This window comes from Nicotiana attenuata, unplaced genomic scaffold (genome assembly GCF_001879085.1).
Source record: "Nicotiana attenuata strain UT unplaced genomic scaffold, NIATTr2, whole genome shotgun sequence".
NCBI lineage: Eukaryota > Viridiplantae > Streptophyta > Magnoliopsida > Solanales > Solanaceae > Nicotiana > Nicotiana attenuata.
Window position 1 is genome coordinate 11328 of NW_017672826.1, and position 72089 is coordinate 83416.

At 40.1% G+C, this 72089-nt stretch overlaps 3 protein-coding genes and 1 long non-coding RNA gene across 4 annotated transcripts; 1 reads left to right on the plus strand and 3 right to left on the minus strand.

The window, feature by feature from the left end:
* Positions 1–13540: 13540 nt before the first annotated feature.
* On the minus strand, positions 13541–14129 carry LOC109214626. Its single transcript, XM_019378563.1, has one exon. It carries the CDS (start codon positions 14123–14125, stop codon positions 13640–13642), a length of 486 nt encoding a protein of 161 aa, XP_019234108.1. The 5' UTR covers positions 14126–14129; the 3' UTR covers positions 13541–13639.
* A 34-nt stretch (positions 14130–14163) lies between these two features.
* On the plus strand, positions 14164–15487 carry LOC109214623 (S-norcoclaurine synthase 2-like). The gene is made up of 2 exons (XM_019378561.1): positions 14164–14185; positions 15201–15487. Exons 1-2 carry the CDS (start codon positions 14164–14166, stop codon positions 15485–15487), a joined length of 309 nt encoding a protein of 102 aa, XP_019234106.1.
* Positions 15488–58090: 42603 nt separating this feature from the next.
* LOC109214625 lies at positions 58091–61887 on the minus strand. Its single transcript, XR_002066206.1, has 4 exons — positions 61783–61887; positions 60271–60365; positions 58556–58692; positions 58091–58380 (listed from the first exon to the last, which is right to left on the minus strand). It is a non-coding gene; the product is annotated as an uncharacterized LOC109214625 (long non-coding RNA).
* A 9669-nt stretch (positions 61888–71556) lies between these two features.
* LOC109214624 lies at positions 71557–71979 on the minus strand. The gene has a single exon (XM_019378562.1). The coding sequence runs from the start codon at positions 71977–71979 to the stop codon at positions 71557–71559; it is 423 nt and encodes a 140-aa protein (XP_019234107.1).
* Positions 71980–72089: the final 110 nt, after the last annotated feature.

Genomic DNA, 72089 nt, shown 5'->3' on the forward strand with positions numbered 1-72089 from the left:
AGAAAAGAAAAGAAATAAAAGATTGAAGGAGAAACTCACGTGCAAAGTTCCACTTCTCAGGGAAGGGCATGTTTTCTTCGTCTACTAACCCACTTGTAGGAGCAGCAATAAATCGGGCGTACCAGCCACAGTCTTTGTCGTATTCAGGGCTTACCAAAACCTTCTTACTTCTCGCTACGAGAGTAAAAACCCCATGACGGAATAATTTGGGAGAGTAGAGATGAATTAGATGGTAAAAAGTAAAGGGTAATTGAGCTAGATTTGACAAATATCTAAGGCATGACACTGCCCTCCATACAATAGGGCCAATCTGTCCTAAATACACATAAAAAAAACGGCAAAATTCAATGATAACTGGGCAATAGGTGGTCTAAAACCTAATGTGAAAGGATATGTATACACGAAGGAAAACCCAGATTTAAAGGAAGTGATCTTTGATTCTTATTAGGGACCAGAATTGGGAAGTCAAATTTCCAATGGCAATCTTTACGTACAATAGAAATCAAACCCCTGGTAATCTGGGAAGGGTAAACATCAGCACGATCATCAGAAGTCACGGAAGTGACTTGATTCCTAATCGATTCTCTATCAGAATAGAAGGAAAGTTCAGCAGGGATAATCTCATCCATAGAAAGTTCATGAATTGGTTCACTAGAATCTCTATTTCGAGCAGAAATCTATGTGGAAATGAAGCCCTAGTTCTAGAAGAAGATGGAGGAGTAGAACTTTGTTGAGAAGAAGAACCACGTACAGAAATTGATCCTAAACTACGCAACCTACCACCTCTCCTACTTCTGGTAGGAGCAAGGGGAAGTTTGTCTACAATGAGAACTTTTTGGGGATCAGGATTTGGAGAAGACATAGTTGCATGGAGAAGTAGAACGTATTGAAGAACAAGATGTGGATAAAAAACACTAAAGAAAATTTTTTCGTGAAAGTGAAGGCAAAGGATATATTTATATACAGAAGCAACTGTCATGCAAAAAAGGTATTGATGGAACCACCATTATGAAAACTGCCACTTCGTGACTAATGCAGCCGCAAAAAAGCCCTAGAACCCGCTGAAGAGTTGCAGAGCCAATAGATGATTACCACGTGTCACATGCATTAAATGGAAGTGACATACGTCGCATCAGTTCAGAAGAAGGTATAATGGTACGTGGGAAACGGTGGCAAAAATTCCCGCCTTAAACGAGATCCACTTCCCAAATATACAATTGCTGAATAATTGGAAAGTGGGGGGACTATCTGTATTGGGGAAAATAAACATTACACGTGGAGCTAGTTATGTGGATGACATGGCAAGACATGTGGATCATTATAAAAGCGACAGCTGGAGAAGAGTATTTAAAAAGACGTGAGTCTTAATAGGTACGAGCAAAACGTTTAAAAGATAAGAAGAAACGGTTACTCGAGTCTATTTAGCGATTTAAAGAGGCACCGGTGGAATGAACCAAGATCGTAAAAAAGAGATATTCATTGATCTTCAATTAATGAGCATGAATGGTTACAAACGTTACAGAATCTTCACGAAACAGTTATGATTACCAATTATAACGTTTCATTAATGTCATTAATGCTCATAATGACTCGATCATAAAGAAAAAAATATTGTACTTAGAGATGGCTATATAAGGAACAAAAATTTCATATGTATGGACACATTCAGATTACTATTGGAATATAATTGTTTACTTTTGTTTCTAGTGATTACTTGGCTATTCTAATTTTCATATTTTCTTATTGCAAGAATATTAATTTCTTTGATTATCAGTAACCCGAGTAATTCTAAAAACAGGCTTTCACCAAAATTTTTATTTTTTGGTTAAACAGTAACATTCGCAATTCTTAAGATTTTTTTGTTTAATTTAAGACTCGTAAATCAGACAAGTATAATTTAAGCTTGACTAAAAAGAGAAACCTTAAAGTAGGATTAGAGTTTGATCATTTTTTGAAATACTAATATTTGAGCTCTTCCAAAGAAAAGATTTGTAAATTTAAATGTTAGGCTCAAATTTGATTTTAAGCTATGTAGTTCTCCCAAGTGATTTCTTGGGCTCCGAGTTACCTAAAATTGTGTGGGGCCAGTAGTTCCTGAAGTTTGATTAAGTAAATAGTTAGGGTTAGGGGACTTACTTGCGCGTGGCGTGTGAGCCATATCTTTTTCTGAATGGGGCGGAATTTGTGTTAGCGAATGTTGGTTGGGGGATGCGAGATTTTGTGGCGGATTTTCTCGGAAAGTGCATCGTCTTCCATTCTTGGGAAGGAGATGTGTTTGGTGGTGCACCGGTAGTAGCATTAAGAGAAGGTGATGTATTTTACATTGAATTGGACGTGGATGGTGGATGGATTAATTAAGGTAGAACATGTCTTTTGTAAATGACCGAGTTTACGACAAGCAGTACAGAGGAGATTAATTCCTTCATATAATATAATTTGTTTATGGGTGCCAACGAAAATGTGTGATTTCAGTTGTTTTTCTAAGGGTACCTCGACCCAAATTCTTGCATGCTGGCCTCGTGTAGTTTTGGAGGTACTTGTATCAATTTTTAATTGCTTACCTATTTTATTGCCCACTTTTGGAATATATCTAGGTCGTAAAATTTCGTTGGGAGTTCAGGGAGCCGTACCCAGATGGCTGAGTATGTGAGCTTTGCTGTGGAGGCTAGGAATTTGGGTTCCCACTTTCTGACAGAAAAAAATGGTTGAGAATGAACCAAGGCCCGTCGTGTAGGGCTCTCAGCATGTTTTCCTTCTTCTGAAATTTTAATAGAAAGAAGTTTGAGCCCAAATCAACTAGGTGTAATTCCTCCGTCGGTTTTCATTATGCGTAGATCTTTTTGTCGTAGTAATTGGTGACCCACTTGTTGGGCACATGCCCATGTTGTCCAGCCAAAGGCCTAATGGCCTAATCCTATTCTCTTTTGGTTTTCAATCCTATTTGGAATTGGATTCGGTTTATTCCTATTTTGAGTGGGTTTTGGCTTTAAGAGAAAGCACCACTCATGATCTATAAATAGGACAACCTTGGAGAATTATTCTATGCTCATTGATACAAGTCTTTGAAAGACTTAAGCACATAAGAGTGGGTTCTGAGAGAGCTTTCATCAAGAGAGAAGAGAGAAAAAAAGTATTTGTTTTGCTGCAGATTTTTATTCCGACCAGCCAACTTCAAATCACGTTTTCCGATTCGTTAACAGTTGGATCGGGCTGAAATTTTGACTGAGTGTTCATAACATCTTGGTCTTGGATTTGAACGGTGGAGATCGGATTAGGAGTCTCGTAGCATCTGATTTCAAGCCTCGAACAGCAGCTTCGTTTTGTGGATTATACTCTTTCTTCAATTGATTAGTTGTTGCTCTTATTGCTATTGTTGCTGCGTGTTTGGCCCTTGTTGTGTAGCCAATTTGGAGAACTTTTGTAACCCTCTTATTGTTATAGTGGAGCTTTTTGGATCTTTGTGATCCCGTGGTTTTTACCTTCGATTTGAAGGGTTTTCCACGTTAAAATTTGGTGTTCTTTATCTTCTTTATTTTCGGATTTGCCTCTTCCTCAACATAACAGTGGTATCAGAGCCTTGGTTATTCATCCGGGTTATTACGGAATGGAGGCGAATATGAGCAAGATGGTATGTTTAAATGGGAAAAATCATAATATTTGGAGAAGCAAGATGAAAGACTTGTTGTTCGTGAAGAAGATGCATCTACCCGTTTTTTCAGCTCATAAACCCGAGAGTATATACGATGAAGATTGGGATTTCGAGCACCAACAAGTATGTGGATATATACGGCAATAGGTTGAAGATAATGTTTGCAACCATATTGTGAACGAGATACATGCGAGATCATTGTGGGAAAAGCTAGAGACTCTTTATGCTTCAAAAACCGGGAACAACAAATTGTTTCCGCTAAAGCAATTGATGACCTTTAAATACAAGGAAGGCAGCCCTATCCTTGATCACATAAATTATTTTTAGGGCGTCTTTGATCAGCTATCTGGAATGGAGGTTAATTTTGATGATGAGATACAAGGACTTTGGCTTCTTAATACTCTGCCAGACTCTTGGGAAACTCTTCGTGTTTCTTTGACAAATTCAGCTCCTGGAGGTAAGGTGACCATGGAATATGCCAAGAGTGGTGTGTTGAACGAGGAAGTAAGGAGAAAATCGCAGGGTTCATCCTCACAAGCAGATATCTTGGTTACAGAAAACCGGGGGAGAGATAGAACAAGAGGCTCAAAGAATAGAGATAAAAGTAGAAGTAAGTCAAGGTCCAAATACTATAATGTTACATGCAACCACTGTGGCAAGAAAGGACACATCAAAAGGTTTTGCCGAATCAAGACACTAGAGAAGGAAAGAAAGTTGAAAAAAACGAGAACAATGTTGCTGCTATTGTTCAAGATAACCTTCTTTTTTCTTATGATGAAAACGTCATCAATTTGGTATCCCATGAGACGAGCTGGATAGTAGATTCTGGAGCTACCTCACATGTCACACCAAGAAAAGATTTTTTCTCATCTTATAATCATGTTGATTCAGGAGTGTTAAAGATGGGAAATGCCAGTGAAGTTAAGGTGTTTGGTGTTGGCACAGTTTGTTTGAAAACTAATAATGGTTCAACGTTAGTTCTTCAAGATGTGAAGCATGCTCCAGACTTTCCTTTCAATTTGATCTCCGTAGGAAGATTAGACGATGAAGGTTACCATAATGCTCTCTTTAACGGCCAATGGAAGCTCACCAAGGGCTCGTTAGTAGTGGCTCGAGGAGTCAAGTCTGGTCAATTATATGTGACACAAGGCTCTATTCTTAATGACTCAATAAATCTGGTGGAAAGTGATAGTTTGTCAGAATTGTGGCATCGAAGATTGAGTCATATGAGTGAGAGAGGGATTACGCGTTTGGCTAAGAAAAGTTTGCTTTCTGGAGTAAAACAAGCAAAGCTGCAAAGGTGCATACATTGTTTAGCTGGCAACAGAAAAGGGTTTCCTTTTATAGCCATCCTCCCTCAAGAAAGCCCGATTTATTAGAGCTAGTACACTCTGATTTGTGTGGTCCTTTTAAAGTAAAGTCAAAAGGTGGTGCACTTTACTTTGTGACCTTCATCGATGATCATTCTCGTAAGATCTCGGCGTATCCTTTGAAATCTAAAGATCAAGCACTTGGCGTGTTTAAGGAATTTCAGGCCATAGCTGAGAGACAGACGGGGAAGAAATTAAAATGTATTCACACTGACAATGGTGGTGAATATTGTGGTCCCTTTGATAACTATTGCAAGGAACAAGGAATTCGTCATCAGAAAACTCCGCCCAAGACGCCTCAATTGAACGGTTTGGTAGAGAGGATGAATAGAACTCTAGTTGAGAGAGTTAGATGCTTACTTTCAGAGGCTAAACTTCCAAATACATTTTGGGCGGAAGCACTTAACACTGTTGCCTATGTTATCAATTTGTCTCCTGCTGTTGCTTTGGATGGTGATGTCCCAGACAGAGTTTGGTTTGCCAAAGATGTTTCTTATGATCACCTGAGAGTTTTTGGGTGTAAAGCTTGTGTGCATATTCCTAAAGATGAGAGATCGAAACTGGATGTCAAAACTAAGCAGTGCATCTATGGTCAAGATGAGTTTGGGTATTGTTTTTATGATCCAATTGATAATAAACTTATTAGAAGCCGTGATGCAATATTCTTTGAAGACCAAACTATTGAAGATATTGACAAAGCTGAGAAGATAGATTCTCAGAGTAATGAGAGCTTAGTTGATATTGATCCAGTTTCAATTGCTAAGGCACCTATTGCACATAAAGGAACCGAAGACAATGATGGAGATAGTGATCAAGATCAAAATGATCATCATGGTGTAGATGTTATGGATGCTCAAGTTGATGAAGTTGTGGTTGATCAGCAACCAATTCCTGCACAAGTAACTACTACGAATGCTCCTGAAACCTCTCTTAGAAGATCAACAAGGGAGAAGCAAAAATCCATGCGCTATCCTCCTGATGAGTATGTACTTTTGACTGACATGGGAGAACCTGAGAATTATGATGAAGCCATGCAAGATAATCACAAAGATCATTGGATCAAAGCGATGGAAGATGAGATGAAGTCACTCCATGAGAATGGCACATATGAGTTAGTGAAATTGCCGAAAGGTAAGAGAGCTTTATCTAACAAATGGATATTCAGAATAAAGCAAGATAACCATACCTCTACGCCTAGATACAAGGCGAGGTTAGTTGTTAAAGGTTTTGGCCAGAAGAAGGGAGTTAACTTTGATGAAATTTTCTCCCCTGTTGTGAAGATGTCTTCTATTCGTGTGGTTCTAGGCTTAGCCGCAAGTCTAGATTTAGAGGTTGAGCAGATGGATGTCAAGACTGCTTTTCTTCATGGTGATTTAGATGAGGAGATTTATATGTAGCAACCTGAGGGTTTTGTAACTAAGGAAAAAGAAAATTATGTCTGCAAATTGAAAAAGAGCCTGCATGGATTGAAACAAGCTCCAAGGCAATGGTATTTGAAGTTTGAATCTGTCATTGAAGAACAAGGGTACAAGAAAACTTCTTCAGACCACTGTGTATTCTTCCAGAAGTTCTCTGATGATGATTTTATTATTTTATTGCTTTATGTGGATGACATGCTTATTATTGGAAAGAATAAATCCAGAATTGCAGTCCTTAAGAAGCAGTTGAGCAAATCGTTTGCGATGAAGGACTTGGGGCCAGCAAAGAAAATCTTGGGCATTCAAATCCACCGACACAGAGATAGAAATGAGTTATTTCTGTCCCAAAAGCAATACATTGAGAAGGTACTCAAGAGGTCCAATATGACAGATGCAAAAGTGGTTAGTACTCCTCTTGCTAAACAATTCAAATTGAGTATTAGTCAGAGTCCATCTACTGATGAAGAGAAAAAGGAGATGTCTCGTATTCCTTACTCTTCTGCCGTTGGTAGCTTGATGTATGCTATGGTTTGCACTAGACCAGATATTGCACATGCCGTAGACACTGTTAGCAGATTCATTTCCAATCTTGGAAAAGAACATTGGGATGCAGTAAAATGGATATTAAGGTCCACTTCCGGTTATTTGATCACTTTTGCGGGAGGGGGGGGGGGAAGGCTGTTTCTTGGCAATCTAGACTATAGAAGTGCATAGCTCTATCCACCACAGAAGCCGAATATATTGCTGTCACAGAAGGTGCCAAAGAACTATTATGGATGAAGGAGTTTATTAATGATCTTGGCTTTGAGCAGCCACGGTACATCTTATTTTTTGATAATCAGAGTGCTATCTGTCTCACCAAGCACTCCACTTTTCATTCTAAGACCAAACATATAAATAGAAAGTATCATTGGATAAGAATGGCCGTGGAAGAGAAATTATTTGAGGTTGAGAAGATACACACTGATGAAAATCCTTCGGATATGCTGACAAAGGCGGTGGTTGCAGATAAACATGAATTTTGTAGAAAATTGGCAGGCATGAAGCCTGTCAATAGTTCCTCTACTTGAAGACACATTTGGCCCCTTGGCTGGAGGGGGAGTTTGTTGGGCACATGCCCATGTTGTCCAGCCAAAGGCCCAATGGCCTAATCCTATTCTCTTTTGGTTTCCAATCCTATTTGGAATTGGATTCGGTTTATTCCTATTTTGAGTGGGTTTTGGCTTTAAGAGAAAGCACCACTCATGATCTATAAATAGGACAACCTTGGAGAATTATTCTATGCTCATTGATACAAGTCTTTGAAAGACTTAAGCACATAAGAGTGGGTTTTGAGAGAGCTTTCATCAAGAGAGAAGAGAGAAAAAAACCCACGTCCTCTTATTGGGCTAAAACGGCCCAATGACACTCTTAACATGGTGTGATATTGTCCGCTTTGGGCCAAGCCCGCACGGTTTTCCCAAAAAGGCCTCACACTATTAAGATATCCCTACACCTTATATGTAGACTCCCAATCTTTTCAGCTACCAATGTGGGACTTTGTTCGCACACCCAACAATCTCCCCCTCGAACTAAGTTCCACGTGGCCCACTACCACGATCCACGGGTCAATTTTCGAGATTCACTGTGTGCCACCCATATTGTTAGAGTATTATGGCAACCGGAGCCCGCAACTAGCTTCTTCTTGTGTGTGCACCGCCCTGCGCCATCACTCCGCCATCTCCATACTCGTTCCGCTGAACCTGGGCTCTGATACCAGTTGTTGGGCTAAAACGGCCCAATGACACTCTTAACATGGTGTGATATTGTCTGCTTTGGGCCAAGCCCGTACGGTTTTTCCCAAAAGGCCTCACACCATTAAGATATCCCTACACCTTATATGTAGACTCCCAATCTTTTTAGCTACCAATGTGGGACTTTGTTCGCACACCCAACACACACATATATATATATATATATATATATATATATATATATATATATAGTGTTAAATCCTCTTAACATAACATAAGAGATACTTTTAGTGTNATGACATGCTTATTGTTGGAATGAATAAATACAGAATTGCAGTCCTTAAGAAGCAGTTGAGCAAATCGTTTGCGATGAAGGACTTGGGGCCAGCAAAGAAAATCTTGGGCATTCAAATCCACCGACACAGAGATAGAAATGAGTTATTTCTGTCCCAAAAGCAATACATTGAGAAGGTACTCAAGAGGTTCAATATGACAGATGCAAAAGTGGTTAGTACTCCTCTTGCTAAACACTTCAAATTGAGTATTAGTCAGAGTCCATCTACTGATGAAGAGAAAAAGGAGATGTCTCGTATTCCTTACTCTTCTGCCGTTGGTAGCTTGATGTATGCTATGGTTTGCACAAGACCAGATATTGCACATGCCATTGGCACTGTTAGCAGATTCATTTCCAATCCTGGAAAAGAACATTGGGATGCAGTAAAATGGATATTAAGGTATTTAAAAGGTACTGCAGATTTGAAGCTGTGCTTTGGCAATGGCAAGCCTGAGCTTGTTTGTTACAGAGACTCTGATTTAGGAGGCAATCTTGATATTCAAGATCCACTTCCGGTTATTTGATCACTTTTGCAGGGGGAGCTGTTTCTTGGCAATCTAGACTATAGAAGTGCATAGCTCTATCCACCACAGAAGCCGAATTTATTGCTGTCACAGAAGGTGCCAAAGAACTATTATGGATGAAGGAGTTTATTAATGATCTTGGCTTTGAGCAGCCACGGTACATCTTATTTTGTGATAATCAGAGTGCTATCTGTCTCACCAAGCACTCCACTTTTCATTCTAAGACCAAACATATAAATAGAAAGTATCATTGGATAAGAATGGCCGTGGAAGAGAAATTATTTGAGGTCGAGAAGATACACACTGATGAAAATCCTTCGGATATGCTGACAAAGGCGGTGGTTGCAGATAAACATGAATTTTGTAGAAAATTGGCAGGCATGAAGCCTGTCAATAGTTCCTCTACTTGAATACACATTTGGCCCCTTGGCTGGAGGGGAAGTTTGTTGGGCACATGCCCATGTTGTCCAGCCAAAGGCCCAATGGCCTAATCCTATTCTCTTTTGGTATCCAATCCTATTTGGAATTGGATTCGGTTTATTCCTATTTTGAGTGGGTTTTGGCTTTAAGAGAAAGCACCACTCATGATCTATAAATAGGACAACCTTGGAGAATTATTCTATGCTCATTGATACAAGTCTTTGAAAGACTTAAGCACATAAGACTGGGTTTTGAGAGAGCTTTCATCAAGAGAGAAGAGAGAAAAAAAGTATTTGTTTTGCTGCAGATTTTTATTCCGACCAGCCAACTTCAAATCACGTTTTCCGATTTGTTAACCGTTGGATCGGGCTGAAATTTTGACTGACTGTTCATAACATCTTGGTCTTGGATTTGAACGGTGGAGATCGGATTTTGAGGCTCGTAGCATCAAATTTCGAGTCTCGAACAGAAGCTTCGTTTTGTGGATTATACTCTTTCTTCAATTGATTAGTTGTTGCTCTTATTGCTATTGTTGCTCGGTGTTTGGCCCTTGTTGTGTAGCCAATTTGGAGAACTTTTGTAACCCTCTTATTGTTATAGTGGAGCTTTTTGGATCTTTGTGATCCCGTGGTTTTTACCTTCGATTTGAAGGGTTTTCCACGTTAAAATTTGATGTTCTTTATCTTCTTTATTTTCGGATTTGCCTCTTCCTCGACATAACACCACTTTACGTCCAAAGACCTTCACTATGACTGAAAATTGCCATGGTAAATAGAGTCTTGATTTGTCTTCATTAATAGCGGGAATAAAGTTGTCGGGGTCGATGGTTGTATTGCTTTCATCGGTAAGATCTATGGCAGGCAATTGAAGATGAAGATTATTGAGATTTGGAGATAATTGTGTGTTTATAATTAGTTTATTCAAGAAGGAGGGGTGGTCGGAGTTTGTGACATGTGAGGGTGTGTCGATTTGCGCATAGTTGCGTTATCTGGTGGTTCTGTGGTTTTGGAATCGGTGGAGTGTGGTTGTGATGCCATGAGTATTTTAGGATTGTGGGGTGGGAGTGCTGTGTAGGTGCGGCAGAAGTAGGGAGAAGTTAAGAGCATTTTTGCTTCTTGTTAAGGTCCGTTGTAACTAGAAATTTAAAAGTCTCATCACTATGTTGTTGATTTGCCTAACACTCATCATTGTTCCCCATCGTTTTATAATGTATTGCATTGTATTGTATCGTATCGTTTTTATGAATACAATGTTTGGATAAATTGTATTGTTTGTTATTGTTAAATAATATTTTGCTGTTTGGTTTGACTGTATCGTATTGTAGTGTAACTGATAAGTATACTAAACTACCCTCAATTGTTTAAATATTAAATTTATCAAAAATTATGCATAAAAATAATTTTAAAAAATAAAACAGAAGGAAGAAAAATACCTTAAGAAAGCAGAACAAATGAGCGAGACAGAAGAAGGCAAAACAAAGGAGCACAACTAATTAGAATCGAGTTAAATGCAAATTAGGAGAAAAATAATACAGAAGGCAGCAAAACACCTTTAACGTTGGCGGCAGAAGTTCTGAAAAAAATAAAGTAGGTTATAGGTTGGAGATTTGGAGTTAAAATAGAAAAAAAGGTAAAGGGTAAAATAGAATGTGGAGTAAGAAGTTGGGCATAATTGGAAAGAAAAATAGGAAACAATCCCACCACACCAAATCGGTTGTTTCAAAAAAGGGGACTCTTCATTTTTCTGGAACAATGGATTTAACAATACAATACAACCAATTTTAATGAAACAATCAAAACAAACATTGTTTTAGGATAACAATACAATACGATACAACGGGGAACAACCATCCAAACAAGCTGTAACTCATTTTGCTGGTAAAGTATGAATGGGTCATTCTGCGGTATGCTTTTTCCTTTGTGGTAAGAAGGGTGTTTGGTTGCTTTCTTAGAAACTCTTAATGCAACTTGAAAAGTCAATAGGAATTTTTGTTTTTGGTACAGCTAATTATGACCATATCTCTCTTTTTATATATGAAAATTTATTTTTACACGTAAAAGATTTATCTTTTACACATAAGAGATCTAAAAATGACACTCTAAATTTCAATATTGTAAATGGCTAAGAAAGCTCATTCCCTCCTCACTAAGGTGGGCAGGCCAGAGATACAAATTTTAACAGTATAGTTTTTGGCAATATGCATCAAGTTCAATTAATTTAACTCAAAAATAAAAGGAACAATTGTCACAAACTCTCTTTTCTTAACTATCTATACCAACAAAACGGGTTCATTATTCTTGGTTTCTTGGCTAGAATTTTGCCGCTATTTGCTTAACGTAGAAATTCAAAAGGTTCGTAATATCTATCAAATCTATTTAATGTAATCCCATAGCATTTATGGGAAAGAACGTGAGCAAATATTGATTTTAAGAAAGCATTTTGTACGTGTTTCGAGCCTAAATCTTTTCTATGGAACTTTAAGATAAGCCCCTCTCATTCTTTGGACAACTCCTTATAGAGAAGTTGTGTATTGCCAACAAACAGCTTCTCTATAAGGAGTTGTCCAAAGAATGAGAGGGGCTTATCTTAAAGTTCCATAGAAAAGATTTAGGCTCGAAACACGTACAAAATGCTTTCTTAAAATCAATATTTGCTCGTTTTGGACATAGTCCCTACATAAAATTTTCTTTTAATATTACTAGATTTAGGCTATGCGCTTTGCGCGTGTAACTATATCAATGAATTATTAAATTTTATAATTATATTCAATTTATATGAACATTTTTCTCATTAAAATAAGATAGACAGATATATTCATGTATATTTTATAGTTATAGATAAAAATAATATACACATAGTTATTATTATTAAATAAAGATCTAATGTGATTTGATTTTAGTCATTTTTATTTAAAAAAATTAGCTTTCAACTTGCGACTTTGAATAATTTTGATACATGATTTTAATTTTATGAGTTAGGCAACTATCTTTTCTAATAATAACACAGAACGAAAGTCTAAATCACCAAGTAAAAAATAAGCAATAACTTTTATTTCAATTTTTCCCCTCTATGTCAAATACCAATAAAATTAATTTGCTACCTTCAAATATTAAAAAAAGTACAATTCCACCGACCAAAGCTAGTAAACTTTGTGAGTATATTGATTAGTGCGAATTCAGAATTAATAAATCTGTACTTGTAGTCATTCATCGTCATTACAATTGATGTGATTTCTGAGATTAACCAATTATTTATTTGGTTGGAATTCTTGTTGTTAAAATAAATATTTCATATCACTAATAAATTCACCGGTTTTCTACCTATTTAAAAGCTCTTGATTACTAATAAATATAAATTAATTCCCTTATATTAGTCGTATTTTGCGTATTTTAATCTGAATTCCTTATACGGCTCAAGTTTTAGTATAATCGATAGACCATAAAATAACAAAAGATTAATAAAAGTACTTAGTTGTTTTCGTCAAATTAAAAAAGTAGTAGTAGTTCTTCAAAATTTTCCTAAAAATGACTTGAATCCAAAAACTTGAAATTTGCATTCCTAAAACGTATTTCAACATCAAAATTAGTTTTTTTATTGGACCTAAATATTAGGTCTTCTTACACCATATTTTAGTTGATTTTAAAATTTTAAATATTAGAATATTAGTAAAATGACTATATGTCTAGTGTGAAATCTATTTTTAAAGGGTAAAAAAGGCGAACGTCATTTTGCTAAGGGCCTTCGTACTTTTAATATAGTATAGATAAGCATTAGCCCATTGAATCCATAGTCTGTCTTTTCTTTATTACACATCATTTTCCACACAAAAAGGTCAGTCACAGAATGTCCCATTTCATCATGAAAAATTAGAAAAAACATATACTAACTACTTTCTACTTAAAAATAGATTTGAACTATATAAAGTATGTAACTATTTTTTACATTATATTTACTGGTAAAAACTAAAGTTACTATGTGATGATAATTTTCAGAATTATTACATAAACTTAGAATATTTTCTAAAATAATACATAAAATTTTGTGAATGGTAGAGATATGTGCAAGATGGCTCATACATAATATCTCGAAAAAGAAAAAAAACGTTACACACATACTATGATTTTAACAATTTATTAGAAAAAATAAACATATAGAATGTATCATTTATAAACTTGAGAGATGAAAAATTAATTAAAGGGGAGCAGAAGCACCACATTCCTTCCAAAGCTTGTCACTATTTTCCCAAACGTCAGTTTTATTCACTCCCTTCAACTCAGGACTGTCAAGAGTAGACTCCACAATAATGTTGTGACATTTTCTCCCCAGTGTCAAAAGCTGACTGCAACACTCTTCAACATCGCTATACTTTCCACTATCGAATATCCTGTTGAAAATGATCACTCCACAATCGTCCGAAATCTTTTCCAAACATTCCCCCACTTGTGTGTGAAATCCAGGGTACGGCTCAGGTGCCAACGTTTGTTTATTGCTATGATTAGGAACTGAATATAGCGAAGAATCATATGATTCTTCGTCATAGTTGGACTCAGATTGATCATAATCAATAACATATGTATCTAGCAGATCAATATCATTGTTGAAGTCTTCTTCAATGGCTAGTGCTATTGGTGTCACAAGAAGAAACATGAAAACTGCGACAATTGCTACAAGCCTCATCAGCTTTGACATCTTGTGTCTTTGATAAAAATATTGGAATGGGGGAGAAATGGTTAATTTGTGAGTATATATTTAATGGGAAATTAGGAGTGAGGGGGAATTAATGAAGCAAAATAGTAGTAACGTTTTAAAGTTGAAAATGACGAATAAATGTGTCATTAATTTCCCATAATTTTCATTTATTGTTTGACTCTCTTTTCTTAATTGTCTATAAAAAAACGGGTTCATTATTCTTGGTTTCCTGGCTAGGATTTTGCCTTTGTTTGCTTAACGTAGAAATTCAAAAGGTTTGTCATATCTATCAAATATGTTTAATGTAATCCCATAGCATTTATGGGAAAGAAAGTGAGCAAATGTTTCTTTTAAGAAATCATTTTGTACGTGTTTCAAGCCTAAATCTTTTCTATGAAACTTTAAGATAAACCCCTCTCATTCTTTGGACAACTCCTTATAGAGAAGTTGTGCAGTGCCATTACATGACTGAACAAATAAGATGTTTGTTCCAAATACTCCTTTGCCTTGAATATCTTTCTAACCATTCATGATGCTCGTTTCGGACATAGTCATTTTTGTTTTAATATTATATGTATTAGCCCATTGAATCCATAGTCTATCTTTTTTATTACTTTAAAATCCCATTAAAAATCTTCATTTTATTTTCATTTCATTGATTATTCTTGATTTTTTTCTTTTTTTGTAAGTTTCTTCTCTATGGAGGTAGAAGTTTGGTAAAGTTATATGTGACGTTTATAGTAAACTAATGAATAAAAAATATTTGATTTGAAAGTACCGGGAATACACCTCCTCTAATTATAGCCCACACTTTCCCCTTCCCCTGGTGCAAAGTAACTAATCGGCCAGATTCGGGCAACGTATGCTTTTTTTAGGGGGAAGCGCTCCTGATAAAGAATTACTCTATTTTCTGGGCTCGAACTTGAGACCTCTGATTAAGAGAGGAGGAATCTCGTCCATCCCACCACATATTACGGTTTTTCCTTTCGATTCTTATTTTTTACGTGGTAAGTTGGTAATTTAAGTTTATTGATGATTTTCTGTTTTGTTCCAAATATATTAGGTTTACCTGGTAATGCTCCTTATAAAGAGAAACTCGTCTCAATTGACGATGAAAAACGAGTGAAGGAAGTCGAGATTGTTGTAGGTGGATATTTTGATCTAGGATTAAATTTCTATGGGATTATGTTTGAAGTTATAGAAAGGGATGAGAATTTAATCTTAGTAAAAATTACTATTGATTTTGAGACTAAAGATGCTGAAAATATTCATCTTACTATTGTCAATCTCCAAGCTCTGGTTGCCATTATGAAAGCTACAGTTGAATATTTCAACCAGAGGAGCAAGTAAATTAATCTTCTTTTATTGGGATTCATGAATTTTCATAGTTAATGTTGTTTTTGCCTTGTAGTTATTGCCCTTTAAAGTAATGTATTGTACTTTGATGGACTTAGTAGTGGATGTCAATATTTTTGTTTATTGAATAAAACTTTTTGGCTTTGCAAGGAGATGAAACATTCTCATTTCTTAAGATTTTTTGTTTTATATAGGACTCGTATATCAGGCAAGTTTAATCTAACCTTGAGTATAAAGAGAACCATTTAAGTAGGATTAGAGTTCGATCATTTTTGGAAATATTCTCAATTCTCCCGAGTGATTTCTTCTTTAAAATGCAAGACCATCTTCATGAATTCGAGCGACACGTTTCGGAATCACCTAAAATTTTGTGGGCTCATCAAAAATGTCCTAATGAACAATAGTTATTGTTTCGCTACGTATGTTCCTCGGTTTTTCGCGTTTTAGGACCATAATACAAAAATTCAGGACGATTTCCGATTTTTCATGTGCTAATGTCCACGCCATCTTCATGAATTCCGGGGACAAACTCCGAATCACCTTAAAATTTTTGGTCTATCAGAAACGATCTAATGAATAATAGTCATTGATTCGCCATGATTTTTCCTCATTTTTTGGCGTTTTAGGGCAATAAAATAGGAATTTAGGACGATTTTCAATTTTTTGTGTGCCAATGTTCACGCCATCTTCATAAATTCAAGCGACAGGCTAGGAATTGCGGAAGACTAAGAAGACTTTGTCTCGCCCACGCCCAAGAAAGAAAAGATCATATCACCAACGGCTTTCGAGTAGAGGATTTTTTTTTCATTATTCCCTCGGAGTTGAGTTATAGTTAGCAGATGGGATCTAATTCATTAGAGGAATTTTCTGGTTCCATCTGAATCGAACTAATGAATAATAGTCTTCATTTCTGTTACGACCCAAATTCCATCATAGGTCGTTATGGCGCCCAACACCGTCGTTAGGCAAGCCAACTCTAATCAACTAGTGAGTATTCATTTATCTTACCAGCCAACCCCGTCATTTACCAAGTCCTAAGTTTAAAACAAACGAAAATTTACAAATTAACAATAATAGAAATACAACCCAAAATAATAGTCTACACAGTCTGTGCCAGGAACTAGTGTCACAAGTACTAGGGCAACTAGTAGAATATATAAAAAAATACCACTATCCTACTGCATGAAACAGAATAGACAGTACATAACAACAACAAAAGAAGAGAACTCTGGTATGCTGTTGAACGGCTCAGAAGGGGCAGCTCACTGTGAAATCTCGATCAGGGGTCACAAACGCGCGCCAGACGGGTAACTAGATGCACCTGCCTCAAATCCTGTACAGTTAAGTACATAAGCGTAGTATGAATACATAAATAACATGTACCCAATAAGTATCCAGTCTAACCTCGAAGAAGTAGTGACGAGGGGTCGACTTGACACCTACTAAGGTCAACAATAATAATATTTAAAGGTTACGCTAAGCATGAATAGCATGAATATAATGACAGTCTCAGAACAAGGAGAAACAAGATATTATTTCTTAACAATATATCAATTGCAGTCATGTCATGTAATAGGTTACATTTCAAAGCATTTAAACAGAGTAAATCATGGATGAGTTCCACATAATCAACATGCGCACATTATGCCGAGGTCGTACGGCCCGGTCCGACATAATAATAAACTGTGCACTGCCAAAGGGTCGAATGACGCGAACCATAGATGCATCTATTTTTTACCGAGGCGATCGGCCCGATCCATAAATAGCAATTTATTATCAAGTAAGCGTACATTGCTCATTTATAATCAAATAAATTCATACAAGTTTTCAAATAAGTGCGTACATCCGTTTATATTTATTTACAATTTCTAGCATGTCCTAAGTGATCTCAGTAGCAAGCAAGAACGTAAGCATTTGCAAGTATGGCATGATACGGGCCCTAATCCACCCGGACAATTAGCATAATAGTAGCTACGCACAGACTCTCATCACCACGTACGTACGTAGCCCCCACAGATAGTCACATACATTTATTTAATTCACCTAGGGGGTTATTTCCCTCTTACGAGGTTAGAAAGGAGACTCACCTTGCTCCAAAGCTTACTTCCAATTTCAAGAACGCGCTCAAACCCTCAATTCGGAGCTGAACGATCCAAAACTATTCAAATGGGGTAAGAACTAGTAAATACAAGCTCAAGAGTTTATATTCTAGCTATTAAAGTAATTTCCCAAACCTAAATACAAGTTCCCTAAAATTCATCCCCGAGCCCACGTGCTCGGATTTCGAAAATTTTTGAGGGAAGTTGTTACCCATAACCTAAGGGTGAAGAATATATGATTTTCACTTCATTTCCTACGAATTTCGTGGTTAAATCTTGTTTTTGTCAAAACCCTAGGTTTTACTCTAAACCCACAATTTTCACTAATTTACATGGTGTAATCTACCCCTAAACTATGTATTAAACTCACATTAAGTAGGAATAACTTATCTGAAGATGCTAGGCTGAAATCCCCCCAAATCATCCAAGGAATGAATGAAATGTGTCAAAAATGACACATTCCCGTATTAAATGAAGGCATTGCCTTCTGCGTTTTACGCACCTGCGGTTAGGGGACCGCATATGTGGTCTCGCTTCTACAAGGGAACGTCCGCATCTACGGAATTTGGTCGGGCTAGCTGGGACCGCATCTGCAATCTGGGGGCCACTCTACTGCGGTTCCTGGGCTCCTCCCCTTGGGCCGCATCTGCGATTGGTGGGCCGCTTCTGCCGTCTCGCACCTGCGGCTGGCTAACCACAGGTGCGGTATGACAGAGCTTCAGCTCCTTCTAAATTTTGCTAACTTAACTCGAGCCTCGTCCGATTGACGCTCGGGGCCCCCGAGGCCCCGCCCGAACATACCGACGAGTTTGAAATCATAAAACGGACTCGCTCGAATCCTCGGAAGTCCCGAAACAACGCTAAATGTAAGAATCACCCCCTAAAACCAATTGAATCAAACTTATGAACTTCAATTTCTTCAATTCACATCCAATGTAACGAAACACACTTATACTACTCGGATTAACACTAAATTTTACGTGCAAGTCTTAAATGACAATGCAGAACTATTCCCGATCTTGGAATTCTGTTCGGACTTTGATATCATAAAAACCCGCTCCAAACCAAATTTAAAGAACTTCAAAATCCTTAAGGAATCAACTTTCACTATTAGGTGCCAAAACGCTCTCGGGTCATCCAAAACCCGATCCGGACATACGCCCAAGTCCGAAATCATCATACGAACTTGCTGGAACCTTCAAATCCCAATTCCGAGGTCGTTTAATCAAAACGTTGACCGAAGTCAAACTTGGCCTTTTAAGCCAACCTTAAGGAACCAAGTGTTCCGATTTCAACCCAAACTCTTCGAAATCCCAAACCAACCACCCCGCAAGTCATAAATCAGTAAAAGCAAGTGCGAGAAGTCTTATTTAGGTAAACGGGGCCCTAGAAAGCAAAAGGACCAGTCGGGTCGTTACATTCTCCACCTCTTAAACAAACGTTCGTCCTAGAACGGGTTTAGATTCATACCTGAAGTGCTAAATAAGCGTGGATATCTGCTCCACATGTCCTCCTTGGACTCCCAGGTCGCCTCCTCGACTAGTTGGCCCCTCTATTGGACCTTTACCGCAGAAATCCTCTTGGATCTCAACTGGCGATCCTGTCTATCAACAATGGCAACTGGCTCCTCCTCATAACCCAAGCTCTCGTCTAGCTGAATAGAACTGAAGTCTAACACATGAAACAAGTCGGCGTGATACCTCCTAAGCATAGATACGTGAAAAACTGGATGAACTCCCGATAAGCTGGGGGTTAAAGCAAGCTCATAGGCAACCTCCCCAACTCGCCTCAACACCTCAAATGGGCCTATAAACCTGGGGCTCAACTTGCCTTTCTTTCTAAATCTCATAATACCCCTCATCGGCGAGAATATCAAGAGAACCTTCTCGCCGACCATGAATGATACATCCCGCGCCTTCTGATCTGCAAAACTCTTCTGTCTGGACTGAGTTGTGCGAAGTCTTTCCTCAATCAACTTTACCTTTTCCAAGGCATCTTTCACCAAATCGGTACCACACAACTTAGCCTCACCAGGCTCAAACCACCCGATAGGAGAACGACATCGCCGACCATATAAAGCCTCAAATGGAGCCATCTCGATGCTGGACTGATAATTGTTATTGTAAGCAAACTCAGCCAAAGGCAAGAACTGATCCCACTGCCCTCCAAAGTCAATCACACATGCTCTAAGCATGTCCTCCAGAATCTGAACTGTCCGCTCTGACTGCCCGTTGGTATGCGGTGGAATGCTGTGCTGAGCTCTACACGGTCCCCAACTCACTCTGTACGGCTCTCCAGAAATGAGAAGTGAACTAAGGGCCTCTATCTGATATGATGGAAATAGGCACACCATGCAACCGAACTATCTCCCGAATGTAGATCTGAGATAACCTCTCTGAAGTATAAGTAGTCACCACCGGAATGAAGTGTGCCGACTTGGTCAACCTGTCGACAATGACCCAAACTGCATCAAACTTCCGCAATGTCCGCGGCAACCCAACTACGAAGTCCATAGTAATGCGCTCCCACTTCCATTCAGGTATAGGCATCTGCTGAAGTAGGCCACCTGGCCTCTGGTGCTCATACTTAACCTCCTAGCAATTCAAACACCTAGCCACGTACTAAACTATGTCTTTCTTCATCCCCCGCCACTAGTAATGCTGCCTCAGGTCATGATACATCTTCGTAGCACCTGGATGAATGGAATATAGTGAACTGTGTGCCTCCTCCAGAATCCTCTCCCTCAAGCTATCGACATTAGGAATACATAGGCGACCTTGGAGTCGTAGAACACCAGCCTCGCCAATAGAAACCTCCTTGGCACTACCCTATAGCACCGTCTCTCTGAGGACTGCCAAATGCGGATCATCGAACAGCCGAGCCTTGATCTGACCCAATAATAAAGACTGAGAAACAACGCACGCAAGAACTCGGTTGGGCTCTGAAATGTCCAACCTCACAAGTCTGTTAGCCAAGGACTGAACGTCCAAAGCTAGTGGCCTCTCCTCCGCTGAAATGTATTCCAAGCTACCCATACTCTCTGCCTTCCTGCTTAAGGCATCTGCGACCACATTTGCCTTGCCCAGATGATAAAGAATGGTGATGTCATAATCCTTCAGTAACTCAAGCCATCTACACTGCCTCAAATTGAGATCCCTCTGCTTGAACAAATGTTGTAAGCTGCGATGATCAGTATAAACCTCACATGACACCCCATACATATAATACCTCCATATCTTAAGAGCATGAACAATCGCTGCTAACTCTAGGTCGTGCATAGGGTAATTCTTCTCATGAATCTTCAGCTGACGTGAAGCATATGCAATAACTCGCCCCTCCTGCATCAATACACATCCCAAGCCAACACGTGAAGCATCGCAATATACCGTATACATCCCTGAACCGGAAGGCAACACTAGAACAAGTGTTGTAGTCAAGGCTGTCTTGAGCTTCTGAAAGCTCGCCTCGCAATCATCGAACCAACGGAAAGGAGCACGCTTCTGGGTCAATCTGGTCAAAGGTGATGCAATGGATGAAAAGCCCTGCACAAATCGGCGGTAATAACCTGCTAACCCCAGGAAACTCATGATCTCAGTCACTGAAGTAGGACGTAGCCAACTCTAAACTGCCTTATTCTTCTTGAGATCCACCTTAATACCCTCTCCTGATAGAATATGCCCCAAAAATGCTACTAACTCTAGCCAAACTCACACTTAGAGAACTTAGCATATAGCTTCTGTTCTCGCAAAGTCTGAAGCACTACTCTCAAATGCTGCTCGTGCTTCCCAAGGCTACGTGAGTATATCAAGATGTCATCAATGAAGACAATAACAAAGGAACCAATATAAGGCATGAACACCCTGTTCATCAAGTCCTAAAACGTCGCTGGGGCATTAGTCAAGCCAAAGGACATCACTAGAAACTCATAATGGCCATTTCTAGTACGGAAAGCAGACTTCTGGACATCTGAGTCCCGAATCTTCAGCTGATGATACCCTAATCTCAAGTAGATCTTAGAGAACGCCCTAGCACCCTGCAACTGGTTGAACAAATCATCAATGCGCGGCAACAGGTACTTTTTCTTGATGGTAGCCTTGTTCAACTGGCGGTAATCAATGCACATCCGCATAGTCCCATCTTTCTTCATCACAAACAACACTGGTGCACCCCAAGGTGACACACTCGATCTCACAAACCCCTTTGCTAATAACTCCTCAAGCTGCTCCTTCAACTCCTTCAACTCTTTCGGAGCCATACGGTATGGTGGGATAGATATAGGCTGGGTACCTGGAGCCAAATCAATATAGAAATCAATATCACGATCCGGTGGCATGCCTGGAAGGTTAGAAAGGAAAACATCGGTGAACTCTCGGACCACTGGAACCGAATCCATCCTCGGAGACTCTACGGTGGTGTCCCGAACATAAGCTAGATAAGCCAAACAACCCTTTTCGACCATATGTCGAGCCTTCAGAAAAGAGATAACCCGACTAGATGTACTAACCGAGGAACCCTTCCACTCCAACCTTGGCAACTCTGGCATTACTAAAGTAACAGTCTTGGCATGGCAATCTAGGACGGCGTGATATGGGGATAACCAGTCCATGCCCAGGATGACCTCAAAGTTCGGTCATATCAAGCAACAAGAGATCTGCTCTAGTCTCAAAACTACAAAATGTGACCACACAGGACCGGTAGATCCGATCCACAACTACAGAATCGCCCATAGGGGTGGACACATGAACATGAGTACTCAAGGACTCACGAGGAATATCCAGAAAATGAGCAAACAGAGATGATACATATGAATAGATAGACCCTGGATCAAATAGCACGGAAATAATACCTGTGATAACGGCATCTGAGGCCACTGCATCTGGTCTGGCCGGAAAAGCATAAAATTAGGCTGGAGCGCCGACTGCTGGCCTCCACCTGACTGAGCAGTAGCTGGCTGACCTCTCCCTACCTAGCCTCCACCTCTAGGATGGCCCCTACCAGTATATCCTCCACCTTTGGGCGGGTGGACAGCCGGTGCTGTAATCATGGGCTGCTGACCCTGCTGCACTGCCTTGCCCCGAAGCTGGGGCAATATCTCCTCATATGACCTAGGTCCGCACTCGAAACAACCCCTTGGTGCGGTGACCTATTGCCCTGATGTATGACCCTGATGGCCTGTAGACCCACTGGAAGAAGCCTGAATAGCCGGTGGGCGATATGAACTCTCCGGTATAGTGCTGAAGTAGGAGCTAGAAGAACTCTGGGGACCTGAATACCCACTGGAAGAACCCTGGATAGCTGGCAGGAGGTAAGAACTCTCTGGTATGGCGCTAAAATAGGGGCGCGCCGGAGCACCCCAAGGAGGTGGTGGTGCTGAATATGGGGGCCTGTTGGGCTGACCCCTCCCAAACTGACCTCTGCCCCTAGCCAGGGCACCTCTAAACTCTCCAGAGAATCAAGCCCTCTTGTCCTGCTGCATCTGCTCTCTACCTCTCAGACGGTAGCCCTCAATCCTCCGAGCAATCTCCACCACCAGCTGATAAGAAGTCCCTATCTCCACCTCTTGGGCCATGTTGGCCCTAATACCAGAATGCAACCCTGCAACAAACCTTTGCACCTTCTCTGCGTTAGTAGGAAGTATCATTAGTGTATGGCGAGTAAACTAGAAAACCTCACCTCATAGTCGGTCACCGATATCTGACCCTGCTCAAGCTGCTCAAAATGATACCGCAGCTCTTCCCTCTCAGAGGGTGGAATATACCTATCCAGGAAAAGCTATGTGAACTGACTCTAAATAATGGGAGGAGAACCCGCTGGCCTGTCAAGAACATAAGACTGCCACCATTTACGGGCCCTGCCCTCCAGCTGGAATGTAGTGAAGTCCACCCCATGAGACTCCAATATCCTAATGTTGTGTAGTCTGTCCCTGCACCTATCAGTGAAATCCTGGGCATCCTCATGACGCTCACCTCCGAAGATAGGAGGGTGTAGCCTAGTCCATCTGTCCAATAGCTTTTGCGAATCGCCGTCCGCAGCCGGTTTGGGCTCGGGTACTACTGCGGCAACTGGTTGAGCCCCATCCACAGGTAGTGCACCCCGAGTCTGATACACTGCAGCTGCATGACCAGGAGCCTGAGCAGTAGGGGTCTGTGCTCCCCCTCCCGCCTGAGATATGGCAGGGTTTGTTGAAAATAAACTAGCATGAGCCATGGAATCCATGAACCGCAACATACGACCCATGACCTCCTGGAAACCCACTGCTGTCATAAAGTCCGCCGGGGTAGGCTCAGCTGCGAGCACCTCGCCCTGCTCCTCAATGATAGGATCCCCTGCAGGATCCGCTGATGGTGCAACTGGGGCGGCTCTGGGATGCACTCGTCCCCTACCTCAGGCTGGTGCCCTACTCCGACCTCTTCCTTGGCCTCTAGCAACGGAGGGAGCAGCTCCTCCCGGGTCTGGAACATCTGCCTTGCGCGTCCTCACCATCTGTGAGAGAATAGAACAAGGAAATTTAGTATACCATCAACTTCACGATAGAAGATGAATAAAGAGTAGTTTCCTAACACCCTATAGCCACTCGAAGATAAGTACAGACGTCTCAGTACCGATCCGCAAGACTCTATTAGGTTTGCCCATGACTTGTGAGACCTACGTGAACCTAGTGCTCTGATACCATGTTGTCACGACCCAAATTCCATCATAGGTCGTGATGGTGCCTAACACCGTCGCTAGGCAAGCCAACTCTAATCAACTAGTGAGTTTTCATTTATCTAACCAGCCAACCACGTCATTTACCAAGTCTTTAAAAAAGACGATAATTTACAAATTCATAATAATAGAAATACAACCCAAAATAATAGTCTACACAGTGTGTGCCAGGAACTAGTATCACAAGTACTAAGGCAACTAGTAGAATGTACAAAATATACCACTAACCTACAACCTGAAACAGAATAGACAGTACATAACAACAAAAAAAAGAAGAAAACTCCGGTATGCTGCTGAACGGCTCAGAAGAGGCAGCTCACCGTGAGATCTCGATCAGGGGTCAAGAACGCGCGCCGGACGGGTAACTAGATGCACCTGCCTCAGATCCTATACAGTTACGTACAAAGTATAGTATGAGTACATAAACAATATGTACCCAGCAAGTATCCAGTCTAACCTCGAAGAAGTAGTGACGAGGGGTCGACTTGACACCTACTAAGGTCAACAATAATAATATTTAAAGGTTACGCTAAGCATGAATAGCATGAATATAATGACAGTCTCAAAACAAGGAAAAAAAAGATATTATTTCTTAACAATATATCAATTGCAGTCATGTCATGTAATATGTTACATTTCAAAGCATTTAAACAGAGTAAATCATGGATGAATTCCACACAATCAACATGCGCACATTATGCCGAGGTCGTACGGCCCGGTCCGACATAATAATAAACTGTGCACTGCCAGAGGGTCGAATGTCGCGAACAATAGATGCATCTATTTTCTACCGAGGCGATCGGCCCGATCCACAAATAGCAATTTATTATCAAGTAAGCACACATTGCTCATTTATAGTCAAATAAATTCATACAAGTTTTCAAGTAAGTGCGTACATCCGTTTGTATTTATTTACAATTTCTAGCATGTCTTAAGTGATCTTAGTAGCAAGCAAGAAAGTAAGCATTTGTAAGTATGGCATTATACGGGCCCTAAATTACCCGGACAATTAGCATAATAGTAGCTATGCACGGACTCTTGTTACCACGTACGTACGTAGCCCCCACAGATAGTCACATACATTTATTTAATTCACCTAGTGGGTTATTTCCCTCTTACGAGGTTAGAAAGGAGACTCACCTTGCTCCAAAGCTTACTTCTAATATCAAGAACGCGCTCAAACCCTCAATTCGGAGCCGAACGATCCAAAACTATTCAAATGGGGTAAGAACTAGTCAATACAAGCTCAAGAGTTCATATTCTAACTATTAAAGTAATTTCCCAACCCTAAATACAAGTTTTCTAAAATTCATTCACAGGCCCACGTACCCGGATTCCGAAAATTTTCGGGGGAAGTTGTTACCCATAACCTAAGGGTCAAGAATATATGATTTTCACTTCATTTCCTAACGAATTTCGTGGTTAAATCTTATTTTTGTCAAAACCCTAGGTTTTACTCTAAACCCACAATTTTCACTAATTTACATGGTGTAATCTACCCCTAAACTATGTATTAAACTCACATTTAGTAGGAATAACTTATCTCAAGATGCTAGGCCGAAATCCCCTCTTTGGAAGCTCCCAAATCGCCCAAGGAATGTATGAAATGTGTCAAAAATGACACATTTCCGTATTAAATGAAGGCACTGCCTTCTGCATTTTCCGTACCTGCGGTCTCGCTTCTGCGAAGGAACGTCCGCATCTGCGGAATTTGTCTGGGCTAGCTGAGACCGCATCTGCGGTCTAGGGGCCGCTTCTGGGGAAGAGGAGCCGCATCTGTTCCTGGGCCCCTCCCCTTGGGCCGCATCTGCGATTGGTGGGTCGCTTCTACAGTCTCGCACCTGCGGCTGGCCAACCGCAGGTGCGGTTATGACAGAACTATAGCTTCAGCTCCTTCTAAATTTTTCTAACTTAACTCGAGCCTCATCCGATTGACGCTCGGGGCCCCGAGGCTCCGCCCGAACATACCGCTGAGTTTGAAATCATAAAACGGACTCGCTCGAACCCTCGGAACGCCCCAAACAATACTAAATCTAAGAATCACCCCCTAAAACCATTGAATCAAACTTGAACTTCAAGTTCTTCAATTCACATCGATTTTAAAATTTTCGTGTGGTAATATCAAGGCCATCTTCCCGGATTCAGACGACGGGGTACGATTTGCCAAAAAAAATTATGGGCCCAATAGAAACGACCTAATGAGTAATAAAATTTGCTTTGCAATGATCGTTCCTCTTTTTTGGCGTTTTAGGGCCGTAAAAACAGGTGTTCGGGAAGATTTTTAATTTTTCGTCTGCTAATGTCCACGCCATCTTCATGAATTTGGCGACAAGCACCAAGGAGCCTAAAATTTTGTTGGGCCATCATTAACGACCTAATGAAAAATAGCCATCGCTTCACCATGACTATTCCTTTTTTCGTTTTAGGGCCATACAACAAAATTCACGACGATTTCCATTTTTTCGTGTTCTAATATCTAGGCCATCTCCATAAATTCAGACGATGGGCTCCGAATCACCTAAAATATTGTGGGGCCTTCAAAAACGACCTAATGAACAATAGTCATTTTTTCGCTATGAACATTCATCATTTTTTGGCGTTTTAGGACCATAAAACAGAAGTTCACGATGATTTCCGATTTTTCATGTGCTAATGTCCACGCCATCTTCATGGATTAAGGCGACGGTCTCCGAATCGCCTACAATTTTGTGGGCCCATAAAAAAGACCTAATGAACAATAGTCATGGTGGCGCCATGACTGTTGTCCTTTTTTGTCATTTTACGGCTACAAACGGGAATTCGGGACGATTTCTAATTTTTCGTGTGCTAATGTCCATTTCATTTAAAGGAATTCAGGCAACGGGCACCGAATCACCTAAAATTTTATGGGCCCTTCATAAATGATCTAATGAACAATGTCATTACTTCGTCATGATCGTTCTTCATTTTTTTGCAGTTTAGGGCCATAAAACAGGAATTTAGAAAGATTTCCAGATATTGGTGTGCAAATATCCATGCCATTTCATGAATTCGGGGTACGGGCTCCGAATCACCTAATTTTTTTGGACCAATCAAAAACGACCTAATGAAGAATAGTCATTCCTTCGCCGTGAGCATTACTCATTTTTGCGTTTATGGCAATAAAATAGGAATTCATGACGATTTTTAATTTTTCGTCTGTTAACGTCCATACCATCTTTGCCATGAACAATAGTCATCGCTTTGTCATGACCGTTCCTTAATTTTTTGGCATTTTAGGGCCTAAAAAGTATTTCACGGCGATTTTCAATTTTTCGTGTTCTACTATCCACGCCATCTTCATGAATTCGGGAGACGAGCTCTGAATCGACTAAAATTTTGTAGGTCCACCATAAACTATCTAATGAAAATAGTCATGGCTTAGCCTTACAGAAATTTATCGTTTTTGGAATTTTAGGGCAATAAACAAAAATTCACGATGATTTCTAAATTTTTTTGTGCTAATGTCCACGCAATCTTCATTAATCTGGGCAACGGGTACGAATAGCCTAAAATTTTGTGGCACCGTCAGAAATGACCTAATGACAAATATTCATCTCTTCGCCCTAATTGTTTCTCATTTTTCTGCATTTTATGGCTATAAAACAGTAATTCACAATGATTTTTAATTTTTCATGTGCTAATGTCCATGCCATCTTCATAAATTCGGCCGACGGGCTACGAATTATCTAAAATTTTGTGGGCTCAACAGAAACGATCTAATGCACAATAATCGTTAATTCTTCATTATTGTTCCTCGTTTTGTGGCGTTCTAGGGCCATGAAGTTGGAATTCAAGATGATTTCCAAATTTTCATGCACTAATGTGCACGCCATCTTCATGAATTTGGGCGATGGGCTCCGAATCGCCATAAATTTTATGGGCCAATAAAAAATAACCTAATGAACGATAGTCATCGCTTTGCCATAATCGTTCCTCTTTTTATGGCCTTAACTTAGAGTTTTAGAGCCATAAAAATAGGAATTCAGGACGATTTCCAATATTTGTGTGTTAATGTCCACGCCATCTTTATGAATTCGGGCAACGGGCTCCAACTCGCCTAAAATTTTGTGGACCCATCAGCAACGAACTAATAAAAAATAGTCTTCGCCTCAACATAACCATTTCTTACTTTTTTCGTTTTAGGGCCATTAAATAGAAATTTACGATGATTTCTCAATTTTTCGTGTGCATTGTCTATGCCAACTTCATCATTTCGGACGACGGGCTACGAATCGCCTAAAATTTTGTGGCCCTACTAGAAACACCTAATGAATGATAGTCATTAATTTTTCATGTCTGTTCCTCATTTTTCTGGCGTTTTAGGGCCATAAAACAAGAATTCAAGTCGATTTCCAATTTTTCGTGTGCTAATATCTACGTCATCTTCATGAAATCAGGCGATGGGCTCCAAATCATCTAAAATTTTGTGGGTCCATCAGAAAAGACCTAATGAACAATAGTCATTGCTTCGCCATGAATGTTCCTCATTTTTTGGGCGTTTTAGGACCATAAAATAGGAATTTAGGATGATTCAAATTTTTCGTGTGCCAATTTTCGCACCATCTTCATGAGTTCGGGCGATGGGTTTCGAATCGCCTAAAATTTCGTTGGCCCATCATAAATAACATATGAATAATAGTCATCGCTTCTCCATGACCGTTCCTCATTTTGTGGCGTTTTAGAGGACATAAAACAGGAATTCACAATGAATTTTAATTTTTCGTATGTTAATATCCACACCATCTTTATGAATTCAGGCGACGGGATCCAAATCACCTAAAATTTTATGGGCCATCAAAAATGACATACTGAATAATATTCATTGCTCGCCATAATTGTTCTTCTTTTTTGGCATTTTCGGGCCATAAAGCAGGAACTCATGACGATTTTTAATTTTTCGTGTGCTAATGTCCATGCCGTCTTCATGAATTCGGGAGACGGGCTCCAAATCACTTAAAATTTTTCGGGCCCATTAGAAATGGCCTAATGAACAATTGTCATTGTTTCACCATGACTTTTACTCATTTCTGGAGTTTTAGGGCCAGAAAACAGGAATTCAAGATGATTTCCAATTTTTCATGCGCCAATGTCCATGCAATTTTCCTGAATTCAGGCGTTGGGCCCATCAAAAGTGACCTAATGAATAATAGTTTTTGCTTCGCCATAACTATTCCTTATTTTTTTTAGCGTTTTAGGGCCATAAAACTCTAACATAGCCCCGATCCCCTATTTTCTGCTTCCCCCATATCTTTTTATGCTTATGTGACTTGCCAGGAGGTTTTGTTTTTGGTTTCAGAGTGGTTTGGGACACTTATTCCCTGAAATAGAAGCTTAAGTTCTAGGAATTTGACCGTGGTTGGAACTGTATAAAGTCTACTCAAGAATAGAGTTTCGTCAGTTTCGTTGGGTGATTTTGGACTTAGAAGCGTGTTTGGATTGTGATTTGGAGGTCCGTAGCTGAATTAGGCTTAAAATGGCAGAAGTTGAATTTTTGGGGAGTTCGACCAGGAGTGGACTTTTTGATATCAGGGTCGGATTTCGATTTTGGAAGTTGGAGTAGGTCCAAAATCTCAAAACTTGTGTACAAAATTTGGGGTCAATCGGACGTGATTTGATAGGTTTGAGCATCGGTTATAGAAGTTGAAGTTTCAAAGTTCATTAAGTTCGAATTGGAGTGTAATTCATGTTTTTAGCATTGTTTGATGTGATTTGAAGGCTCGATTAAGCTCGTATGATGGTTTAAGACTTGTTGGTATGTTTGGTGGAGGTCCCGAGGGCCTCTGGTGGATTCCGGATGGTTAACAAACTAGATTTGGACTTGTTGGAATTGCAGAAAATCTGGTGCATTAGTTGCTGGTTTTCTTCATCGCGTTCGCGAGAGAGGTCTCGCGTTCACGTAAGGCATTTGGGAGGCCAGCTGGGTTTTGTTCTTCGCGTTAGTGATCTGGTTCTCGCGTTCGCGAAGCTTTGGAGCATTGAGCCTACGCGTTCGCGTAGAGGAACGGCAGGGTGGAGTCCCAAGCATTTAGCCTACGCGTTCACGATGAGGGTCCCGCGTTCGCGAAGGATCAGGCTGTGTGAGCTTCCACGTTTGCGATTGGGCCATCGCGTTTGCGAAGGAGGTTTTGGACTGAAGGAATTTTATGCTTCGCGAACACGAGGAGGCTTCCGCGTTCGTGAAGAAGGATTTCACTGGGCAGATATAAACATTTCAAATCGAGGGTTTTGCCATTTTTATAAAAACTTGAGATAGAGAGATCGGATTCGACGAGATTTTGAGGGATTTTTAGAGGGTCTATTGGGTAACGATTATTCACTTAGTTTTTTGTTATATTCCACTAATCTATCATTAATTTCACCTTCTAATTTGAGTTGAGAAATTTGAGGAAAAAGTGGAAAAAGTTCTTCAACCGAATTCTGGGGTTTTGATTGAGATTTTGGTATCAGATTTGAATAATGTTGGTATGGGTGGATTCGTGGTTGAATGGGTGTTCATATGTTATGACTTTTACCCGATTCCGAGATATGGGCCCGGGACGACTTTTTGGGGCGATATTTGAATTTCTGTTAAAGTGTTGATTTCGTTAATTAGATTAATTTATTATAGTTGTATTTATAGTATGTAATTATTTTTGGCTAGATTTGCGCTATTCGGAGTCGGAAAATTGTGGAAAATGCATTCTCGTTGATTGATTGAGCTTGGCTCGAGGTAAGTGGCTTGCCTAAACTTGTGTGGGGGAAATGCCCTTAGGATTTGGTACTGTTGTGACACTTATGTGTTATGTGAGTGCCGTGTACGTGAGGTGACGAGTGCGTACACGGGCTAAATGTTGAAAATCCGGCTTTTGATTGAATAGTAACCTGTTATGTCTCAAATGAATCATTCTAGCATGTGTAGTTATCCTGTTTAGCCTAGTATCGTATGTCTTCTTGACCTGACCTCGTCACTACTCTACCGAGGTTAGGCTTGGCATTAAGTGGGTACCGTTGTGGTGTACTCATGCTACTCTTCTGCACATGTTTTGTGTGCAGATCCAGGTACCTCTTACCAGCCCCGCTATTAGTTGAGCGTACTTGCTGCTGCTTCGGAGACTTCAAGGTATATCTGCCAGCATCCGCAGACCTCGGAGTCCCCCTCTATCCCTTATGTTGTTCCTTCTTTATTTCTCTTAGTTACTGATGTATAGAGATAGTTAGGACAAATTCGTAGAGCTTGTGACTACCGAGTTTTGGGAATTTTTTATGCTTGAGTGTTGGTTTACTTGTACATGCCGAGCGACATCTTTCAGTTATATAGTTACCTGTTGAAGCTTAGTTGTTAAATTCTGCTTTTATTTTGATTATTTCGCAATTGCTAGGCTTACCTAGTCGTAGCGACTAGGTGCCGTTATGGGTGTTTAATGGGTGGGTCGGGCCGGGCCGGGTTGGGAAAAAAGGTGACTGGCCGGTTGTCAATCTGGGCCGGTTACGGGCTATACAAAATCGGGCTTAACGGGTCCGGGTCCATCCGGGTGAAAAATGAACCGGAAGGGTTACGGGTCTAAGGGGCCGAGCCGGGCTGGGTTAGTGTTTTTTTTTTGTATTTTGTATAACAATCGTAATTTATATTAATATAAATTAAAAATATAAAATAATAAAAACAATCTTATAAAAAGAGTGTTTGAATAAAAGGATGCAAAGGCTTTAAAATCTTTATATTTAAATTTTGAATATTTCATTAAGAATTTAAGATAATTGAGTACAATGAAGATGGAAAAACATTGCACTTATGATTTGCAAGTTCGTTTTTTATTTCAAACTTACAAATTAAAGTTTACATTTAAGAACAACTAAATTAACGAATAAAGAGTAAAACTCAATTTTGATTGCATAATAATACTTCAAATTAATCTAACAAACTAAAACATTAAGCATAAATACGTCTAATAATTTTGAAATAAATTGTCTCAAATCAACTTAAATACAAATTTCTGGAGGACACTCAAGACAACTCTTCATATGCCTCCTTAAATAGCCTGTGCCCACCCACTTTAGATGAAGATTTAAGACTAGACCACAGTTCTTGCACTTTACTTTGTGAACTTCTTCATTTCTTCTACCACCTCAAAGTGTTCCCAATCATATGAGCGCACTCTAGAAGTACGTGGCATGATTTAACTTGAATTGAGAATTTGAGTTTGAGAAATGAGAGATGAGTGAAGAAATGAAGAAGAGGGGGTGTATTTATAGTTTTTCAAGGGATAAATTAGTAATTACTAAAAGTGTTATTTTTTTTAAAAATGCCCGAAAAAGGACTATTCTTGCAATCAATCCGTTGGGCAACGGTCATATGACATTTAAAAACAAAAAGTTTCAAATTTCTAGCAGTTAAACTGGTCCGGGCCGGTCCAGGACGGACCGGTAAATCGGTTCAACAGTAATTTTTGTTGATCGGGTTTGACCGGTCCGGTTAACCGGATCTTTTTTGGTGAACAGACCAACCCCCCTAACCCAGCCCACCCGGCCCCCTAACTACCGGTCTGGGTTTCAATCGGTCTAGGCCAGATTGGAAACGGGTCAACCCAGCCCATTTGACAGGCTTAGGTGCCGTCACGACATCTTACGAAGAGAGAATTGGGTCGTGACAAGTTGGTATCAGAGCTCTAGGTTCACAGGTGTTATGAGTCACAAGTAGGTTTAGGAGAGTCTCGCGGATCGATATGGAGACGTTTGTACTTATCTTCGGGAGGCTATGGAACTGTTAGCAAAATTTCACTTCTTTGGTTCCTTGTCGTGCGAAGTTGTTGACTTCGAAATTCTAAACTTTTGTCTTCTATGCTCTCGCAGATGGTGAGGACACGTACAGGTGGATCAGATGACCAGACACCCGCGCACCCTGCTTGAGCCGCGAGAGGCCAGGGTCGGGGTAGAGGCCGAGGACGTCCACGAGGTGCAGCCAGAGCACTCCCACGAGCTGCTATAGAGAAGCCACCAGTAGCTCCAATCGGAGCGCAGGCACCTGAGACGCCTGTTACTGCACCAGCTCTTCAGGAGACCCTTGCTCAGTTCTTGAGCATGTTTGGTACTCTAGCTCAAGGAGGGTTGATTCCACTTGCTCCTGCCACATCTCAAGCCGGGGGAGTTGGAAAAGTCAACCGGATGTTGACTTATGTGTTAGAGGGCTCGGATATGATTTCCGATGGTTCGGTTAGCTTCGGGAGTGATTTGTGGCTTAGGAGTGTGATCGGATGTGGTTTTGGAGGTCCAGTGTAGAATTAGGCTTGAATTGACGAAGTTAGTATTTTGGCGATTTCTGGTTGATAGGTGAGATTTTGATCCGAGGGTCGGAATGGAATTCCGAGAGGTGCAGTAGCTTCGTTAGGTGATTTGGGATGTGTGTGCAAAATTTCAGGTTAATTGGAGGTGATTTGATTGGGTTTTTGAGCGAATGCGTGTTTCGGAAGTTTCATAAGAACTTAGGCTTGAATTCGATGCGAATTGATGGTTTTAGTGTTGTTTGAGGTGTTTTGATGATTGGAACAAGTTTGGGTGATGTTTTAGGATGCGTTGGTGTTTTTGGTTGAGGTCCCGGGGGCCTCGGGGTGATTTCGGATGGCTAAACGGGAAGTTTTGGACTTAGGAAGTTGCAGAAAATGCAGCAGTCAGTGCAGCAGGATTTTGGTCTTCGCGATCGCGGGAGGACCCTCGCGATCGCATAGAAGGATTTTAGGTGCCTGAGTTTTTGCTCTTTGTGTTCGCAGGCTGAGGCTCGCGTTCGCATAGGTCTGAGATCTGGAGCATCGCGTTCGCGGTGGGGAGTTCGCATTCGCATAGTAGAAGTTGAGGGCCCAGCATATTTGTTCTTCGCGTTCGCATCAGTGGAGTCGCGATCGCGTAAGAGGGGAAGCTGAAGCTTCGCGATCTCATTCGTTTGGCCGCGTTCGCATATGCCAATTTTGAGACCTGGGAAATTTGTGAATCGCGATCGCGAGCCTGGGGCCGCGATCGCATAGAGGAAACGTCTGGAACTGGGCAGAAGTTATAAACATTTTGTTCCGTGTACCTAAGTCATTTTCCACCATTTTTGAGCACCTTGAGAGCTATTTGGAAGAAATTGAAGAGGGATTTGAAGAGGATTAATTGGAGGTAAGTTCTATGAACTAAAAACAAGATTATATTGTGAAATTAACCTTGGGATTCATGAGAATTTAACTGAAAAGGGAAGAACTAGGGCTTAGGTTTTTGAATTTTAAATTGTGATTTGAGGGAGTATTTGAGCTCTGATTTGGGAGTTTTTGATATGTATAGACTCGTGGCGAGATAAGGAACCCGTAGATGTGAAAATTTCTGAGTTTCGAGAAGTGGGCCCGGGGCTCGGGTTTTGCTAATTTCGGGATTTTTGATATTTTTTGATTGTTTTCGATTGGGTTTTGTTCCTTTAGCATATTGTGATGTATTCGCTCTGGTTTTGGTCAGATTCGACGCGCGAGGAGGCCGATTTGAGAGGCAAGGGCATAGCGAGCTAGAGTTTTGGCCGGCTTGAGGTGAGTAATGAATGTAAATGATGTCCTGAGGGTTTGAAACCCCGGATTTGCACATCATAGTGCTATATTGTGGTAAGACACGCGCTTGATGATGAGCGCGGGGTCGTTTACTATTGAGGATTTGGACTTGGTCCGTCCCGAGTGATGTTTTTACCGCGTAATTGATTGAAGCTTGTTTGGTATCATTATTTTGTTTGACTAATTGTCATATTTGGGCTTCATGCCAATTATTTGAACCCTTCGGGGATTGCTATCACTGTTTTCTCACTATTTTGACATATTACTTGAACTCAGTCCTATTGTTTAATACTGTTTTACAAACTCAGCCACTTTTTCTCCGATTTGAAACTTAAAAGAAATTTCTAATGATGTTTTGGGCTGAGAACTACTATATTACTATGGCCCGAGGGGCTTATGTGATTTTTGGACTGAGTATGGATCGGGCTGCGTGCCGCAGCAGTATTATATTGATATTGATACCAGGCCGAGGGCCTAGCTGATGCCACGAGATGGCTTGATATTGCGCTTGGGCCGTAAGGGGCCCCTCCCGGAGTCTGCACACCCCCAGTGAGCGCCGTCGACGATAAATAAATGGATCGGGCTGCACGCCGCAACGGGTACTAGAGAGTAACGTACTATGTGTTGCATTTCCTCTATTTGGTTATCATTTATTTGCTTATCCGTTGTAAGTTTTCCATGTTTCTACTTCATTGGCTTATTAATTTCATACTATTTGGTTTAAACTGTTGTATTATAGATTACAATGTGTTTATCCAGGATTTCTTATTCTCAGCCTTTATTCATGTTTATTACTCACTGGGTCGGAGTACTCACATTACTCCCTGCACCTTGTGTGCAGATCCAGGTGCATCTGAGGCTGTTGAGGATTTTCAGTTAGGCAGCGCATATCCGGGAGCATCGAGGTAGCTGCATTGGCATCCGCAGTCCTGATCTCTCCCTTTTATCTTCTTGTTTCCTCCGTATTTTCTAGATTTGCTTTGCATTAGGTTGGTACTTATGTATTAGAGGCTCAGACTTGTTATACCGGATCTTTTGGGCTACGTAGTAGTATTGTTAATTGAATTTCCGCACAGTTAACTCTTATTTCAGACTTCTGATATGCTGATTTGGTAATTTAATTGTGTTAGCTAATAATGAACCGTATAATGAGTTGGGCTAAGGTTGTTAATTGGTCGGGCTTGCCTAGCAGTGTGTTGGGCGCCATCACGACCGGGGTTGGGGTCGTGACAAGTTGGTATCAGAGCCTAGGTTACTAGGTCTCGCAAGTCATGAGCCGGTTTAGTAGAGTCTAGCGGATCGGTACGGAGACGTCTGTATTTATCCTCGAGAGGTTGCAGAACCTTTAGGGAAAACTTCACATTCTTGAAATTCTTGTTGTGCTGCTTTGTTGAACTGAGAACTAAACTTCTATTATTCTATTCTCTCCCAGATGGTGAGGACACGAGCTACCGGACGAGGTGAACGACCACCAGTACCACCCACTGAGGCCACCAGAGGTCGTGGACGCGGTCGTGGTCGCGACAGAGGTAGAGTAGCGAGGGCAGCATCTGTTGATCCACCAGCTGCCCCAGCTCCGGATCAGGCTCCAGCAGCACCAGTTCAGGCACCAGCTGTGCCCATCGTGATTCTGGGTCTTCACGAGACCTTGGCACAGATCTTGATAGTTTGCACCGGCCTGGCTCAGGCGGTTTTAGCCACCACAGCAGCAGCTACTTTGCAGGTCATGGGAGGCAACCAGACTTCCGCTGCTCGCACACCTGAGCAGGGAGTGCAGGGACTACAGACGCCAGAGGCACCTCCAGCTCAGCAGGTTGCACCAGCGCAGGAGTTCAGGATTCCAGTTATGCCGGAGGATGAGCGGCATCATCTTGAGATGTTTGGTAGACTCCAGCCTCCCACATTCAGTGGTGCAGAGGGCGAGGATGCCCAGGGTTTTCTTGACAGGTGTCAGCGGATGCTCCGTACAACAGGGATTCTTGAGTCTAGTGGTGTGGCATTTACCACCTTCCAGTTTACCGGGGCTGCTCTTACCTGGTGGGAGGACTTTGAGAGGCGTAGGCCTGCCGGTGCAGCACCTCTTTCTTGGCAGCAGTTCTCCGCTCTCTTCTTGGAGAAGTATGTACCGCAGTCCCGCAGGGAGGAGCTGCGTAGGCAGTTTGAGTGGTTGACGCAGGGGGATATGACCGTGACCCAGTATGAGGTGAGGTTTTCACAGTTGGACCGTCATGCTATTTGGATGATTCCGACAGATCGTGAGAGGATCCGGAGGTTTGTGGATGGCCTTAACTACCATCTCCGTATTCTGATGACTAGAGAGAAAGTATTGGGTGCTACGTTTGAGGAGGTGGTGGATATCGCTCGTGAGATCGAGTTAGTTCGTCGTCGAGAGTGAGAGGAGAGGGAGGCCAAGAGGCCTCGAGGATCGGGCAGTTTCAGTGGTGCTCCGTCTAGGGGCCATTTCCAGCATGGTAGAGGTCGTTCTTTCAGGCCTGCTCAGTCGGCCCGTCCAGAGTATCGTGGGGCATCTTCAGGCCGTGGTTATCATAGGTCTCAGCATGGCCAGTCTTCACTCTGCGCCCTCCCCGCTCAGAGTTCATCTCATGCCCCATCAGCTCAGGGTTCTTCTGCGCCGAGTGCAGCTGCTAGTCACTCCGGTGCGAGGGGTTCCCTTCAGTCCCCATCTCCAGTACCGGGTAGTTGTTATGAGTGCGGAGAGTTTAGGCATATGAGGAGGCAGTGTCCTCAACTTCGTGGCAGTCAACATCAGCAGAGGGGTCAGCTCTCAACTTCTGCTCCAGTTACTTCACCACCCGCCCAGCCAGCCAGGGGTGGAGATCAGGCAGCCAGGGGTGGAGATCAGGCAGCCAGGGGTCGCCCCAGAAGTGGAGGCCGATTAGGCGGTGGCCAGGCTCGTTTTTATGCTATTCCAGGCAGGACAGATGCCATTGCTTCAGATGCTGTCATTACAGGTATTGTTTCAGTCTGCCACAGAGATGCCTCAGTATTATTTGATCCCGGTTCCACCTATTCTTACGTGTCTTCATATTTTGCTCATTATTTGGGTGCGCCCCAGGAGTTTCTTGCTTTACCTGTTTATGTGTCTACCCCGGTGGGCGACACTATTGTTGTAGACCGTGTGTACCGGTCATGTGTTGTGACTATTGGGGGTCGGGAGACCCGAGTTGATCTATTGCTATTGAGCATGGTGGACTTTGATGTTATTTTGGGCATGGATTGTCTATCTCCGTGTCATGCTATTCTAGACTGTCATGCTAAGACAGTCACTTTGGCTATGCCGGGTGTACCACGGATCGAGTGGCGTGGTGTGACTGATTATGTTCCGAGTAGAGTGATTTCTTTCTTGAAGGCCCAGCGTATGGTTGGGAAGGGTTGTCTCTCGTATCTTGCTTTTGTGAGGGATGTTGGAGCTGAGGCTCCTAGTATTGATTCCGTTCCAGTGGTGAGGGATTTTCCTGACGTATTTCCTGCAGACCTGCCGGGCATGCCACCGGACAGGGACATTGATTTTGGTATTGACCTGGTGCCGGGCACTCAGCCCATCTCTATTCCGCCATATCGTATGGCACCAGCGGAGTTGAAAGAATTGAAGGAGCAGCTTCAGGAACTCCTAGATAAGGGGTTCATTCGGCCTAGTGTGTCACCTTGGGGTGCGCCAGTTCTGTTTGTGAAGAAGAAGGATGGCACAATGAGAATGTGCATCGATTATAGGCAATTGAACAAGGTAACAATTAAGAACAAGTATCCCCTGCCTCGCATTGATGATTTGTTCGACCAGCTTCAGGGAGCGAGGGTGTTTTCCAAGATTGATCTCCGTTTGGGCTATCACCAATTGAAGATCAGGGATTCAGATATTCTTAAGACTGCTTTCAGGACTAGATATGGTCACTATGAGTTTCTTGTCATGTCTTTCGGGCTGACCAATGCCCCAGCAGCGTTCATGCATTTGATGAACAGTGTATTTCGGCCTTATCTGGATTCGTTCGTTATTGTTTTCATTGATGATATTCTGGTGTACTCGCGTAGTCAGGAGGAGCACGCGGAGCATTTGCGAGCTGTATTGCAGAGATTGAGGGAGGAGAAGCTTTATGCAAAGTTCTCCAAGTGTGAGTTTTGGCTCAGTTCGGTGGCTTTCTTGGGACATATGGTGTCCAGTGAGGGTATTCAGGTGGATCCAAAGAAGATAGAGGCGGTTCAGAGTTGGCCTAGACCGTCCTTAGCCACAGAGATTCGTAGCTTTCTTGGGTTGGCAGGCTATTATCGCCGATTTGTTCAGGGATTTTCGTCCATTGCATCGCCCTTGACCAGGTTGACTCAGAAGGGTGCTTCATTTGTATGGCCAAACGAGTGTGAGGAGAGCTTTCAGAAGCTCAAGACAGCCCTTACCACAGCTCCAGTATTGGTTTCGCCATCAGCTTCAGGTTCCTATACTGTATATTATGATGCTTCGAGAGTTGGGATTGGTTGTGTATTGATGCAAGAGGGTAGAGTTATTGCTTATGCTTCTCGTCAGTTGAAGCCCTACGAGAAGAACTACCTTGTTCATGATTTGGAGTTGGCTGCCATAGTTCATGCCTTGAAGATTTGGAGGCACTGCTTTTATGGCGTATCTTGTGAGATATTCACTGATCATCGCAGTCTTCAGCATTTGTTCAAGCAAAAGGATCTTAATTTGAGGAAGCGGAGATGGCTAGAGTTGCATAAGGATTATGATATTACTATTCTGTATCATCCGGGGAAGGCCAATGTAGTGACCGATGCTTTGAGCCAAAAGGCAGTGAGTATGGGGAGTTTGGCGTATATTCCAGTTGGGGAGAGACCCCTTGCAGTTGATGTTCAGGCCTTGGCCAATCGGTTGGTGAGGCTAGATATTTCGGAGCCCAGTCGGGTGTTGGCTTGTGTGGTTTCTCGGTCTTCCTTGTATGATCGCATTAGAGAGCGCCAGTATGATGATCTGCATTTGCTTGTCCTTAAGGACAGAGTTCAGCATGATGATGCCAGAGATGTGACCATTGGTGATGATGGCGTGTTGAGGATGCAGGGTCGAATTTGCGTGCCCAATGTGGATGGGCTTCGGGAGTTGATATTGGAGGAGGCCCATAGCTCGCGGTATTCCATTCACCCGGGTGCCGCGAAGATGTATCAATATCTTAGCAGCACTATTGGTGGCGAAGGATGAAGAAAGATATTGTGGAGTTTGTAGCTCGATGTCTCAATTGTCAGCAGGTGAAATATGAGCATCAGAGACCGGGTGGCTTGCATCAGCAGATGGTTATTCTCGAGTGGAAGTGGGAGAGGATCACTATGGATTTTGTTACCGGACTCCCATAGACTTTGAAGAAATTCCATGCTATTTGGGTGATTGTAGACAGGCTGACCAAGTCCGTGTACTTCATTCCTGTTTGTACTACTTATTCTTCAGAGCGGCTGGCAGAGATTTATATTCGGGAGGTTGTTCGGTTGCATGGTGTCCCAGTTTCCATTGTATCAGATCGGGGCACTCAGTTTACTTTGCAGTTTTGGCAGTCTGTTCAGCGAGAGTTGGGTACTCAGGTACAGTTGAGCATAGCCTTTCACCCTCAGACGGACGGACTGTCCGAGCGCACCATTCAGATATTAGAGGATATGCTACGCGCCTATGTTATTGACTTCGGAGGATCATGGGATCGGTTTCTACCGCTTGCAGAGTTTGCCTACAACAACAGCTACTAGCCGAGCATTCAGATGGCTCCGTATGAGGCTTTATATGGGAGACGATGTAGATCTCCAGTTGGTTGGTTCGAGCCCGGTGAGGCTAGGCTATTGGGGACAGATTTGGTCCAGGATGCACTAGAGAAGGTGAAGATGATTCAGGAGAGACTCCGTACAGCACAGTCGAGGCAGAAGAGTTATGCGGACAGGAAGGTTCGAGATGTATCCTACATGGTTGGCGAGAAGGTCCTGTTGAAGGTTTCACCCACAAAGGGTGTTATGAGATTCGGAAAGAAAGGGAAATTGAGTCCGCGGTTCATTGGGCCTTTTGAGGTACTTTGGAGGATCGGGGAGGTGGCTTATGAGCTTGCCTTGCCACCCAGCTTGTCGAGCGTGCATCCAATTTTTCATGTTTCTATGCTCCGGAAGTATATTGGAGACCCGTCCCATGTTCTAGATTTCAGTACGGTTCAGTTGGAGGGTGATTTGACTTATGATGTAGAGCCAGCAGCCATTTTGGATCGTCAGGTTCGGAAGTTGAGGTCAAAGGATGTTGCTTCGGTGAAGGTGCAGTGGAGAGGTCGGCCCGTGGAGGAAGCTACTTGGGAGACCGAGCGGGAGATGCGGAGCAGATACCCTCACCTATTTGAGGCTTCAGGTATGTTTCTTGACGCGCTCGAGGACGAGCGTTTGTTTAAGTTGGGGAGGATGTAACGACCCGACCCGTCATCTCATGAGTTACCGCTCCGTTTCCCCCATTTTCTGCTTCTTTATGCTTCATTATCGGTGTCTTGTGTAATCGAGTTGGTTTGGATTGATTTTGGTAGGAAATGAGACACTTAGTCTCTTTTAAGAAGGTTTTAATTGGAAAAGTCAGCCGGATGTTGACTTATGTGTTAGAGGGTTCGGATATGATTTCCGATGGTTCGGTTAGCTTCGGGGGGTGATTTGTGGCTTAGGAGTGTGATCGGATGTGGTTTTGGAGGTCCGGTGTAGAATTAGGCTTGAATTGGCGAAGTTAGTATTTTGGCAATTTCCGGTTGATAGGTGAGATTTTGATCTGAGGGTCGGAATGGAATTCAGAGAGTTGCAGTAGCTTCGTTAGGTAATTTGGGATGCGTGCGCAAAATTTCAGGTTAATCGGAGGTGATTTGCTTAGGTTTTTGAGCGAATGCGTGTTTCGGAAGTTTCATAAGAACTTAGGCTTGAATTCGATGTGAATTGATGGTTTTAGTGTTGTTTGAGGTGTTTTGATGATTGGAACAAGTTTGGGTGATGTTTTAGGATGTGTTGGTGTTTTTGGTTGAGGTCCCGAGGGCCTCGGGGTGATTTCGGATGGCTAAACAGGAAGTTTTGGACTTAGGAAGTTGCAGAAAATGCAGCAGTCAGTGCAGCAGGATTTTGGTCTTCGCGATCGCGGGAGGACCCTCGCGATCGCATAGAAGGATTTTGGGTGCCTGAGTTTTTGCTCTTCGCGTTCGCAGCCTGGGGCTTGCGTTCGCATAGGTCTGAGTTCTGGAGGATCGCGTTCGCGGTGGGGAGTTCGCGTTCGCATAGTAGAAGTTGAGGGCCCAGCATATTTGTTCTTCGCGTTCGCATCAGTGGAGCCGCGATCGCGTAAGAGGGGAAGCTGAGGCTTCGCGATCGCATTCGTTTGGCCGCGTTCGCATATGCCAATTTTCAGACCTGGAAAATTTGTGAATCGCGATCGCGAGCCTGGGGCCGCGATCGCATAGAGGAAACGTCTGGAACTGGGCAGAAGTTATAAACATTTTGTTCCGTGTACCTAAGTCATTTTCCACAATTTTTGAGCACCTTGAGAGCTATTTGGAAGAAATTGAAGAGGGATTCGAAGAGGATTAATTGGAGGTAAGTTCTATGAACTAAAAACACGATTATATTGTGAAATTAACCTTGGGATTCATGAGAATTTAACTGAAAAGGGAAGAACTAGGGCTTGGGTTTTTGAATTTAAATTGGGATTTGAGGGAGCATTTGAGCTCGGATTTGGGAGTTTTTGATATGTATAGACTCGTGGCGAGATAAGGAACTCGTAGATGTGAAAATTTCTGAGTTTTGAGAAGTGGGCCCGGGGCTCGGGTTTTGCTAATTTCGGGATTTTTGATATTTTTCGATTGTTTTCGATTGGGTTTTGTTCCTTTAGCATATTGTGACGTATTCGCTCTAGTTTTGGTCAGATTCGACGAGCAAGGAGGCCGATTTGAGAGGCAAGGGCATAGCGAGCTAGAGTTTTGGCCGGCTTGAGGTGAGTAATGAATGTAAATGATGTCCTGAGGGTTTGAAACCCCGGATTTGCACATCGTAGTGCTATATTGTGGTAAGACACGCGCTTGATGATGAGCGCGGGGTCGTTTACTATTGGGGATTTGGACTTGGTCCGTCCCGAGTGATGTTTTTACCGCGTAATTGATTGAAGCTTGTTTGGTATCATTATTTTATTTGACTAATTGTCATATTTGGGCTTCATGCCAATTATTTGAACCCTTCGGGGATTGCTATCACTGTTTTCTCACTATTTTGACATATTACTTGAACTCAGTCCTATTGTTAAATACTGTTTTACCAACTCAGCCACTTTTACTCCGATTTGATACTTAAAAGAAATTTCTAATGATGTTTTGGGCTGAGAACTACTATTTTACTATGGCCCGAGGGGCTTATGTGATTTTTGGACTGAGTATGGATCGGGCTGCGCGCCGCAGTAGTATTATATTGATATTGATACCAGGCCGAGGGCCTAGCTGATACCACGAGATGGCTTGATATTGCGCTTGGGCCGTAAGGGGCCCCTCCCGGAGTCTGCACACCCCTAGTGAGCGCCATCGACGATAAATAAATGGATCGGGCTGCACGCCGCAGCGGGTATTAGAGAGTAACGTACTATGTGTTGCATTTCCTCTATTTGGTTATCATTTATTTGCTTATCCATTGTAGTTTTTCCATGTTTCTACTTCATTGGCTTATTGATTTCATACTATTTGGTTTAAACTGCTGTATTATAGATTACAATGTGTTTATTCAGGATTTCTTATTCTCAGCCTTTATTCATGTTTATTACTCACTGGGCCAGAGTACTCACATTACTCCCTACACCTTGCGTGCAGATCCAGGTGCATCTGAGGCTGTTGAGGATTTTCAGTTAGGCAGCGCATATCCGGGAGCATCGAGGTAGCTGCATTGGCGTCCGCAGTCCTGATCTCTCCCTTTTATCTTCTTGTTTCCTCCGCATTTTCTAGATTTCCTTTGCATTAGGTTGGTACTTATGTATTAGAGGCTCAGACTTGTGACACCAGATCTTTTGGGCTATGTAGTAATATTGTTAATTGAATTTCCGCACAGTTAACTCTTATTTCAGACTTCTGATATGCTGATTTGGTAATTTAATTGTGTTAGCTAATAATGAACCGTATAATGAGTTGGGTTAAGGTTGTTAACTGGTCGGGCTTGCCTAGCAGTGTGTTGGGCGCCATCACGACCGGGGTTGGGGTCGTGACAGATTCGCATTTGCGAGGTTGGGAAAACACGGAGGGGTTTGCATTTGCGAACACTTCTACCGCTTTTGTGAGCTACCCATCTTCGCATTTGTGAAGTTTTCGGTCGCAATTGCGACCTTGGTGGAGATGGCAAGTCTTCACATTTGCTAACAAGATGTCGCGAGTGCGACATCTGCGACTGGTGCAAGGGCTTTTTATTACGGGACTTGCTTCATTTCCCTTATTTCCCACTTGGTCTTAGGCGATTTTGAGAGCATTTTGTGGGAAAATGTTAACAACATCAAGAGCTAAGTGATCCCTATTAATTCTTTAGCTAAATACGCGAATCATAGGTAGATTTAGTATGGAAAAATTGTGAAGTTAATGGGATATTTTGAAGAAACTAGGGTTTAGGTAAAATTAGGATTTGATCATGGTTTTGGTGGTGGAAATTGGAATAAATTATATATTTGAGTTCGGGGGGTCATGGGTAACAACTATCTTCAAAAATTTCCAAAATCCGGGCACGTGGGGCCGGGGGTGAATTTTAGGAATCTTTCAATTTGGGTTGGGTAATTACTCTAATAGCTAAATTATGAACTTTTGAGTATGTATTGATTAATTTATATAATATTTGGCTAGCTTCGGATTGTTCGACACCGCCTTGAGGCTTTAGTGTGAATTTGTGGACCGAAAAGTGAGCTTTGGGACGAAAGTAAGTCTCTTGCCTAACCTTGTAAGAGGGAATTTACCCTATAGGTATTTAAATTAGTATTTGCTACTAATTGTGGGTGTTACGTACGCACGACGAGAATCAGTGCGTAGCTACAAATCATGCTTATGTCCGGGTAGTTGTAGGACTCTATCATGAAATACTTGTATTTTTTGCACTCTACTTGTTAATTTAAGTGCTTAAATTATATTGAAACTTGATAAATGATTCGTAAAGACCAAACTTTACTTACTTGAGTTTTGGCGGGTTACATGACCGTTGGTAGAAATTGTGCCTCCTTGTATATTAGTCTTGTGGTAGCCGCTAAATCGGAGTTCGTAGAGTATTCTCTCTTCTTGTGGAGTGGGTCGAATTCCTCGGCAGTATAATAGATGCATCTATGGTTTGCGCGGTCAACATAATTCTGGATCGGCCGTACGACCTCGACATAAATCGTGCGTAATAGTTTTCGGAGTCCGATTACACTTGATATTACTTTCATGACTTGAGAAATTATAGTTTACTTGATGGCTCGTAATTGTTGAAGCCAGTATGTGCAAATTGGAGATTTTAAATTGACTTCTAGTTAAAGAGTCACTTATTTACTGTTTGTTATTGTGTTATTATTATTGATGTATTCCATGCCTATTCAGAATTTTCTTACCTTATTTATTGGCCCATAGTAAGTGTCAATGTCGACCCCTCGTCACTACTTCTTCGAGGTTAGACTAGATACTTACTGGGTACATGTTGTTTATGTACTCACGCTACACTTCTGTACTAAACGTGCAGGATCTGAGGCAGGTGCATCTGGCAGTCATTCAGGCGCATACGCCTGTTACCTCGAGGCATAGTGGTGAATTGCTCTCTGCGTCCGTTCTGCAGCACCCGTAGTCTCTCTTTTGTATTAATTTTCTGTCTATCTATTCCAGACAGTAGTATAGGAGGTTTTGTATATTCTACTAGTTAACCGTTGGCTTGCCTAGCGGCGACGTTGGGGGAGCACAGACCCCTACCGCTCAGGCTCCAGGGCATGTTGCTACTGTATATTAGACCTCGGGTGCACTACCCGTAGGTGGAGTTTAGCCAGTTGCAGCGGCAATACTAGAGCCCAGACCAGCCGCGACCGGCGATCCATAGAAGCTATTAGATAGATGACCCCAAGGACTTTATTGATCGTTGCAGGGGCATAATGCACAACATGAGGGTATTGGAATCCCACGGGGTAGACTTTACCACCTTTCACCTAGAGGGTAGGGCCCGTAAATGGTGGCAGTCCTATCTTCTCAGCAGACCACCAGGTTCTCCTCCCTTGACTTGGGACCAGTTCACACATCTCTTTCTGGAGAGATATATCCCACCCTCTCAGAGGGAAGAGTTACGGGGTCAGTTCGAGCGGCTCCAGCTGGGTTAGAAGTCTTTGACCGACTACGAGGCGAGATTCTCTGAGTTGTCTCGCCATACACTTATTGTTGATACCCAATTTTTTCTCCATATTTTAAATTTTATATATATATACTTTCAAAATAGTATATTTGCATCATCATTTAGTTTATGAACCTGTACAGCCATTTTACATAGTTTTTCATAATTTTTAAAGGTTTTAAATCAATTTATGTCTGCATTTTTATTATATAAATACCCAATAATTATCCTTCAAATTATTTTTATGGTGATTTAATCATCCAAACTCATCATTTATACCTACACGAATATTTTAAAATATTTTACTATATTTTTTTATAATTACATTTGCATTTTTAGGGCTAATTGCATATTTTTGCAATAATAGCCCATATTAGTGTATAATTACATTATTTATGCAAAAAATAAATTTTATATTTTTATAATGTTGAGTGGTTATTTTTGATCATTTTTAAGTGCACCAATAATATTTTTGTTATTTACTAACTATTTTTATAAATTATTTTTGCTAAATATTAGGTATTTAAATAATAGCCTAATTCTAAACCTATTTTCGGACCTAAAATTACCCAAACCTCAGCCCAATTACCCTATAAAATGGCCCAAAATCACCTAATACACCAGCCCAATAGCCCCAACCCAAACCAAACGACCCCTAACCCAAAAAACCTAGTCGGTACCCGTTTCTTTAACCCGCCCCAGTCCCGTTTTAAAATCCTGGTCGTTAATCTCTAAGATCAACGGCCTACACTTAACCTACCCTTTTTATTACCCAACCCCAAACACTAATTCCCCATTCCCTCTAAACTCGCCACCCTCATATGCTCTTATCTCTCTTCTCTTCTGAAGAACCCCAGCCGCCTCTCCCAAGTCCCCTCTCCTAATCCCGCTGATAATGGGATTTTACCATTATTTGCTTACCTTATTGGTCAGCTCTCACTACTATTGGTTTGTCTATGGTGTTACCTAGTTGCTTGCCTAAACATGGCAAGCAAATCTCATCAAAATTGTACCGAAGTAGGCTCAAATCCTTGACCTTTCTGCTATTCCGTCTATATTCACTCTTGTTCTATTATGGGTACGAATCTCTGTATATTTTCTGTTGATTCTTACTTACCCTAAAACTAGGGTTTTCAAATCTCTTTAGATCGAACCAAAATTGGCCCGATTCTTTGATTTTGGGTGATATTTTTTCTATATTCGTCCTATTATGTGTGAGTTTGATTTTCTTTGTCTATATTCTACCGATTTTTACTTTCCCTAAAATTAGGATTTGAAATTTTTCTCTTTTCTTTACTGATTTTGTGATTGCATGTGATGATTCTTTCCTTTCTCGTGTTTGATTGATGATTTTCCTTGTTAGGTGGTAATTTCTACTACTATATAAACCCCTTCCCATTCCCCTTTAAGACAGAATTGAATCATTATAACCTCACTAATCTTAAAAGCTCTATTATGTTATTCATTCATTATCGCTCTATACTTTGGTTCTTGGCCGGCTGAAAGCCAAGGCCACCAAAATTCTGGGTTCTTGTGCTTCGTTGATATTCAGAACATTGTGGATATTTGTTCTTTCTTGTACTTTCGCTTAACTGGTAAGTTACTGGACTTCGTAGTTTCGTTCTTATGTATCTGTGATTTGCATATGTTTTCACTTCTGGAAATTGTAGTTTAATGTGTTTTTCTGGGTAGTTCTTATGTGCAATTCTAATTGTTTTACTTCAGATTTAGGTCTCTTTAACCTTTGACTTCATTATGTTGATGATCTGAAACATGCCTAAACCTAATTTGAGTTAATTAGATTCTTTTCGAGCCTATGTGTTGCAACTTACTGATGTTTAGGGCCTCTGCATCTCTTTGTTGTTTAATTTGCTATTAATCCTCTTACTTGAACATGCTCTACTTACATGATTTGTATCCCTTAATAGACTAGTTGATTGTGTTCAAAGCATGAATATATACATTAACCATATAGCATCAATATGTTTCCTGTCCTACTCTGAACTTGCTGTGATGATATCCTATTTGATCCTGTTCCTTATTAGTATGCTTCTAGCATGTCTTGACTTCCCAGTAGTGTGACGATCCGACCCGTCGACTCATGAGTTACCGCTCCGTTTTTCCCCATTTCTGCTTCTATATGCTTCATTACCCGTGTCTTATGTGATCAAATTGGTTTGGAGTGGTTTTGGTAGGAAATGAGACACTTAGTCTCTTTTACAACCGGACGTTGACTTATGAGTTAGAGGGCTCGGATGTGAGTTTCGATGGTTCGCTTAGCTTCAGGTGGTGATTTTTGACTTAGGAGTGTGATCGGAAGTGGTTTTGGAGGCCCGGAGTAGAATTAGGCTTGAATTGGCGAAGTTAGTATTTTGGCGAATTCCGGTTGATAGGTGAGATTTTGATCCGAGGGTCGGATGGGATTCCGAGAGTTGCTGTAGCTTCATTATGTGATTTGGGATGTGTGTGCAAAATTTCAGGTCATTTGGATGTGGTTTGGTTGGATTGTTGATCAAAAGCGTGTTTCAGATGTTTTTAGAAAACTTAGGCTTGAATTCGATGTGAATTGATGGATTTGGTGTTTTTTGAGGTGTTTTGATGATTAGAACAAGTTGGATGATGTTTTAGGATGTGTTGGTTCTTTTGGTTGAGGTCTCGGGGGCCTCGGGGTGATTTCGGATGGCTAACGGGAAGTTTTGAACTTGGGAGAATTGCAGAAAATGCAGCAGCAGGTGCAGGCAGATTTTGGCCTTCGCGATCGCAAGCAGGCCCTTGCGTTCGTGTAGAAGGAGTTTGGGTGGCCATGAGTTTTGTGCTTCGCGTTCGCGGTTGATAGTCCGCGTTCGCATAGGAGGAACTGGGGTCCCGTATATTTTGTTCTTCGCGTTCGCAGCCAAGGGCTCGCGTTCGCGTAGTTGTGGCAGTGGAATCATCGCATTCGCGGGGGTGGTGCCGCGTTCACGTAAGGTTATTTTGGTCAAGGAAAAATTGGGCATCGCGAACGCGGGGGTTTGACCTCGTTCGCGTAGAAGGGATTCCAGAAGCTGGGCAGAAGGTCTTTAAACATTTCATCCGCGAGCTTAAGTCATTTTTCCTCCATTGTTCAGTATTTTGAGAGCTCTTTGGGAGAAATTGAAGAGGGATTCGAAGAGGATTGACTGAAGGTAAGTTTTATGAACCAAAAACGTGATTTTATTGTGAAATTTTACCTAGAAATTCATGGAAATTTAGCTAAAAAGGGAAGAACTAGGGCTTGGGATTTTGAAATTTTAAATTGGGATTTGAAGGGCCATTTGAGGTCGGATTTGAGAGTTTTTGATATGTATGGACTCGTGGCGAGATAAGGAACCCGTTGATGTGAAAATTTCTGAGTTTGGAGAAGTGGGCCCAGGGCTCGGGTTTTGCTAATTTCGAGATTTTTGATATTTTTCGATTGTTTTCGCTTGGGCTTTGTTCCCTTAGCATATTGTGACGTATTCGCTCTGGTTTTGGTCAGATTCGACGCGCGAGGAGGCCGATTTGAGAGGCAAGGGCATAGCGAGCTAGAGCTTTGGCCGGTTTGAGGTGAGTAATGATTATAATGATGTCCTGAGGGTTTGAAACCCCGGATTTGCACAACGTAGTGCTATGTTGAGGTGAGACACACGCTGCATGATGAGTGTGGGGTCCATCACTACTGGGGATTGTGACTTGGTCCGTCCCGATTGATGATTTCACCGCATTTTTGATTGAGATTTAATTATTATAATTATGATTTGGACTAGTTGCCATGTTTGGGGCCTTGTGCCTACTTGTAGAACCCCTAGGAGCATTATGACTGATTTTCCTCACTTTACTTATTAAAAATCATATCCTCAGTCATGTTTCTATTTGTTTAAAACAATGTGACCGGTTTTATTAATGCTAATCCTAAATGAGGGAAATATGTGGGCTGAGATCCCTACCTTATATTATTGTGCCCGAGAGACTATGAGTAAATTGACTGAGAGGGATTGATAACCCAACAGTGAGGATGTTATATATGTTAAGGATCGGGCTGCACGCCGCAGCAAATACTTATATGGATCGGGCTGCACGCCGCAGCAAATGTTTATGTGGATCGGGCTACACGCCGCAGCAAATGTTTATGTGGATCGGGCTGTGCGCCGCAGCAATATAGCGCTTGGGCTGTATGAGCCCCTCCCGGAGTCTGTACACCCCTAGTGAGCGCAGTCGACTATTTATGTGGATCGGGTTGTGCACCACAGCGATGTACGGATCGGGCTGCACGCCGCAGCGGTTATTTTGATTTCGGCTATTGTGAGAGATATATGGTTACTGTGTTCGAGGAACAGATTTATACTTGTTAAATACCTGATAAGCTACCTGTTTTACCTGATCTGAAGAGATTTCACTTGACTTCTTCACTATTTTGCTGCTTTAAATTGATTTACTGCTTTGATATAGAACTGCTTAGTGCCTTTACATGTTTTCTTACTATCAGCCATTATTTATGATTATTACTCACTGGGTCGGAGTACTCACATTACCCCCTGCACCTTGTGTGCAGATCCAGGTGTTCCTGAGGCATAGAGAGAGCTTTCTCTTGTTCATCATTTACCGGAGTCATCGAGGTAGCTGCAAGGCATCCGCAGACCCGATTCCTCCTCCTATCTTCTTTACTTTTCAGTATTCTTAGACTATCTCTGTATTAGGCTGTTTAAAGACTTGTAATAGAGGCTCTTGACTTGTGACATCGGATCGGTGGGCTATGTAGTGATGTTATTATGATTTCCGCACATTTTATCTACTGTTTCAGACTCCTATTTATGTTAAATTGGTATTTAAATTCTGTTAAATGAGTAATGAACTCTATGAGAGAAGGGTTGTGATTGATAATTGGTCAGGCTTGCCTAGCAATGTGTTGGGCGCCATCACGACCGGGGTTGGGGTCGTGACAAGTAGTTGCAATAATTTGTTCTCATCCTGTCTAAGTTCTGTTGCCAATCGATATGATTCCTTCTTGTAACACTAACACCTATACTTAGCATAATTTGAACCTTTTCCTTATTATGAGTAAGGGTGGCATGTGGGCTGGTTAGGCCCGGGACCGGCCTAGGCCCGCGAGCCCAAATGGGTAATGGGCCTAAACGGGGGGACGGGAAGTTTGAGGAGACACATAGTGCTACACCCTCAAGATAAAGTTAAATATCTTCATATGAAAGCTTCAGCCGAGGGGACAAGTGTACCTACTCAGCCTGACCCTGGTACCAGGTCAAATCAATTTCAACCGGGAATTAACACTGTTACAGTTTTTATTTTATATTATGATCCAAGAAAAGATAGGGAAAAATTGGCAAAAATGGTTACTGTTATGTGCTTATCCTATAGTTTTCCTTCTAACCCTCACATTGTGCATCACATTAGAAAAGTTTTTAATCCTACTTATAAAGGATGGCCTCGCACAACCGTAAAGAGCGATATTTATAAATATAAACATGAATATGAACAATATTTGCGCTATTTATTTACTCATATTAATTGTCGTGTTGCTATTACTACTGATATTGGTAGAAGTGATTATCTTACTGTTACCAGTCATTGGATTGGTGAGGATTGGATAATGCAAAAGCGCATTATCTAATTAATTCACGTCACACGGGGCAGTTTATTGCTAGCACGGTTACGGATATTTGTAGATATTTTTGCATTAGTGATAAAATAATATCAATTTCAATGGATAATGCTACTAGTAACACTAATGTTGTAGCCTTGCTTACCACTACACTAAATCCGGCATATAGTAACATTTTTCATATTAGATGTATTTGTCATATTTACCATTTAATTGTGGGTGATGGTATGAGAATTTTAAATGTTGAAATTGAAAAGGTTAAAATGGCTCTTAACTAGCTTTTTTATTCAAACCGTAGAAGTAGACTTAGAGAATATTTTAAATGATGCGGTGAATTTGGCCTAAGAAAAAGAAAGGTTCCTAAACATTGTCCAACTAGATGTAATTGCATGTATGAAAGTTTAGTAGTTGCATATGAATATAGAAACCCCATAAACTCAACGTTTAATGCTCATGTAAGTGATGATGATGAGCACCTTACAAATGCAGATTGGGCTAATGTTAAAATGCTTGTAGATTTTTTAGAAAAATTTCGTATTGCTAAAAATGAATTTTCTGGGCAATATTATCCTACTATTTCTAATTGTTTAGTTTATATTGCAGAACTTGCAAATTTATTTGCTTATTTTTCAGAGGGTGGGGAATTTTATGAACAAGCTACTGATTCTATGAGAAAGAAGTTTAAAAAATATTTTTCCCTATTCCCTCTATTTATGGTGTTGCTGTCTTGTTAAATCCTACTATGAAATTAGGAGGTCCTCTATTTCGGTATCAAACTTTTATAATGGTTTAGCACTTGAAGATGAGGAGTTGTCTACACTTTCGAAAGCACAAGCCTCAATTAAAATAAATGCTCAAACTATTTATAGTGCTTATCAAATTGCAATAGATCATGCTAGACCAAATGTTCCAACTCCTTCTTCTTATAGTTCTCAATCATCTAAAAGAACTCCGGGAGTAAGAGCACTTACTGCTTGGGCCGGGTTTAGGGGTTCTCAAGGTTCTAGTACTAGTGATTGTTCACAACTAAATGAACTTGAAGTTTATTTGTCATAGGAATTGAGGAAGTGAATCCCGACGGCTCCTTTAATATTTTGGAATGGTGGAAGGACAAAGAAAACACTTTCCAATTCTTTCAAGGATGGCCCGAGACATTTTAACTATTCAAGCTTCAATAGTGGCATCGGAGAGTGCTTTCAGTCAAGCAAGACTTCAACTCGATGATTATAGAGCATCTAAGAGGGAGAGCTTGGAAAAATCAGTACTTTTGAGAGATTGGATCCGTCCGTAACGAAGAAATTTTGGACTTGCTGAATCACAACCAGAGGTAGACAAAGCTTACGAAGAAATGCTAGTTGAACTTGCGGAGGATGCAGCTTCGCCCGGAAGCGGTGATGAACAAGCTTCTTTTCCGCCACCACCAACGGAAATTCCTCCGAACCTTGAAGGAGTTCTGAAATTTGTAAGAGATACCATGTAAAATTAATATGTAACTTGTATTTTTCCACATCTTGATTAGTTTCTTTTTCTTCTCAATGGTTAGCACCTTGTTGTGCTCATTCCATGGGAGAGGAAGACTAAGAAAGATATTGCCATGTTTTGTTAAAGCTATAATAAAATTATAACACATTGCTTTGAATATCTCTTTACAATATTTTTGTGTTTAAATTCGAATTCATAATTCTATAATATAATTTTTACAAGGAATTGCCTTAGATAACAATTTTTTTAAAAAAAATTGAAATTAACCGTTGGGCCCACTTAGGCCCACATAGGCCCGGGACCGACTTGTTTCAATTACTAATCGTTAGATATCCTGCCTATTGGACATTATCACTCGCTTTTAAGTGCTAATATTGAACTTTCAAACATTGTTTCGTTGCCACTATTAGAAAGCATGCCTATAGGATCAAACTGAACAATTTTGAATATCTCCCATGGTTACCACTGCCAACTACTGCACCTAGATATCATGTCTATAGGTTTAAACACTTATAATCTGTAATAATCAGCGTATAATATCAGGTTCCCTAAATTGTATAGTTATTCGAAAAGCATGCCTCTAAAATAGCTCCTTGCATCTGAAATTGCTTGCATGCTTAAAATTCAGAATCACATAGAAGTCATGCCTATAGGATTCAAGGATCCCATCTCGTATTAATTCTGAAACTGTCAAACGTGTAACGGCGTTTGCGTGCGTTTCTTGTCTAAGTGTGGAGGCTAACGTGAGCCCTTAATTACTTTTATATGAAGTCCAACTTATTTTGTATGTCGCCTAGTTTTCTCATTTTGAGCAACCTAAGTTAAGTCTAGAACCATCCAAATAGAGGTCCAAATGCCTCATGGACCATAGGTATGCGACGGGCAGTGCACGCATAAGGTACGGCTTAGAATCAATTAGTGCGCCTTAGGTAACAACTTAAATATAGTAATCGGATAGCAGGAGATGATAGTCTGTGCCCGCTGAATAATACGAGTAACAACCCATCTCGAGAGAGTTACGAAGTATTATTTATGTTGCACAGGGTGATCCTTTAGGCTAAAAAACTTAGGACCCCCTCCCATCTTGTCTTAAAATCAATTGTCTGTTCATTGGTAGATTTTGATAATAATTTCCCAACTTCTTGTCTTTCCTTCTTGTTTTGGACTAATTCATATAATTCGAGCTCGGCCGGGACCCACACTTGTGGACCTCGAGGAATGCCTAACACCTTCTCCTCGAGGTAATTTGAGCCCTTACCTGATCTTTGGCGACGCAAACTAGTTAAACCTGAGTTACTTGCAAACAGGCGCCCTAACGCACCTCAAACCTGTTAGGTGGCGACTCTCTCTTTTAATACCTTCATTTTAAAAGAGTTGTAACGTGTCGAAACCCGATTTCACGAGAAAAAGGGGCGCGACACTTATGATACTCCCCACTGATGCAGATAGAGTGCGGAGATTTATTGCACGCTTGCAGTATGGTATCCAGGTCACTATGGCCACAGAGATTGAGATGGGGACTCCTTATAAGCAGGTTGTGGAGATAGCTCGGAGGATCGAGGGTATTCGTCAGCAGGATTGAGAGAAAGCGCTAAGGGGCAAGCGGTCTCGATATTCCAGAGGGTTCAGTGGTGCTCCGTCTGGGGACAGAGGTCAGTTTGTGAGGGTCTAGTCTAGCACGCCCACATATCCAGCATCGCTGCCTTCTCGGGGTGCTCCAGTGCGGCCCTATTTCAGCGCCATTCCAGAGAGCTCCTACCGTTCATGGCTATTTAGGGTTCTTCCCGTGGGTGTTCGGCTTCCCAGAGTAAGACTCAGGGCCACTCATCTTCCGCACCCAGAGGTTTCTTTGAGTGCGGGGATCTTGGTCACATGAGGAGGTTCTGCCTCAGGCTTCTAGGCAAGGCAGTACAACATGGTCATTAGCCTATGATTTCCGTGCTAGCTGCCGCACCAGCCGTCCGGCCGCCCAGAGGTAAAGGGCAGGTGGGTAGGGGCCGCCCTAGAGGTGGAGGCCAGCCAAATGGTGCACCAGCTAGGTTTTATGCCTTTCCAGCCAGGCCAGATGCAGTAGCCTCAGATGCCGTGATAACAGGAATTATTTCTGTCTGCGGTAGGGGTGCTTCGGTACTATTTGATCCAGGGTCTACATAGTCATATGTTTCATCTCTGTTTGCTAATTTTCTAGGTGTTCCTCGCTAGTCTTTGGGTACTCCTGTAAATGTGTCAACGCTAGTGGGTGATTCTGTTGTTGTGGATTGGATTTACCGGTCCTGTATTGTGACTTTCTATGGTTACAAGACCAGAGTAGATCTTCTATTGCTCGACATGACCGCCTTTGAGGTCATCCTGGGCATGGACTGGGTGTCTCCGTACCATGCCGTCCTTGATTTCCACGCTAATACTGTTACCTTGGTGATATCAGAGTTGCCTAGATTGGAGTGGAAGGGTTCATCTATCAGTGCATCTAGTCGGGTTATCTCTTTCCTAAAGGCTCGACATATGGTCGAGAAGGGTTGTTTGGATTATTAAGCTTATGTTTGGGATACTGCTGCAAAGACTACGACAATTGATTCAGTTCCTCTGGTGCGGGAGTTCACCGATGTATTTCCTTTTGAATTACCAAGCATGCCACCAGATCATGATATCGATTTCTGTATTGAATTGGCTCCAAGTACCCAGTCTATCTCTATTCCACCGTACCGCATGGATCCGAAAGAGTTGAAGGAGTTGAAAGAACAGCTTGAGGAGTTGCTAGCAAAGGGGTGTCGCGCCCTTTTTTTCTTGCAAAAGCGGGCTTCGACACATGAAAACTCTTTTAAGGATGGGTGTTAAAAGAGAGAGTCGCCGCCTAATGAGATTGAGGTGCGTTAGGGCACCTATTTTGCAGATAACTCTGTTTGACTAGTTTGCGTCACCAAAGATCGGGTAAGGGCTCAAAATTACCTCGGAGAGAAGGTGTAAGGCACTCTTCGAGGTCCACAACTGTGGGTCCCGGTCGAACTGAATTATATGAATTAGTTTATGTGATCAAAGACAGGAAAACAAGGAATTTGGGATGTTCGTTATTAAATACAAATAATTGATTTAAAGACAAGATGGGGGGTCCTAAATTTTTTAGCCTAAAGGATCACCCGTGCAACATAAATAATACTTCGTAACTCCCTCAAGATGGGGTGTTACTCATATTATTCAGCGGGCACAGACTATCATTTCCTGCTACCCGATTACTATCTTTAAGTTGTTACTTAAAGCGCACTAGTTGATTCTAAATCGTACGTTATGCGTGCACTACCCGTCCGAGGCCTATGATCCAGGGCTTTGGACCTCTATTTAGGTAGTTCTAGACTTCACTTAGGCTGCTCAAAATGATAAAACTAATCGACAGCAAAATAAGTTGGACTTTATATAAAAGCAATTAAGGGCTCAAGTTAGCCTCCACACTTTGACAACGAATACACGCAAACACATTTGACAATTTCAGAATTGTGACGGATTCAAACCGTTAAGACCTATAGACATGATTTCTATGTGACTTTGGATTTCAAACATGCAGCAGTTTCAAATGTAAAATGTAATCTTCTGAACAGGTGCACAACTTAGGGAATCTGATATTACATGCTCATCATTGAGACTACAGGTTATAAGTTATTGATCCGATAGACATGATTGCTAAGTGATTCCGAATTCTAGCATTATAAAGGTAACGTTGTGATTTTGACGTATTAGCTATCTAGTCATTGTGTGATTATGCAGTTGTTTGAAGACCTAAGGTTAGCAACGTCAATGGAACACCCTATAGGCAGGATTTCTAGCAATTGACAATTAGACTTAATTTTATAACATTTTATCCTTATAGGCATGCTTTCTAGGCGGGTGAGAATAACAGAAATGGCATCTAATTATGCTCTTATAGGCATGATATCTACGTGAACATTGCGAAGAACAGGTATTTGTAAATCAACGTAATCCTATAAGCATGTGAACATGCTGCAATTAGAGGATCGACCATTTTATTTCCTATAGGCATGATTTCTAACAAGCAGGTGGAAGCAGGATATATTAAACAAGTTAAACACCTCTAGGAAGGATTTCTACCCGTTTCGTGCAATATTAAAATAAGCCACTACAACAAATTTGGTTATCGGTTACAAATTATTTCGTCACTTAAAATCCTTATTTCGTCACAAAAGACCTTTTGTGACGAAAAAAATTATCAATTATTCGTCCTTAAAAGTGGATCACTAAAAGTATACAAAGACAACTTAGTATTTCGTCGCTAAATAAAGATAGATTAACTACGAAACTCTTTTCTCGTCCCCAAATGCATAGTATTTAGGACGAAATTATTTGTCAGAAAAAGTATTGAAAATTTGTAGGTGATAATGTGTTTTCGTCACTAAAAAAAATTATTAATAACGACGAAAATACCTTGTCACTAATTATTTAGTTCAATTAATGACAATGTCAATTGTCTCTAAAGTTACATGTATTTTATAGCTTAAAAAACGTGATTTCGTCACTAAAGACAACATTTTTTTTATACAAAAAAATATTTCGTCCCTAAATGAATAAATTAGCGACGACTTTGCTTTTACAAAAATGATTTGCAATTTTGTAGTTGAAAGCTATCATGTCGTCGCTAATAATATTACGTTTACCGACAAAATAAAATTGTCACCATAAAGTGTCATAATTAGTGACACTTACCATTGTCATAAAATACAATATTAATTCGTATTCAAATAATGAAATATATTATTGATAAGGCTGGTCTACGACAAATATTATATTTAACAACTTTTTTATTGCCTATAAAAATGAATAAGGGACTATCCCAACATTTCTAAAGCAGTTATGCCTATTTACATACAAAAATAATACTAGTACATTTCATTAAATGTATCAACAACCAAAAAATTAAACCATTCTAATCTAATAGTTATTAGTGTCACTTTGTGTCCAACAACTGGTAATAGCTACTACGATACTACACGATACACGACGCATAACAATTTCTCTAACTCTTTATCATAGTGAAGTCTTCCACATGTCAAATTTTTGAACATCATAGCATATGACCTGAAACAATAAAATAAAATTGAATATCAACATGATATGAACTTTTTAAAAAATAAAAAAAGATGAATGAATAAAATGAAAAAAGAGTTTAGTTGTATTGAAGACATAAATTCCATTAGTCTATCTTTTCACAGAAAAGCATATACTTCTACGAATATTGAAATAATTGACTTACAATGTAGGTGAATCACTGGCTATTTTTTTTGAGCTGCCCATGAAGGCATAAATCAGAGGTAGAACAAAGCGGGAATCTGGGAGTTTAAACAAAGAGACACGCCAATCATACCGGTATCTAAAATTCTCATAAGTAGCCTGCAGTAGCCAGAAAATAGATGTCACCCACAGTACACATCAAAATCCAAACCACCTTAGCTAAACAAAGGGAAGCATAATGATCTTGGATTCTAATTCTATGGATTCTACAAAGGTATAGATGATCATACCTGATTAGTACTTATGAGGTATAGATGAAAAGCAGTAAGACCTCCAACAAACCACACTGATATAAAAGTGTATACTACCAGCCGTGGCGGAGGCAGGATCTCCACGAAGGGGGTTCAAAAAATTTTTTGTAGCTAACGAGAATTGAACCCATGACCTTATGTAAATTTTGAACACCCTTGACCACTAAACCACACTTTTGAATTGTGTTAAGGGTGTTCAAAACTTAATATATAGAGGTAAAACACAGATTTTGCCTTATATATACAGTGTAATTTTTCGGCGAAGGGTGTTCGGGTGAACACCCTTGCGCCCCCCTAAATCCGCCCCTGACTACCAGAACAATGGAGGCAGGTGTTTTGATCATTGCTTTCCTTATGGTTGTGTCTTCTAGAACCATGATTCTCTTAATGTAGATCCAGCAGAAACCAAAAACATATATGCAAAGAAGTGTTGTAGAGAAGACAAACAAGAAGAAAAAGCGGTAGTTTCGCTGCAAAAGTTTCAGAAGTCTGTGCAATGTAAAGCACGAATGCAAGACAGTAACCGTAGATGAACCGTTTCTAAAGAAGCATTAGTTACAGAAAACTAGCAGTGCAAGAAAATGAATAAAGATATTTCCAGAAATCTAATGTGGACGTTGAAGTTGACTGGTAAATTGACCAGCCTGACCTCATACCTTTATAAATTTGAGAGTCAAGACCGTTGTAAGATGAGAACTTAAAACTGTGGATATCTTTTCTAAATCCTCTTCAACTTATTTCCACTACAGAAGAATGAAAAGGGTTTATCACAGAATATAACAAAACTAGAGTTGATCATAAGCTACTAGACACTTACATAATATGTAGTGAGGAGCTAATTTGCAATCTTTGAATAGCCAATAACCTGTCATACTAGTTGAAAGTTTTTTTTTAACAAACTTGTAAAATCCTAACTATCTTGATTTCATTATATAAAATCCTCCAAGCACCCTCTTTATCTTGGAATGGAAAGACTTGCAATGGCTAGACTAGCAGTAAGACCACACCACCTCTGAATTTAACAAAGCTATAACTTGAAGCCTACTCTAGTATTAGAAATATGGCCTGCAACCCAAGGATAAACTTTCTAGACCTTGTTGATCTATGGAACCATCTGCATAGAATATCTCCTTCACAGTTGAGATTATGGAATGATGTTCCAACTAACTACCATGTCATTTTAATGTTCTACATTATTCGCACTCTAACTTCATCAGCCAAACCAACAAGCAAAAGATCACTTAAATTTTTTTCCAAACAGAGTACGTATGATTAACAGTAGTATAGGTGAGAAATTCTAATAAAACCGACAGAAGGATCAATTGAGTCACATAGAAGGAGAAGCTAGAGAAAGAACTGCCAAAGACAAGAGTATTGTAATAGAGGAAAGAGTATAAGCGAATATTGAAAAGGGAAAAGGAGTTACCCAACATGCTAGATGCAACAGCAAGTCCACCTCAAGTTATCTATCCCCAGATTTAGATTTAGGATTATAGCTTAATGTTCTCCATTTGCTTGTTCCTACGCACAGCATTAACAACGGATTTCACAACTTCGCTCTCCAGATAGATATATAAGACCATATCTAAATTGCAAGTCATATTAAAAAGATGACTTTCTCCACATTGTGACTCAAAATCATAGCCTAAATTTGGATATCCAAAGTCCTACTAACTACTGAACAAGCCATCATTCCATCTAGCTAAGAAATGTCAGAAAATTGTAGTCATACTTGGTTGCTGGAAACTCAATTGTTGAAAAGCAGATTCCAAATTGACATTAACTATCTTCAACAAATGTACTATAACAGAGAGCATGATCTAGTTCTAGAAAATCCTTTAGAATTTTTCTTGTTAAAGATATTCCACACTGGGAGGCTGAAGGGTTGTGTAAGGACAGGATCGTTGATGTATTATACCAAGACTATTGAACAAAGCAACACACTCTGAATTAAGGAACTCAGCCATTGTAATTCCTAACCACCTTATCCTTACTCGTAACTAAGTATGTGGCATTAACAAAAAAATTTATTCACAACAATCACATCAGATTTAAATTTTAATAAATAAATCAAAGTCATTGTAGACTGATCAAAAGTATATATTTCCATCATATGTTGCCACTCTAAATGGTCCCCATACATTCATGTGAATCAAGTTAAAGACATTGTTTGCTCTAATACTGCTAATAGGAAAAGATAATTTTGCTTGCTTACTCAAAGCACAAATATCATAATTATTCACTACAATACTATATACTTATTCACTAATATATAATATTTATTTCATAACTTTTTGATGGATGTATCATCTTTTTGTTGTAAAGCTGCAATGTATCTTGATCTATTTTTACATTCAGAGACTAAAAACTTTATTTTATCCTCTACCAAAAGTTATAGGAGTCAATAGATAGAGCCCATCGGTCTTCCTACAAATACCCTTCAGCCTCCCAGTGTGGAGGTCCTAGAACACACAAAAACTATAGAACACACAAAAACTATACATCTCATCTATAGAAATTATATCATCAAAGTAAACAAGATTTGGAAATTTACTTCAGCTAGACAAATCTAAGACCTATCCGTTAGCCACCATCTTGACCTGTGCAAACGATAAGATATAAGAGATTCAACGATACTTCAAAATTAAGAAATAGGAATTTTCTGGATGAAATTGTATGTAAATGAAGTGAAACCCCTATAAACTTTTTCTAATAAGTTAAAAGGTTCTCAGCCTCAGACCTCGGGACTATTCAATTGTTCAAACGTATAATCAAAACCATAATCCATCTGTTCGCTGACAAATTGGAAACAAAACAGAATTGTTTCAGGATTTAGAACCAGATTAATATAAGAAATTAGTATATGAAAATCTGTTTGTACCCAAACAAAACCAAGCATCATGAAAAAGGAAAGGGGAATGTATGACGAAGAACAAACCTTTGTTGTTCCGATTGTGGCGACTTGCCCTGTAGAGAAGATGATGAAGAGGGGGCGTCCGCAACTTGCTCAGTTGCTCTGCTGAAAGATTTCCTGAGTTAGAGGCGCGGGAATTGAGCACTAATTGATATTCATAACTTCTGAACGTGGGTAAATAAGCGGGGATCTGAAAATTTTAATCGAATTACCTAATTACTCCCTAGTGTGTGAAGTAAAGTTGGGGATGATGTGTCCAATATTGTCATTTAACCTTCTTTTTTTTCACTATTTGAGAAATAAAACTAATTTACTTCAAATTGATAAAGTGATTTTTTGGTCTTTTAAAATTGGAAATGAAAATGATAAGTAACAACACAAAGTTCTAAAATGACTCATGTTGAATTAATTTAAACGAATGCAAAAAGAAGTAAAAAGAAAACTGATTTAGGATACATTTTATATCCTACTATTTCATCAATATTGCTTCATATTAGCACCATTATCAATCTGTGTCGTAATATTATATTAAGAGTACGTTAAGTTAAAAAATAATTCTATTTATGCGATGAATTTGAAAAAGAATCCAATTGAATTTTTTACCTAATAAGTTATTTCAAAGACTTAATTATTTGTTCTCAACATTATTTTTGTTGATTCAAATTCTTAATATTATCTCATCCCAAGTTTTAAATATTAAGTAATTTTAATTATATGATAAATTTGAAAAACCGAATTGTATTCTTTTGCTAATTAGTTAATTTCTCAAGTTACATAAAAAAACTTTGAAGGAGAAAATTGCAAATTAAATTGCATTCATAATCAAGGATAATTAATATTGCTGATAAATAATAAATTTTAAATAGATAATATTAAACAGAAAATTACTTGAATAAGTTTACCACGACTTATTATTAGAGTTAATCAATTCTTTAATTGGGTATTTAGTATTGCGTAATAATTTGGAATCACAATTTGTCAATGATCACGTATCACAATTTACCAAGGTATCTCATATCAAATTATTAAAATAAGTCATGTGTTTGAGAGGTATGACTTACCATTAGGAATTCTTATTCGATTATAAAATTCTAATATTAGGAGTCCTACGTATTTCAAATAAGAAAAAATTTAATATAAGGTAAAATTTTAATTAATTTGAAAGTTCTGAATAGTAGAATTTCTACATGATTCAAATAAGGAAAGATTTAAGTTGTTTCAAAGTTCTAAATAAAATTAAATTACAATTTTGTCCAATATGAAATCTATTTATAAAGGGTAAAAAAGTAAAAAAAAAATATTTTGCTAAAAAAGCTTGGTGTTTTTTTTTTGGTCAAAACAAAATTTTTATATTTAACTAATGAAAATATGTATATCCGCTAGCCCATGGGACTCTAGAGATAGACCCTTTACAATACTACTATTACTGTACTACGATTCCATATCTTTTCCTAACAGACTAATACTCTCTACATTGTCTCAAGAAGGAAATCTATTTAACCGTTCTAACAAGGTCTTCCATTTACTCCTTTTTGGCCTTTGATATGCATTTGCAGTACAATCTCTCGTATTCTCCTTGCATATGTAGTGGAGTATACTGTTTTTTAAACCTTCTCTTGTTCCTTTCCAGCCATGTGTAGTAGATTGTTGCTGCAAATAAAAATACCATAACTTGAGCTCTTGGTCTACCGTTATTAGTTCTCTTAGTTAGCCACTGTAGTTCCTTTTCCCAGCTTTCAATTGAGTGTCTTTCCCCCAACCAGTTTAATAGTATAGCCCATATCGATTTTGCATATTCACACTCAAAGAAGAGATGATCAAGCGTTTCTTCCTTTTGACTGGTACATAGTACACAGTCCTTTGGCACATCTATCTTCTATTTTGCCAATCGATCAACTGTTGTCAGTCTTTGATTGAGAGTTAACCACAGAATGAATCGATGTCTTGGTATAGTGTCATCTCCCAGCACGAGTCTCTTCTATGGAGTTTTCTGGAATTGAGGCCTTGCAGCTATGTACACTTTCTTGATGCTAAATTTTTCTTGTTTACAGTACTCATTGACATCTCGAGAAGTATTCACAACCCCAAACCATTCTCTTGTATCAAATACCTTTCGAATAATCCAGCAAGCTTGTTTGGAGTTGGCAATGTGGCATTCCTCCTCTTTATATAAAAGTTGTGAATCCATTTTACCCATAAGATTTCCTTTTTGCATTGATGGGCCCCATAGGAGCTTGCACAAAGCAGCCTTGTTCCATAGAAGTCCAGAATACCTAGTCCACCAGTTGAACCTAGCATACACAATTTTTTCCATGATACTAGGGCTCTTTTTGATGGTTCATTGCTTTCCGTCCATAAGAATGTCCTACACACAATAGTAACCATGTGTAGTATCTTCTTTGGTAGTAAGAAAACCTATGCCCAATACGTTTGCATTTCGAACAATACATTCTTGATTAACTGCAATCTGCCACTATATGATAAAAATTTGGTGGTCTATCACTTTATTCTTGCAATAATTCTCTCCACAAGTGGCATACATTGACGTGTGAATAGTTTTTTTGTTGACAGTGGCATACTATAGTGCTTTTACTATAGTATAACTACAAATATAGATACTAGTTTTAGGTACGCGCTATGTGCATGTACCCCATTAATGTATATACAATTTTAAAAAATTATATAAATATTATTAAACTACGTTATTTGACATGCAACTATTAATTATTAATTTGAAAGTATCTTTAGAATTTGATATTGAGTAATACTACAATAATTATGAATATTGAAATAATTTATACACAATCATTATGTTAATTAGAATGTGTATTTAAAATTTGGTACATAAATTTAGTAAAAGTACTGATTGACTAAAGGGTAATGGACATACTATTATATATACCAAGGATCGAAAAATATTTTTTTCACAAAAAAAAATTCTCTATTTTTTTTTTTTTTTTTTTGCTAAAATAATTAGATCATCTGGAATTAACTGTTTTTGTTCTTTCTCTATATTTTTACTTTTATTTTTACTAAGATACTAAATTATCAGAATTAAAATATTAGCTCATTGACAATTCAGAAAATCAATTGTAATATCTAGCATATAAATTATTGATGGCAATTATAATTATATCTAACATAGAATGCTGCTGATATATTTATTTATCATAATTTTATAAATATTTAATAGTAATAAATTTATTCAAATCTAATTTAAATGATAAATTATATTTAAGGAAAAAATAAAAGAAATATACAAACCTAACGAGCACGTATGGAGAAAATTTGAATATCCATGATATATTTATTGTCCCTACAAAAATATACTCCCTCCGGTCCAAAATAAGTGATTTTTTGGATGTTTTCACAAAGATTAAGAAATCCACCTTTTAGCATTAATTAGCAATAGAATTGACCATATTAACCTTTACTATCTCACATAAACACTCCTAACACATATTCCAAAACTATATACTCCAAGGACAATGTAGGAAAAAAATAATTAATTCATTCTTGAAATCTGAATAAATCACTTATTTTGGACCACAAGAAAAAAGTCAAAAAATCACTTATTTTGGATCGGAGGGAGTACTTAATTACTGAACTACATGTGACTCGTGCATTTTTAAATATGAATTGTGATTTGTCACTGAAAATTGAATAATTTATGACGAATTTATTTCGTAGCCTTTTTAAACATTGTATTATTTTAAGACAAAACCTTGTCGTAGCTAAATTTCATATTACATAAAGATATTTTAAAGATTGTCACAGAATTTTTAGATTATTAGTGACAAAAATAATGGTCACAGTTAAGTAAAAAAATTCGTAGCCAAAGTTCACTTTATTTCACTACAAATTCATTTGTCGTTATTTAATCATCTATTTTTGGTGACGAAAATTTTTTGTGTCTAAATGTAACTATTTTTCAAGACGAATAATTTTTTGTCACTAATAATTTAGTGGATCAGTGACAAATATAATTCGTCACTAATAATTTTACTTCGTAGCTAAAGATTGCCTAAGAAATTGGCGCCACCATATTTTTGGAGGGAAACTTTTGTAGACAAAACTTTGCTACAAAATTCACGTTTCGTCACTAAAACTATGTGGCTCATGTATTTGTATACGAAATGTAACTTTTGTCATAGAAAATAAACAATTAGTGACGAATTTTTCGTCGTAGCTAATAATTTCGTGGTTAAAAATCACATTTGTTGTAGTGAGCCCAGTTTTCCAATTTTACTAATACCCCAATTGTTATTACATCATTATTACATGCCCAATGAATGAAATAAATTACAAAGTTATAACATTACTATAGTGGGCCTAAGACTGGCCCAAAGTACGCCCGGCCAGGCCAAGCCTTCACATAGTTCACAATAGCCTAGAAGACAGTTTTCATAGCCAAAACCCAGTAGCCATCTGAAATACAACCATGAACACAAGCCCATTGGCATATTCAGCAAATGAAATGGGACAGAACTGAGCAATTAAGACAAATATGGCAAGGAACCTTGGGCCCTAGTGCGTCAGAGTTCTCAATGGCTTCAAGAACCCAGGGCACTGCTCACACTAGGGAGGTCAACAGAGGAGATTCAGGGATAGACTGAGGACCAAGTCCTAGTGTGTCAGAGTTCACAAGAGTCTCAATTGGACTCCGAGCATTGCTCACACTAGGGAGGTCAGTAGCAAGAGCCTTGAAAGCCTTGGCTTTCAGCCGGCTAAGAATAAAGGGTTCAGAATAATATAAGTGATAATGAGGGAGACTGACAACAGCTGAGGGACAGAACTGAAGAGTACAAGTTGAGCACATAGAGCAAATAATCAAACATGCTTTAGGTTTTCTAGAAAAAAACGTAGTAGAGATTCAGAAGAACAAGTTCAATACCTAGAGTAATCACACATTAATAAAACAAGTTTGCAGGATTGGTATACACATACTCATAATAAAGAAAAGATTCAGATTATGTTAAGTAAGTGCTAGTGTTACAAGAAAGAATCACATTGACTGACAACCGAATTTAGACAGAGTGAGAACAGATTAGTGCAACTACTGGAAAGTCAAGACATACTAGAAGCATACAGGATCAAACATGCTACCTATGCAGGATATTACCATAGCAAGTTCAGAATAGGTCAGGAAGTAGACTTGTGTTACATAGCTAATGACTAATCTATTAAAAGGGATATGAAAGCATGCCCAGGTAACAAGATAGATAGCAAAATTAAACACTACAGAGAGGCTAAAGTACAAAGGTCCTTAACATTAGCAAATTGCAACATATAGGCTAGATGAACTTGAAAAGAAATTAATCGATTCAAATCAAGTTCAGGCATGTCTCAGATTACCAACATAATGAAGTTAAAGATTAGAGAAACCTAAAATTGAAGTAAAGCAATCAGAATTGCATACAAGAACAGGCCAGAAAACACCTTAAACTACAATCTCCAGAAATGAAACATATGCGAGTGTCATGCAGATAGGAATAGAGTGATAAAAGTTCAGCAACTCACCAGTTAAGCGAAAAACAAGAAAGAACAAAGTCCACGGTAGCAAGAACCCAGAATCTCGGGCCTTGGCTTTCAGCCGGCCAGGAATCAGAATATAGAACAAGAGTATGAGAGCACAAAGTGTGACGACCCGACCCGTCGTCTCATGAGTTACCGCCCCGTTTCCCCCATTTTATGCTTCTTCATGTTTCATTATCAGTATTGTTGTGTTAGAGTTGATTTGGATTGGTTTTGGTAGAAAATGAGACACTTAGTCTCTTTAAGGAAGGTTTGGATTGGAAAAGTCAACCGGATGTTAACTTATGAGTTAGAAGGCTCGGATGTAATTTCCGGTGGTTTGGTTAGCTTAGGGGAGTGATTTGTGACTTAGGAGTGTGATCAGAAGTAATTTTGGAGGTCCGGTGTAGAATTAGGCTTGAATTGGCGAAGTTAGAATTTTGGCGAATTCCGGTTGATAGGAGAGGATTTGATCCGAGGGTCGGAATGGAATTCCGAGAGTTGCAGTAGCTTCGTTAGGTGATTTGGGATGTGTGTGCAAAATTTCAGTTGATTCGGAGGTGTTTTGGTAGGGTTTTGATCGAATGCGTGTTTCGGAAGTTTTGGAAGAACTTAGGCTTGAATTCGATGAGAAATGATGGCTTTAGTGTTGTTTGAGGTGTTTTGATGATTGGAGCAAGTTTGAATAAGGCATTGGATCATGTTTGTGTTTTTGGTTGAGGTCCCGGGGGCCTCGGGGTGATTTCGGATGGCTAACGGGATGAAAATTGAAGTTGGAGATTGCAGATCACATCTGGTATCTGGTATTTCCGCATCTGCGGAGGAAAAGGTCGCAGGTGCGGAAATGGTCTTGGAAAGGAAGAACCGTAGATGCGGATGGGAATCCGCATCTGCGAAGCCGCAGATGCGGGGATGAGGTCGCAGAAGCGGACAGTGGGGACTTTGGGAATTTCCGCAGAAGCGGAAGATGGCCGCAGGAGCGGAAGTCGCAGAAGCGACAACTGGACCGCAGATACGGAAACAACTGATCAGAAGGGGTTTTTATTTCCTTCGCGAATTTTTGAAAGAGTTCATATTTTTCACTTCGGACTTGGAGAATTTTTGGGCGATTTTGAAGAGGAAATCAAGGACTTCGATCAGGTAAGAATTCTTGGACTTAGAACACGATTTTATGATGCAAATACATGAAATTAGACTGAAAAATCAAGGAATTAAAGGTCAAAAATGGAGGTTAGGGCTTGAAACCTAAGAGAACAAAAATGGGAATTTGAGGGGTCATTTGAACTCCGATTTTGGTGTTCTTTATATGTATAGACTCGTGGCGAAATAAGGAATCCGTTGATGGTAAATTTACTGATTTTCGAGAAGTGAGCCCGGGTTCGGGTATTTGCTAATTTTGGGAATTTAACTATTTTTTCTATTGTTTTCGATTGGGTATTGTCCCATTAGCATATTGTGACATATTCGTTGTGGTTTTGGTCAGATTCGACGCACGAGGAGGTTAATTCGAAAGGCAAGGGCGTAGCAAGCTAGGACTTTGGCCAGCTTGAGGTTAGTAATAAATGTAAATGTTGTGTTGAGGGTTTGAAACCCCAAATTTGCACAACGTAGTGCTATGTGAGGTGACTTGCACGCCGGATAACGGGCGTGGGGTAGAGCACCGTCGGGGATTGTGACTTGGTCCGTCCCGCTTAATAAAATTACTACCTAATTGATTGTAGTTTTGTGATATCCTTATAAAAATGGATTAATTGTCATAATTGGGCTTCGTGCCAACTACTTGAATCCTTCAGGGATTATTTTTACTGGTTTCTTACCATATTTCTAGATATTGAACTCAGTCCTGGTATTTAACACTGTTTTGTAAACTCAGCCATTTTTCTAAAAGTAGAAACTAAAGTAATATTTTTAAATGAAGTTTGGGCTGAATATTTTTATATTATTGTGCCGAAAAGCTTACGTGATTTTGGACTGAGCTTGGGATCGGACTGCACGCCGCAGTGGTATGATGATGATATTGATATGAGGCCAAGGGCTTGATTGATGCCACGAGATGGCTTATTATTGCGCTTGGGCCGTAAGGGGCCCCTCCCGGAGTCTGCACACCCCCAGTGAGCGCCGTCGACGTTAAATAAATGGAGCGGGCTGCACGCCGCAGTGGGGTACTGGAGAGTACCGGTTTATGTGTTGCATTGCATATTTAATTGGCATTTATTCTTAATCTGATGTGATTTTATTATAATTGTTTTCAATGTTTACTGTATTATGCTATTGGTTCACGTTGTTGTATTCATAGCTTTGCTTTGTGTTTATTTAGGATTTCTTATCCTCAGACTTTATTTATATTTATTACTTTCTGAGTTGGAAGTACTCACAATACTCCCTGCACCTTGTGTGCAGATTCAGGTGCACCCACTGAGGCTGAATGAGATCTTCTCCGCCTAGCATCACATTCGGGAGATTCAAGGTAGCTGCAAATTGGCGTTCGCAGTCCTGATCTTCCTTCTATTTTATTTATTTGTTTTCCACATTCTAGAAAGGCAGAATAGCCTAAATGGCACTTGTACTTCACCCACTTTGTCATGCCGGTCCCCAAACTTACATATTTGCCAATTAAACACTTATACTCATTCAAAACGTGAATAATAAACGCTTATCCAACGTGGCTTATCCTATGTGTCATATGTGGCTACAGTGCGTGATTCACACGCCTGTAAGGGGCGTGAAGACAGTAAAAAAAGCCCTAACGGTAATAGTTTAGCCTATTTAACATCCATCTTCTTCTTTGTACCTTATTCTCCATTGTTGAACATTGTAGAAGCTAAATTTAGCAAATCTGATGCCTTCTTCTTTCTTTGTTAGCTTCAACTGTCAAAAATAGAATTTTAATTTCATGTGAATCTTCTTTGCCATCAATTTTGCAATCTCCTTTGTTTTGAAAGTGGATTTTTTTCTGTCTTCTCCTGCAACAAATACGCTAATGCCGCCTCTTCTCCTTCAACAATGAGGATGCAACCTTTGTGTTATTGTGGAGTTGCTGCAGATCTTAAAATGTCACGAACACCCACCAATCCTGGAAGGAGGTTCCTAGGCTGCCGAAGATATGAGATTGGTGAAGGTTGTGGCTTTTTCAGATGGGTTGATCCTGCGATTGAGGAAGAACACTACAAGACTCTTCTTGCGGCTCTTATTAAGAAGAGTGATCGATGCCATTGTCAAAGAAGTCAAGGAAAGTCGAAGTTGAGAGTTGCTGCTATTATAATTGTAGTTGTACTTGTTCTAATGTTAGCTATTATGTTATTTGTTTAGGATTGATAGTGCACTTTGTTATTTCCTGGGTTTAGGCTACATATTTTGTGTTGATGTAAAATTTTGTTCATGAAATATATTGACAAAGGCTCCATTACAGCAACAAGTATGGCCTGGGTTTAGGCAAAAACATCCAAAATAAGGGAGTTGGTTTACAAAATATTGTCAATGATAGGCAATCAACAAAAACATACATAATGAAGTAGCTTTACAAAATATTGTCTACTACAGTCAACAAAAACATAGTAAATATCAGTTGAGCACTTCAATTAATGTCTGTTGTGGCTTGGCTGCTTGGTGTGGATTGTGTAACTGGTGTGGCTTGAGTGGTTGTAGCAGACTTTGCCCTTCTGTAACTCTGTTCTTGCAGCTGCCTTTGTGTAACTGCTGGTCGGCCCTTCCACTTTAGTCCAGGTGGTTTGAACCTAAGTTCAATGTTGGTAGGAGCAGAACTTATGAGTGTAGAAGGATTGTGTACCACTCTGTCAGTAGTTCCAGACTGCACAAAAATAAAAGGTTGTGAGTGAGGGATTATGTAGTAAACCATTGTGTAATTGAGTTGAAATATTTACCCTCTGTATAACAGTGCCACTTGAATCAAATAGCACACCATATCCTGCTGTCTTTGTTCTCTTAGACCCTGCATTTGCACCACCTCTTCTAGGCTCATTGGTCTTCCTTTTTGGACCTCTTGCAACATTAGTTGATTGTTGTGTGCTTGGATCAAGGATTGCTGGTGTTGTTGATGCACTTGCAGGTATTGTTGATGCACTTCCAGCTGCTGCAGTTTCACCTCTACCTGAACTAGTTCCAGCCCTTCCCTCTTGGTTTTTGTGCATACACATAACAAAACTATCACTAGTAATTGAATTCTTTCAATATTAGTAACAAAACAAACATTAATACTTACTGCTGATGGGCATCCTTTCTTGTTATGTCCTACAGTCTTGCACAAAGAACATCTCATTTGTCTCCCTATCCTTGTACCCTTCTCAAACTTCTTCTTTGGTTCATCAGCAGCCTTTGTCCTTTTTTCTTTGGCCTTCCCGGCATTGCAGTTATAATAGGTGGCTCAATAGCTGGCAGTGTGCTTGTTGGCCACAAATTCATACTAGTTAAAGGTTGAATGAATCTGCTATATGCCTTAAGGTAGGTATCCTTTCTATACCAATGGTCAACATATGGCTCAACCTCATAGTTCTTGTAATGCATTGCTGTAATTGCATGTGCACATGGAATTCCTTTGAGTTGCCATGATCTACAAGTACAGGTATATGCCCTAAAGTCAACAACATGTTTATATGGCCCATCCTGGATCTCATACCCTGTTTCACCATTAAATTTGACTTCACATTTGGCTGCCCTTTGAGCATTCTCTCCAAGTATTTCCATAGCCATGGGTGATATTTTACCTACCCATTTTTCAGAAAACTCTCTCATGCTATTCATCCTCTCCATACACTTGATTCTAATTTCCATAGACAGGTTAATCCATTTGCATACCTTAG

Excerpts from the sequence above, each read along its gene's own strand:
- LOC109214626 (XM_019378563.1), bottom strand. The coding sequence starts at position 14,125 with ATGAGGCTTGTAGCAATTGTCGCAGTTTTCATGTTTCTTCTTGTGACA.
- LOC109214623 (XM_019378561.1), top strand. The coding sequence starts at position 14,164 with ATGGGGGAGAAATGGTTAATTT. Across the intron at positions 14,186-15,200 it reads GGGGGAGAAATGGTTAATTT|GTTTACCTGGTAATGCTCCT; the intron begins GTGAGTATATAT and ends CAAATATATTAG.
- LOC109214624 (XM_019378562.1), bottom strand. The coding sequence starts at position 71,979 with ATGGCTATGGAAATACTTGGAGAGAATGCTCAAAGGGCAGCCAAATGT.